Source organism: Cinclus cinclus, chromosome 1, assembly GCF_963662255.1.
Source record: "Cinclus cinclus chromosome 1, bCinCin1.1, whole genome shotgun sequence".
Classification (NCBI taxonomy): Eukaryota; Metazoa; Chordata; class Aves; order Passeriformes; family Cinclidae; genus Cinclus; species Cinclus cinclus.
The window spans coordinates 93,367,002-93,439,090 of record NC_085046.1 but is presented as its reverse complement, the minus strand read 5'-3'; positions in this window follow the sequence as shown (position 1 = coordinate 93,439,090).

Sequence of the window (72,089 nt, the reverse complement as noted above, 5' to 3'; positions counted from 1 at the left end):
CGACTCACTTCATGGGAATTAGAACAACTAGAAACTTTTTAATATCAAGAGCATTTTGCCTCATTTCTTCATTGTCTTTGTAATTTAAATATCCTGTTGTGTAAGCCTAAAGGCAGGAAGTGAGCTATACAAACCCTTACAATAACAGTATTAGGTTGCAGATAAGCCCATGTGCTCAGTGGTGTTGGGTAATTTTTTTTCCCCAAGGTAATACAAGTTCTGCCAATACTGGAAGAAATGTTAGAACGCTTTAACACATTTAAATTTTTCAAAATGAGCTTCATCTGTTGCACACACACACACACACAAAAATACTCTCCTGATAACAAGAAATTACTTTGGCCCATTATGCCAGGCTTTAATTATTTATCTTCACTCTGTATTTGTGTTTCTGCTGTGAAACCCAAACCTTTTCAGCAGGCAGGGAGATGGTGGTGGGGTAGGTGCCTACCTGTCCTCCCTTCCATTCTTTTCCCTCCAACTCAGCACTGTTTTAATGCAAATCAAACCCTTGGTGCGTACATAGCCAGCACAGATATCCTTACACTTCATGCACCTGGCAGTCAGCTTTCCTGCTGAGGCTGCTGCAGAACTGAATTGTTTCCTCTTGGGGTGATTACACTTGGGTCTCTGCAATAAAAGGCAACAAGAATTTCTTACAGATGATAAACACAAGCCTTCTCTTTTTATATATACCTGGATTTATAGGCCTAAGGGAGAAAATTCTGTTAATGGCAAAATTTAGAATTTCGCAAATGAATAAAATTATTTTTGCAAACCAGACACACAACAAGCATTTCAAACCGTGTGCAAGCCGCATAACCTGCCAGTGCTGCATTTAACAAAAGTAGGACATGATTTCTGCATCTATTCTCCTTTAATAAGATTATGATCCTGACTGTCCTGTTCTGACTGCAGCTGGAGGTAGCGTTGCCACTGAGTGGCTCACGAGCAGCAGGCTTGTGTGCTTGCATAACAGATCCCGAATTGCACACGGTGACTATCTATAGGTGCTAATCTTGAACATGACAAAACATTTGATCTCTCTGTGTATATTTGTGCAAGCACATTTACCCCCACGTGCAAATACAGACACACACACATTCATATCAAACACACGGCATTACGTGTAATGAGATTATTACACATTTGTGTAGGTGCACTGTGAAAAGGAAATTTGGCTGATGCTCTACCTTTATAAGGCTATCTTCACAGACTGCTAAATTCTGCTGTCATTTTGCGCAGCATCTAATTTAGGCCCGAATGCTAATAACAATTTCAGCCAAGTGTTTAGTTGTTTCTGAAACAGAAAGCAGGTTGTTTTGCTTTTCAATAAACAGTCTGGATTTTCTCTGGGAATTGTTCTAGCACCTTCACAATTTGAAGCCAGAGTCTGAAAAACCTTAAGTCTCCTTATGCTAGGGAGATGCCTTTTGCTATTCTCGTTACACATTCGGCTGTGTTATAAGTCTGTGAAAAATCACAGTTTGCACATGCTCCATCACTACCTCTTCAATTGGAGTCGCCAAATTCTAAGATTCTACTGTAACTGAAGATGCTCAGGTTTCTCACAGCTGGTAGCGCCAACTGAACCACATATGCCACGTCCTCTGTTATAGACTACAGTGTCCTGCTATTTCATGCTCAAATATATTATTCTAGGGTAGATTACATGGGCAAAGCCAAAATTTCACTATACTGTGAACTCAGAGCAGTAACGTTGGGATGAATTCCAACAGGAACTGCCAAGAGGGAGATAAATTAATTTATGTTCATGAAGCGTTCAAATACTGCAGAACTAGTCACCACAAAAAAGCTCACGAAGAATTTAATTATTTCTTTTTGAGAGAAGCATTTGAATAAAGTTTTTGTGTGGCTGTGCAATTAAAGATGACCCTATAAAGCACACTTATAAGGGACTGAGTGAACAGACTGAATATTGGAATCCTCGCTGTTGAAACTTTCTACATTAGTTTGTCTACATGACTTAAGAACACAGTAAAAAGTCTAGTCCCTTTAATTTGTGCATTCACACATTCACATTAGTCTATAATTAGCTTGCCTTCAGTCCAAAATAATAAAATAATGGTGGACAAGGGGTTAATAGCTAATTGCATTTAAAAAGACGAAAAAGTCAGGAATAGCTTATCTGAAGTTATAAGAGACAATGATTTACTAGATATCATGGACAACCCACAGCATAGAGCTTTCAGCTATCCTCCCTGGGATATTAAAATCTGTGATATCGGTGAAGTAAAGAGTAAGGGGCTTTCTGGAGTTTGCATTCGTGTCTCAGCAGGCTTTTAACGGAACAACCAGGGGAACTGTCTACAATAAACTTCTCTTTGTCTTCACCTCTTCCAGCTTCAGTATGCAAGGAGCTCCATTTTCAGCTATGGAAATGAACCTTTTCATTTTTATGAGATCTAATTTCAGTAGCCTACTTTGAATAATAAACAACAATTAACTTTCAGAGCACAGAGGAGGATGTATAATTTTTAAGGCACATCCTGTTTCAAGGACTTCGGGACATAAACTACCAAAGAGCAAGAAATTGTAGAAATAAATGAGAACAAAGTTGTTCCCAGTACAGAGAGGCTGTCAGTCTTTCTGTACTTCTGCCCTTGTAATTGTATGCGTTGGGCCTGATTCCTTGACTTCATTTGAGACCCCTTGGAAGAAAACTGAAGTAACATACTGTGGGATTGTGTTCTTCTCCCAACATTTGTTTTTTGGAGGGCCAGTCTAGTGTGGTGCTTAAAAGCTTCACGTGAACTGCACAGAGCTTAGATGATTTCTTTTGGTTTTCTGAAAGGGTGAGTATGGTAGAGTTTGTGCAGCGTTATTTCCTGAGAGCCTATTTAAGCAGGTCTTAGTGTTAACTTCAACTTCTTAACAAGCTTAAGTACAGCATCACATTTGATTTGGTTTTGCAAATGTCTGGAACTTTTCATGTGGAATTAGCAAATCTCAGTCTTCAAGCCTAATGAACTCAGATAAAACTCAGCAGGATGTCCTGTTGGAAACTAATTTTTTTGTACCAAGACAGCTCTTTGGTCCTCTTTCCTTGCCTTGCATTTGTTGGCTTGTCTCAGACGCTCGTAAGCTATCAGATCTCTTATTGATATACTCTAGAGTCACTTGAAAACATAATTTTGAAAGCAGCATTTCAGCACCTCTCCTTGTTTGATCTCGTTGCTGTGGCACAGTTTTTTGAGCACTAGGCTGAAAATCAATGTTGGGGGTTATTTTATGCTTAACAATACATATTTTAAAAAATCTTTACATCTGTCTAGCTTTATTTTAAATGCCTCTCTATATGTTAAATTTTTTGCTTTATTAAAATCAGGCAGAGGATTCACATCCCTTCATTTTAATTTAGCTACAAATTGATTCTTAAAGTATCACATCTAATAGCCTTTGGGGTTTGATGCACAAACTATTCTGAGGTCTATTCATAGACCTTTATAATGGGACCCACTCCAGTTTATCCCTTGAACTGTCAGGCTCTTTGGGAAATAATAGCTCCTGACAGTTCTAGAGTTAAAATATAGGATTAATGATCAGCTTTTAATGTGCAAATGGGGTATTCAGCTTTCCTCTTACCCATCCTATTTAATGCAAATTCACTGTTGAAACAGGTAGCATGAATTTCTTCTCTCACTAAACACAGATAAATCTATCAGAGTAAGTCCCTGAATCAAAATAGAAATTTAGATACACGTAGCAAACTAAATACAGGGCACTGCATTTGTGCTGATTTATAAACAAGTGTTTTTCTTCTGCCAAGTCCATCATTTATTTTTAAGGTTTCAAAACCTCACTTTCACACAAAAATAAAAATAGCTGTGCATTGCAGCAACCAATTTAACCAGCAGGAAGGATTCTGCCTCTCTCTATTAAGTACAGCTGTAGAAAGCCCCATGGACTTTGATTTAATTGTTTCCAATAGTCCAAAACAATCAGCAACCTGCACTTAGTAAAAAGTAAAAAAGAAAAAAGACAGGGATTTCCACAGTGAAGCATGGAGAAGATCAGATGTTTTCATTAGGAGATTAATGACATGTTTGTGATTCTTGGCCTTAGGAATTTTATGGTAATTGTCAGTTGGGGCATCCTATTAAAAAGCTGCCTATCTGTACAAAATTAGACTTTTTGTTTAGAAAATTTTGTATACTCATGTAATTGGAAAATGTATGTTAAACATAATAAGAATACGAAGCATTTGTCCATTATGTTCTGCAGTGATAGGCAGCGTTGTGTCCAAGGAGCAGAGCACGGGAGGAGATGTTGGGTTGAGGTGGTGCCTAAAGAACCTTGCACCTGGGAGTATTTTGGGGGAAAAAGGTTTTCAGGGTAACTTAAGTGAAAGTCAGAACATGAAAAAATAAAATAAACACTGAGTTATTCCAAAAAAAGTCTTTCATATTTAAGGCAGTCACACCTGCCCATACATCTCTGATAACCACAAGCTTTCCCAAGCACATGAAACAGAAAGGTGTCTCTCAAGACATAAGACTTAATCCTTGAATGCTTTAAGCTGCTAATAAAGCAGAGTGAAGTCTGTTGTCTGCAATTATTCCTTTGAAAGGAGTCCCATCAGAGCAGCACACATGTGCAAGTACCTTGAGAAGCAAAGGAAGAGGGAGAAGAGCAAGAAGAATGCACAGCACGTCACTTGCATGCAACTTTTTTGTCTTCTATTATTGTTGCTGTTACCTTTGCATACATGCTTTAGCACAGTAACAGGAAAGAATACCAGTAACGTTATTTTGGAAATCTGGTTTCAGTAGTGTCTAAATGGGTTCCAGGGATTTCTTCTGTTGTTTTGATAACAGTGTCAATTTACATGGATACTCACCCCCTGCACCCCTACCCCCCATTTCTAAGAATGCAAAGCAATCTATCATTAATGACTCTTGAGAAACATAAGCTAAATTTAAATTAACCTCACAGACATTGTTTATAACATCCTTAGCTGCTCTGCTCGTAATTTTTCACTGCCTTCTACCTTGTGGTCATAGCAGTGCAAAGCAAGTCAAAACAGCAGTCAGGCAGCATGTTCCACAGACAGGCTGCATTCACATTGCTTTGGTGTAAGTTAGGGACAATTCAGCAGAAAATAAGTAGTTGCAGACATTCAGGTAAATATAAAAGCATAATAACCATAGCAGGCTGTGGTCACCAGATGTACTAAAGATGTTACTTGGCACTCAATGAGGCGGAGGATGCTTTAGCTACATTATGAAATTTCTGACCCTCACCAGCAACTTCTGCCTCCCATGTCTGTCCTGCACTATTTTCCTGGTTCTGTTGGAGGCTGGATGTTGGACCTGATTCCCTGGAAACAAAAAACTCCCAGGAAAGATAAAATAGACAAACAAATAGAAAACACAAGAATAAATGATGATTTTCCCAGGGCTTCAGTTCTCTAACCCATTTTACTCTAAGGCAGGACAAATCACTAAGGCCAAGATGAAGCAGTGGCAGGGGACAGGGAAGAGGCGGTTGTTGCAAATATTCCTGAAAAGTTGTTCATCAAATTACACCAGGACAAACCAGAGTATTCTAATTACTAACCAGGAATCTCCTTTCTGTGAGAGGCTACAGCCAAATTCCAGCTTTTTCATGCCTTGCTGCAGCTATGTGTTCCGGTCTTCCCTGGACAGAAAGGGAGTGATGTTTTCCCAACACAAGGTATTGTGTGTGCTGCAGTAGGTACACAGGGAGACAGTTTGTACTTGGGCTTGGAGCCTTACTTTTCAATATATTGGGGGTTTTGGTTTACAATTATTCCAAAACGCCTTCAAGCTTGCAAAATGGTTGTCATGCCTTGTCGAAGTTAAACCCACAGGTTCTAAACTATATGGCTGTTTTCTGTATTTTGAGAGATTTTTCTCTGGAGACACATTTTTATATAGAGAGATGGGAGGTTTTTTTAGACTTTCTGCAAAACTCTTTCAGAATTGTTAAATGAATGAACTTAAAGGAAAAAAAATTAAATTAAAAATTAGTCATTGCATTTAACAAGTTTCACCAGTAAAATCAATTTGTCACTCATGGTTGATTTGATTTCACAGTCATAGCCAGGAAACCTTAATATTTCTTTTTTTGACTTGCTTGTTGGGCACTTAAAATTAGAGATCAGAAAAAGCGCAGCTCACAAGAGGACAAAAAAGGTTTGACTAATCCAGCAAGCAGAGATTAACTGAGCTTAGAATTCAGCTAATGAAGGGGAAAAACACTAAAAACCAGGAGCTGCAATGTACGTCAGAGGGCCAGTCTGGGGGACAGTGGAGAAAAGAGGGTTCCAAGGAAGGAGGAGCTGGAGATTTCTTCATTTGAAGTATCCCAGAAAACAGCTCCAGCAAAGCTAGAAATCACAGCTCTCTCCCGGGCACCCCAGAATTCATCAGTGCACAAAACTCAAAAAAAACCCCACCTATTAATCATTATTATTTTACACACTTAATATTTCTCTTCATTGTCAACACGGTTGTTGTGGCTTGTGTTCAGGAAACAAAAGGGACGGGCCCTTGATATTGGGACACCTGTCTGCTAGCACGGGCAGCAGCACGGACTAATGTGAACGCTGAATCCCAGCCTGTCCTCCCCTTTTTTCCCCAAGCAGCAGATAAGAAAAGAACCATTTCACACACCCACCTAGTTCAATGAAGCATTTTATGTTAACCCTAGCTATTAGCCTAAAATGACATCAGGATTCAAAACACGTAGAAAACTGGAATCCAAATTTCTGTGGTTAAGGGGATGACCCCCACCTCATCCTTGTGCAACTCACCAGTGCCCTGATTTCATGTGGCTAAGTGGGCATAATTGAAGGGGATGGACTCTCCTAGCTCACAGTTTTGTCCTGCAGCCATTCAATTGCCTCTCTTTTGTTTTGGCTTGTTTTGTTTGTATTTTCTAACCTTGCATAACTTTAAAGTGGCCATGCATAATTTTTTGGACAGTTTCCATTTGGGGCAGAAACCCTTCTTGACAGGTTCAGCAAAAGCTGCAATTTAATGGATGCATTTCAAATTCTCTGAAAGCAGGGTTCGAAGTTCTCAGACACGAGTTTCAGCATTTCTGGAATCACAACACAGCAGAGGAGGTGCAAGCATGTGTTATTTATGTTTGTCTGCAGCTTTACTGCTGTTTGGACATAAATAGGGAGTCAAATTCAATCCCAGTCAGTTCTATCTTTTGATGATACAACCCCCCAAAAGGGGGGCTTCTGAGGTGGGAAATCTGTTGGTAGAAAAATTTGCCACAATAACCCACATAACCCACGCCAACCATAATCCTGCTGTGGGTGAGCAGGACCTGCTGGGCACAGCAGCAGCCCCGAGGTGGGCTCTGCTGGACAGGGCAGTGACAGGGATGTCACTGGGTCAGGATGTGCTGACCCAGCACGGCCCCCACAGTCCCTGCTCGCAGTCACAAACCAAAGCAAAGCCTGCACTCAGGCCAGACCAAAGTCTGAAGGGGGAGGAGGACCCAGTGGCAGCTGGACATCCTTAGGGAGTGAATCCCACTGGTGCTGGGGACCTGGTAAGGCAGGAGGGGACATGGTGTCCTGGGTGCTTCCTGCTGACCTGCCTGGGGCTCACAGGCTAGTAAGAGCATGCTCGTTGCTGTAGCTGACAGCAAAAGTATAACACGGGGACAAATATGTATAAAAATGATGATAAACAGGGAAAAACTGGGGAAAACAAATCTAATTAAATCAGATGGGAGAGTTCACAGGGCAATTGGATGTTTACATTGTCCCAGGAAAGTGCAGTCCTGTGGAGCTGAAGGGAATCGATTGGCTTGTATTCCCATTTTTTTTCCTAAAAATTCACGGTCTAACACTAGCAACCTAGAGGGATGCTGGGAAAAAACAAACAAACAACCCCCTCTGAGCCTCTTCCCGACACCCATCCCCTCTCTTGTTATTTTTTAAATCAGGGAATGGGGCAAAGGGGCAAAAGAGCAATCCTTGTATTTGCCAGCCAGTAAATCTAACATCAGTCCCTAGTGAAACAATGGGACAACCAGTTAAGGGGGGGAGGAAAGTGGGACAGAAAATAATGGGGTCAGGAGCAATTAAAAAGTTCGGCCAAATCTGACCTTTCTTTTAATGTAATTTTGAATCAGCAGTTATATCTGGGTTAAATTTAGCTGCCCAGTTTTCTGAATTTTCTTAAAAAGAGATAATGCCAGAGAAACTCAGTTGATCTGGTAGAATCAAAAGATGTAGTGGGAAAAATACGTTTTCTTTTTGCTTGCAACAGCTGTTAAACTTCAGCATACAAAATCATATAGGAGGAAAAAAACCTTTCCTTAAAATTCCAGTATCACCATCAGTTCATCTAAACTGTGAAACAGCTCATAATATAATCCCCAGTTCCTCTCTCAAAAGCTTCCAACCTCCTCATCCACAAGCAGGGGAAAACTAGCCTTGGAATTCTTGATATTGCCAAGACTAAATGAGGTTGTTTAGATTTCCTCTTCCCTCTGTTCCCTCCTCTTATAAATCAACACATTTTCCAGATTAATTTGTGCTCTGTGTATCTGTGTGCGCATGTGTATTTATAAAAGAAAGGGTCATGAGTCCCATGCTTTTAAAGGAAGGAAGCCTTTTTACATTATGTTTTAAAATTAGCCAGGACTCAACGTTGCAATGCAGAAATGCTCCTCTTTCTGCTACACAGCCCCTGGCAAGATATCCAGGGAGCTGTTTCAAGACAGTTTAAATTGGTCAAGATAGTGAGGGTCCTCCCTTTTCCCTGGACTATGCCACATGTTGCTGATGCACAGAAGTGCAGTAGCAGCGCTGCTTATCTGACCTTTTATTGAGCCAATTTAAACAAATAGCCTTTTTATTTTTTCTTTTTTCTTTTATTTTTTTCTATTTTTTTTTTTCTGTTTTTTCAGATGATTTCTGACTTTAAATTGAGTCACAGAGAGGTTAGGGGAGCACCAGGGCCAGCAAAAGGGCAAGGTCCAGAAATACGTCACCAAGTCCAAGGTGAGGATAATGCAGTGGCACTCACAGAGACGGGGTCGTGGCTCCCCATCAGCCAGCAGCATTTCTTATACCAGCTAGCTTCACTTTTCCCATTTTCATTGTTTCTTTTTAAAAATTTCACCTGGATCAAGAAATTAATCCAGCTAAAGATTATTCAAAACAACCAGTTTTTCAGCCGGTTCTCTTCCCAGCCCAGTTCACTGGGTACCTGTGCTACCATAGGAGAGACTTTTGAAGAATGGGCAACCGAGGAAAGAGATGTGCTGCCCTGAAAAATACATTGCTCAGAAACTGGGGCTGTTTTATGAGGAAACAGCATCGCTGCTCCAGAATCTTCTGTAGAAAATTGTCTGCATTGCAAAGACAAGCCAATTTTAAAAACCTGGTCTGTTTGTTTCAGACGTGTCTGCTAATGAACTTGTAACCAAAGTGCTGGGTTTCAGCTTGCTCCCCTCTGCCACCATTCACTGCTGTGTGTTCTCAGCAGACACTAATTATCAGCCCTAAAGCCAACAAGAATGATGTCATTTTTAATTCATCAAATACCAGGTGTCCCAGGGGGATCCTTCCCCGTTCTGAAACCAGTTTGGCATTTTGGCTTTGGTGGAAGGGTGGTAACTTTGGGACTAAAAGCTTTTGAAAATCTGAGAAGTCATCACAGAATAATGACTTTTTTGACTATCTGTGCAATAACAGGCTACCACCATTAATAACAGCTGACATTTCAGACTCTGAGTGACCCCTTGGTGTTTTTTAGGTCTTTTTTTTTACCCCTAACTGGTGAATTAAAATAGCTATGAGATAAAACCAGGTAAAGTATGTTGAGGGCATCAGGTTACCTATATGCCCAAAGCTGTCATTTTAACCAGATCATTTTGCATACAGACTGCTTTTGTTTGAGGATGCCTGTTGCACAGTGCTGTTTTTAAGTGAGAGAGTAAAACAGATGAGCTCTCAATTTGATGCAGAGAGCATATGCAATTTCTTGCATAGTCTTACTGGATTTTATTCTGAGAAGTTGCTGAGGCTTCCTGCAAAGATTGTTTAATATTTTTGGTGGAAATAGTCAAGCTTTTATAATAATAGTGATGAAAAAATCATGACTTTCCATATCCAACCAAAGCCTGATTACACTCATTGAAATACAAATGTCAATATTTATTAGCTAATACTAAAATTACTGCCATCTAATTTTTGCAGTTAATCAGAAAATCATTATGTATCCCTTTTCAAAAATCATTGACTTTTCCTTAGCACAGAAAACTCTATTATCAGTCTTTATAAAATATTTATGGCTTTCCTTGACAATCTTATAATATCCCTAGGAGAACAATCAGCATTCCTTTTGCTGAAAATAAGACAAACCTCTTCTCCATAAAAAATAATTAATTAACAAAATGTAAAAGAAATAAAATTTTAAAAAGTAAGAAATTACAGGTTGTTCATCCAATTTTTCCTTCTACATTAGGAAAAATCAAAGGCATCTCTGTTTTAACTACTTTATTACAATTATTTGGGCTAAAAATTGGTCTTGATTTGCCACTGAAGGATGAATTATTATTAATTTCTTATGTAAGCATATGGAAAGAATTGTTGAGCTAAATGGAGGGGCTTTTCACCAATTCATTGATTTTTCTGTGCCCTTGATTGTTTGTGCCACTGTTTCTTAGTTAACAATATGCCCCCTCTGCGAGGTTCAGGGCAGGGTTCTTTTCAGTGGAGAAGTGCTAAATCACCCATATTTTCATTAGAGGCTGCTGAAACTCCATCCAACCTGAAGGAAACATCGCACTTCCATGATTCTGGTCCTACTTGATGCTGATATCCCTTCCTGTAACTGTTCTGGAAGTCCTGATATGTCTTGTCTCCCTGTTTCTGTTTTCACTTTGCTCGGTAATGAGAGGTGATAATAAAAAGGGGGATACTGCCCCACCACTATATCCCTGCAGGAGCCATGTATCAGCAATGCTCCTTGTTTAGTTAGCAATTCTGTCTTTGTGCAAACTTTTTTACATGCTGTTGGCTTGTTGCATTTTTCTGTATACTTAGCTGTATTGCCATGGCAATAGGAAAAACATGATGATACAGATTTGGAGAGAAAGGAAGGGAAAAATAGAGATAAACCACCACTGTAATCTCATGGCTAGATGAGGTTAGAATTGGCTAATTTATGAAGCTAGGGAACATGCAGTTTGAAAGATCAGAAAGGTTAAAGGAGTCCTGAGGTGGAAATTTTCCGATTAATAAATGTGTGAAAATGGGGATCTGAATTTCCTTCATTTGGGTCAAGTAAGTCAGCTGCACTCAAATAGGACACGATCAAAATCTTTGAGTAAGGAGTAGGAGAGTTGACTAAAGCTTTTTAAAGCAGACATACATATAAATCAAATTTAAGTTTTTGTTTTTGTATTTGCACAAAGTAAAATTATATATTTATATACACAGATATAAATTTTGCATCTTTCAAACAAAATTTTCATTTAAATTAGCTAAATACCCTATTGCTAACCTTAAAACATTCATAAAATTAGAAATTTTTTTCCAAACTTCTATGTATTTCTCTCTTGTTTAAAATTCTTTTGGCTTAAGTATAGTTTCTCACATCCTATTTACAATTCCAGCATCCCAATGTGTTTCTATTTTAATTCAAGCATCTAGAGAGATGGTGAGCTTCTCAAATGGACAGATCAGTACAAGAGTTTCACCAGAGAGCCCAAAGTCTAATCTTGCAGGCATTTGCTGGTGTGAATACTTTGAAGCTCAGTAGCACTACTGTGGTGACAATGTTACTCTTACAGAAATTGGATCTTTCAAATGCTTGCACATGTGGATAATTTTATGCATCTGAGCAGTTGTCTTCTGTGAAACTACCGCCTTGTGTCAAGTTAACCATGTGTGGATGTGCTTCCAGGGATGAGGAGCTTCCCAGATGATGATCCTGGGGGTTTATAGGAATAAGCCTTATTGACCACTGTATGGATAAAGCATTGTGCGTGAGATCATGCCATTAGCAATGTGCAAAAATTCCACAAGCAGTATTATGAAATTTAAACTGAAATTTTGAAGAAAATGGAGATTTGATTTTTAACAGGGGGTTTTAATATGAAAACGTCCCTTTAAAAATTCACTGCAGCAAGATCAGTAAATATAAATAAAACATGTGAAGAATATTAATCTTAGTAAAATTGAAGAAGCAAGCTGTCAATGGCTGTCAGACACAATATGAACTGACAGTTGCATGGCTTACAGTCTGACATCGGGATCGTTACCTGTCTGTTTCTCTATCGAAATTCCTACAGGGAATAAGAGTTTGCAGATTGCAGGCATGGGTGGGAGTGGGTAAAGGGGAAGAGCAGTTAAAATGGAAGCTTAATGACAGCCGTGAAACATACGTATGCAACATATTCATTAGGATTAATCATCAGTCCAAGGGAATGGCTTGCATCATTCATTTTCATCAGTGCTGGAGAAAAGCTCTATAACAGCGTCTACAGCTTTCAGACCCCAGTCCTCCTCAAATCAAACTCAAACCTGACACACAATATTTTCTGGCTGCCACATATACAAAACCTATAGATGAGGCATTAGTATTAAGACAATTTACAGGAATGGGGCAGATATTAACACCAGGTCCTCATGTAGAAGGGTGCTGCAGGCTTTTCCCCCTTCCTCTCTCAGTCAGGCTCCCCTGGCCAGCCACCTACCCTCCCAGGATAACAAAGAAACCCCCTGGGTCCACCTGGAATGACAGACAGGAGAAATGACTCACTGGCAGCTACCTCTGTGACTGTAGTTTGCACTCCCAGGAGTCCTTCCTGGGAAGAGCCCTCTTGGCAAAAGCTGATTTTTTGTGGAAACTATGGTGTGAAAGGGTGACTGGGGTCACAGAGAGCACTGATCACATTCCTTCTGGGCTCCCAGGATGGTTACGGTTTGCACGGCCATTTATGTGATATGGGAAGAACCACTGGGGAGATTTCTTTTCACGCTGGTCCCTTCCTACGGGTTTTATCACCAAACACCTTCATCCACACCCGCAAGACCCTTCTGAGGTTTGAGCTCAGTGGTCTGACTGACTGCACAGAAACACCAGAAAAGCTTGAAGAAGTGTAAAGCACAGAGGAATCAGCAGAGAGTTCATGGTTCATGGTCAGGCCCATGTTCATAGAATCACTGACCCACCTTTCTGTACTCATTTGAGGCAGGTGGGTGCACAAAGCCACTGATGTGCAAGCATCTCCCATTCCAGCAGCTGGCTGCAGGGCCTGGGGCCAGGCTGGCACACCTGGAGGCTGCCCAGTGCCACCATGGTGACTGCCTGATGTTTTAAAGACAGCAGCCCTGCATGCAAGAAATGCAGTGCTGTTTGTTTAACCCCTAAAGAACAACTGTAAGCCAGGATTGGAGGCAAGCTGGGAACCTGTTAACTTAAGACCTTAGCAAGTGTTCCAGAGAAAAATTACCAAAATTCAGTTTTTCCCTTCAGATCTAAAATTGTGCTTTCATAAGCTCTGAGGAGAGCATCCCAGAGCCCACAGAATTCCCATCTTCCCAGCCTGGGTGGCTGGGCCAAAGGCCACTGGAGTCACATGAACCTTGTCTGTGGGCTTTTCTTAGGCTCCTGAAGCTTTGTTTGCACAAATGCTGACTAAAACAAAACATAGTTGGGTGAGCAACACAAACTTTTTCTATTAAATTTTGCTCAGTATTAAAATATGTATCCATTTCACCCATGCTGAAAGCCGTGGCATCCTGTTGTCATAAACATTCATGCAAGAAAATAGTACTAGTATATATTTATGGAAAATTTTATGCACGTACATACTGATGACTTCCATTTTGAAATGTATTTCTCGTGAGGCCTCAGACAAGGATCCTGATGAAGGTTGCATTCATTCACTCTAGGAGCAGAAATAATACCATGTGACAAATCACCATCAAAAATGCAGCTCTGGTGGCAAGTATTTAATATCATCTAGAGAGTGAAAAACAGCTCACAGGTAGAATCTTTGCAACATTTATCAAGAATTTTAATAACAAATGCATAAAAATAATGCAATCTCCTAGCGGTAGCTTGTTAAAACTTGACTGAATCTCAGAATTTTAGCAGAACATTACATTAAAATTTCAACTGCCAAAGAAAAATAAACCACATTGTTAATGATAATTTATGCAGCAGAATTTCATGCTTTTCAACTTGTTCCGCAACCTTAACTATTAGAAAAAAGTCCCACTTACAAAGCATATTCCTACAAACTCCTTCTGTTTATCACTGACAGTGAAGAGAAAGAATGGAGTAACAGGAAGAATCCTCACTGATCTCATGCAGCTTGTTTGCTTGTTGTGTTGGGTTTTATAGTGTAAGAAATACAAAATTGAAGTCTCTCACACTTGATAATTTCCCTAAAAATTCACAGAAAAGCATAAATGAAGATACATCTATTTATTTGTTTCTGCTAAGAAAAATATTAAGGTATTTATATTCATTAAACAATATATAACTATTTAATATTAATACAGTCCGGATCATAAAGTGTTCATTTTCAGACCTTGCTATGATTAGCATATTGTGTAATGAAGGTTATTTCCAAAGGCATACCAGCTCCCATAAACCCAAGAAATATCAGAAATTACACAATCCACTATGTAAACACCTCTTCAAAGGGTGGATGAAGTGGATTTCAGTGTGAGTTGGCAGACAGTGACTGAGTACCCATCATGATTCACAACATCATCACCCTGTCCTGAGCAGATGTTTGAGGATATGGACTTGCTATTGTTCTGTGTGCAGGTGGAATTCTAGCATTAAAAAAGAAATTACAAAATTCCCACTTTCATGTCATTGCAACATAAGTACCAAATTCTAAGGATATTAAAAAATACCTGTGCTTAATTCCTATTTATTTAACAAAATTCCTAACCCTTTGGGACAACAAAAGCAAAACTTTCCCAAGGTTATAGCCATAATTTATATGGAGATTTCTTCTGCAGTGACAGGCAGTGGCCATAGATTTTCCTGTCTCTCTCCACCTGCTTTTCTGGTATCCATCATGATGTACACCATGAAAGTCTATCTGTCAGTGCCAGGGATTTGACCTGGGGACTGAAAACAGGTCTTAGTAAAGGTCACTTAGAAAGGCACAGCTAGGAAATGGAAGATCTTTCTTTGGCTGTTTTTTTAGTACATCCTTCAAGTAGCTTTAGGTACAAGCCTGTTTTCACTCTCTGTCACACTCTTTGGCTGGGATTTTTTAAATTAAAAAGAGAGTTTAAATCTCAAATCCTAGTAAGCCTCAATGACACCTGTCTCTTAACTATTTTCCTTCCCCTTCCTTTGATAAAGGACACTAGTCTTTTATCATTAAGAGGAAACCAGACATTCAAAATTTCATGTGGAGAAAAAGCCTGCCCAGTGCTGGAATGATGTGAAGTGCAATGATTTTCAGTGAAGGGAAGTCCATGGATAAAAGTCACTCAAAATATTCCACCTGTTTTCCCTGGAATTGCTCCATGTGTGTCAGGGAGGGGCATTTGTGGTACTCACAGAGTGCCTGTGCGAGTCAGGAGACAGAAGGACGGGCTCTGGCAGGTGTCTCAGTGCCTAACTCCTGCTCTCCTAAGGGGCATAAGCACCCTGCCCTTAAATCCAGTGTGCAGGGAAAGAGACAAGCAAGGAGTGGGCAGGGAACAAACTCCCCTGAGAACACATGATGAAGTATTGAATGAAGTATTTAGGCAGATAAAGTGAATTCTCCCTTCTAAGAACCTGATTCACAAGGGAAAGACACCAGGATTTGTTAGCTTGCGATCAAGGCTTTATAAAGTCCCTTGATAACCATGAAGGTGCGCTCTCATTGAGGCAGAAATCATCCCCTTTTACCCAGTAAAAATCTGCTTCCGCATGAGGCTCATTATCCTTGTCGTCGGCGCACTAAAGCTCAGCCTCCGTGTCTGACACAGCCCTCCAGCATCTACTTGGTGTTTTGTCTTACAGGCCTTGCTAACACAGCTGTGCCCAGCATGCTGAATGCTCCCCTCCCAAACCAGCTTTTGGACATCCAAATAGAATTACGCTACATCCACCTCACTGTCTTGAGTTAAAGTAGCCTTTTCTTTTGGGGCCAAAATACAGGTTTTGGCATCTAAGGCTTAAAAATTCTCTCTGAGATCTAAAAAAGCCTTTCTTAGTGTGGCATATTCTAGATGTCTAAGCTAAGTTAAAAATACACCTAGTTCATATTCCTTACTTTTAAATTAACATATGTCATTCTAATGATTTGTCAATTAAATTAATGCAGAGACAAGCATTGTCTTCAAGATTGTATGAAACAATGGAAATGAACTGTGACTAGATGGATAGGATTGAATAAAAACTGTTTCTTAGGTGTATGGACATACAGTTTTAAATTCAGGATAGGAGAAGAAGGGTCCTTTCCAACTGGAGATATTCTATGATATTCTTGTGAAAAGAAATGGGAGACATAGAGACAAAAAAAAAAATAAATAAAAGACTAAGACCTTGGTTTAGCCACTGTTATTTACATGAAAGCAGATCTTGACTTGTGTACAATAAAGACTTAGGAGTAATGATATTCTTCCTCATCTGAGATTGCTGGAAATACCAGATATTGATTTCCTCTTACTGTGGTCCTCAAATGGATAAAGAAGCAGGCAAAGGTAGGAAATGAGTAAGTTGTTGAGCTCCTAGAAAATTAACCCTAGACATTTTACTCACTAGGGCTGCATGCCACATTCAAGACCATAATCTTTGTGTACGAGCAAGGAAAGTTTGATAAAAACACATGCCCACACATTCTTCTCTGCTTCCTTATTTACACATTTTGTATGTGAACCAATAAACCACACATTTTTCATCCACACTATTCATATTGAGCAGAGTCATGACAGATTACTGCAGACTGGAAAAAGCTTTCTGCGGAAAATTTTAACCCATCTGGAGTGTTGAAGATCACCTGATTGTTTCGAGATATTTTTAGTAAAAATTATAGTTGGTCTTTAAATTGAAAATTAAAAATCTCCATCCCTTGCCAGATGCTTTTACTAACTTGTCAAGAACTTCACATTTTTCCCTGTTCATGATAATCGGATGCTTTGAGGCTTAAGTGTTTACTGGAAGAAAAAATATGGTTTATTCTGTGCCTGATAGCCATATTTTACATATACTTCTCCATCTTGATGATAGCTATCTCTATAAACCATATAATTTGGTGGAATAGGAAAAAATAATCTGATTTAGGCTGTAGCAAATCATAATATTATTGTTTCTCTCTGGAGAAAATTATGGGGCTGGTATATTAAATTTTTTCTTTTTATATTTTCATCAATTGTTGTTGATTTTACCTGCAAGGAGAGTATCCTGTAGGCAAGGATCTGAGCCTAATTATCATTAACCAGTACACAAGTTAAAAATTATACAAAAATGTACTGTGAAACACAGATTTGTGTTCCTTTTTTTAAAAAAGTCACAATTCAAACCTTTAGCGATCCCCAAAAATGGGCCATGCCAATGTGAATTTTTCCATCTAGGTTTCCCATTGTTGTTTTAAGTGATATTTCAGCACCATCAGTGTCTGACCTGAAGTGTCTCACCTGCATCTCACCTGCTGAAGGTGATGGCAAATCATCAGCAAGATGATGAGGCACTTGTGGCTTACTTTGGGTAGGTGCCTACCCCAAGGATGTACCTTATTTTCAACTGTGAATCCATTATAATAGTGTATGGATAATGCCATCCTGAAAGGATTACACTTTGCAAGATGTGAGGAGTGGTTTTCATTTCCTGTTCCCTTCTCTACTGAGCCCTTTTTTCTCAGTTCCTTTCTGTTCCTCTTTTATGGTTTTCCTTATTTAGTGCAGTTTTAACCTAAATTTCCCATTCATTCATTCATCTCATCTATTTAGTGTTCTAGGTGTCATATTCCTGCCTTGCTCACCAGACTGTTCTACCAGGAGTTCATTCAACACTGTTAAGTGTTCAAGAGAAGACTTGGCAATAAAGACTTGTCACCAATAAAACTTAGTACTTCTGTACTGTGACATTTATGCACCTCTAATATGTAGTCATATATCAGGAATGCTCATTAAATAGTTAAGAAAAATATCTGAGGATGCAAAGCTGCTAATTTGGGGTCAGAAGGTGAATCAGAGGCAGAGCTGGGAGCACCCCAGTCTTGTGTGCCTTGACTTCCATTCAATGACTTTTGCTCCTTATGTCTGCAGTGACTTTCATCTGGAAAGCCCAATATACAACCAGGTAAGGTCCATGTCTCTAAGAAGATGAAAGCATTGCATTTACCTCTATCTCTGCTGCACGTGTACAGGAAGGTTTATAGCTTGGGTATATTATAAGCACATATTAAGAGTAAATAGTAAGCAGATCCCTTGGCCAGAGACATCAAAATGCTTCAGAGTACCTTGGTTTGTTTCTTCATTATAACCTTGAAATTCAGACTAGATTCATAAAAAGATTCCCTCAAATTCATCTAAACCAATACATATTTACACTGACATAATGCATAATGTGTGCTAATTTGTTTCTCAGAGCAGAACTGGGACCATAACCCAACTTTGCCAAATATAAACTTTGTTTTGCTTTGATTTTTAGAGAAACATTCAAAGCTTCCAACACACCCACAACAGGTATTCAAAGTAAAAGCCAACAGCAACTGTTTGCACACATCTTCGCTAAGTAAAACCACAGTCATTATGCAGTTCTTTTTCTGTTTCTTGCATTACCCTCTACAGTATATTGCCTTCTTGATTCCCTGTTACCAGCTGTACACATTCCTTGAGATCCAAGGTTTCATGCTTAATCCAGAGGGTATAGGTACTAAATATGTACTGTCATACTGTCTGATGCAATGATAATTAGAAATTAATAAACTATATTTAATCTCATTTTAGTATCAATATTAAAAGACAAGACAATTAAAAAAATTAAGCTCCCAGAAAACAAGTCTTCTGCAGAATATTACTATAAAAAAAGCTAAAGGAAGCAATGAAAAATGAAACCCTTTCCCTAGTGTTTTAATTGATGTCTGCATAAAACATAATCTTTTGTACAGTTGTATTTAAGTTCATTATTACATTTCCCACTTCATTTTAAAATGCTGTAGAAAGTCTTGTGTTTTCTATTATATGCTGCATAATGATACAATATCTCTTACTAAGACTATTAGCAATCTTTGCATATCAAAATGCATATCTGAAGGAATTTTTATCTGATATGCAGGTGTCACACAGATTGCAGAAACAGTTAAAAAGTAGGTACATTTTTTTATTTCCATAGGAGTAGATATTCTGCTGTCCCATATCTGCAAAGCTAAAAGGATATTCTTTATCTTTCAAGCATTAAAGAAATGTTGAATAATTCATTTCCAGAAGTATTAACTCTACAGAAAATATGAAAAAAAAATCTCTTATTAGTTTCCCAGTTTGAAGACATTTCAAATCTTTCTCAGATACTAATTTTACAAATGTAATGTCCTTGGGAAATGAAACTCAGTGCCTGCTTCTCTAATCAAACTTGACTCTCTGTTTACTTTATGTGTTTCTGCCTATTTTGTCATTGAGATAAATAGATGAAGATCCTGAATAGTAGCAGAATGGTAATTATTAGTGGCTGTTATAAGAATTCAAATCACTGCTGAATTATTGGATTAACTTTATAGTATGTTTAAAAATGTTGGATATGAGTGAGACATGGGAAAGAGAGACAATGGGGCATTAAATGATTTTTTTCTTCAATTCTAAAATTTAAAGTTATTTAAAAAATGAAAAGGTGGAGGGGAAATTTAGTTTTTGCTGTTTTTCCAGCATGTCTGCATCTTGGCAGGTATAGATTCATCACTGAGAGGAGACTGAAAAGTTTTACCTTTGCTCTCCTTTTATGATGTATCTCTTCAAAATACTGAGTCACTTAGGAAATGAAAAATCATCTTTGTTGAACTGGATAACAATTGCGATTTATTTCTCAGGTATTCTGAGAACCTTCTTTGACTTAGCATGCTGGGCTTTGAGGTGAGATTAGGGTACTTGCCACTAACCTGGCTTGAGACCCCAACCTAATGTGAGGTGAATATACTTTCTTTATTCCAAAGACCTGAGAGGAAAAAAAAACCAAAAACCCTCAAACTGTGTTGGAAGAAGAATCACATAAGGAATTTTAATAGATACAAGGCCAGTATTGCTTAAAATAAACTACTGCAATGATCAGATTGAGCTCTTCATTCCTGTGGTATTTTTCAAGCAGATAGAAGTATTTCTCTGTTTTAAGCTTGCCAGTTTAGAGAGCAATGTCCCCAAGGCACAGACTGGCCCCCAGTGGAGCTTGGTAGAGTCCTGCCTATCCCAGTGAGAGCTTGTTCCCAGCTGGTCTGCAGACACCAGAGCACCCACTGAACCACCACCTCTGCCCACAGCACTCCTGATGGAACCTAAAAGCTTTAGGTTCAATAGGGGAAAAAAATGGCAGGATGAAGTGAAACAAATAAAAATAACTGTACACATGACAAAACCTAGATAATTTTAATGGCAGAAGCAAAGATGTTAATTCATCCTCTCTGACAATTGTTTTAAACAAAAAGTGTGTCAATAGACCAGAACAATATAGAGAAAAAGTGAAAGACTGGGAAGATAGAGGGAAGGGTAGGGAAGGGACATCACAGTGCCCAGGAAGCAGTTCTCTCATTAGGAAGGGAATAAATTATGCATCATCATCAGAGAATGCTACATTAGAAGATCTGTCAGTAAAAGATACTGAAAGTCTGTAGCTGAAAATAACTCCTGTCTGGCCAGAAAACAGGTGTAGCAGTCAGCAGTGTGGTGGCAACTCTCAATCTCCTCATCTTGATGGGAGATGGAGATTTAGTTTGGGTAGGAATTTTATTCTCTGCACCCAAAGCTTAATGTCTCTGCTTGAATAACCCTGGGGTGCCACTTTGACTGGTCCTGGAACTACAAGAAACTGGACTGCAGCAAACAGCACTTTTGAAAAAGACCACTGAACATACATTGAATGGTAATACCACAATTTTCAGTAGCTAACAACCTGAATTTGATTAAAGTCAGTAACTTGGAAGAAAAAGGTACCATATCCTATTACCAGTCCTCTGAGCCAGGTCCCCATCTGTTTTTATCTTAATGTCTGCTCTGCAGATTAGTAACTGGTGCCACTCCATCCCTCCTTTTCCATTTTCTGCTTTAGAAACAAGAGGAAGTTCCTTGTCTGTACTCATGTCCCACAGGAAGCTGCAAATAAGAAGCTCATTTTACTATTTACACTAAATTATGTAATGCATTTATTGGCCTATTTATTTCCCTTCTGTATCTTCATCAATTTTATAAGGTGAAAATATATTGGCAGGGAATAATTCTAGTCTTGACATCTGACTTGTGAAATATGTACCAACAAAGGAAGTATGAATATTTTTTTTATATTTTTTAGTAGGGATTCAAAATTCAAACCACAGGACTCAGGACTACTTTTTTGTATTGGAGAAGCAGAGAAAAGACATATGTGGTCTTTATATTTTACTGTGATGTCAAATATGTATATACAGGCAGAAGAACATTTAGCAGACAGCAATATGCAATTAGTTATGCAGAAGAAATAATAATAATAATAATAATAAGAATAATAGTTATGAAAAAATTGTTAGATTTTTAAAATTAGAATTGTTATTAGCAAACTTATGAGAATTTTGAGAATTATTATGATTTTTTTTTCTGGTTTATCATGGTATCAAACAGCACAGTATTATGATTTTATTTTCCAGTAAGCTAAGAGTATAAATAGTAATTTCAATAAGTTCTTATTGGAGTGAGTCCCTGTCCCTGTCCATTTTAAAGGCATACATCATTAAAAAGCTAAATTATATATATACCTGCAGATCATTCCTTCTGTATTCTGTAAAGCATTTTTGAAAACAGCCAGTCTTTACTACTGGAGTATACTTTACTCCTCAGGTATCTCCATCTGAATCAAGAACACTGGGGAACAGGTTTTTTTCTGTTCACACTTCAGGTTAGAAGACTTGTCTTTAAACTGACTAATGAACCCTGTGTGATGTCTGATGCTGGTTGGCAGCAGCAACATGGTGGGGGCTGCACTGTGCTATTCTGAGGCACTGTCCACAAGAGCTGGGCTAAAGTTGGAATTCCTGCACTGCCTTTTACCCCAAGGAATACAAAATACTTACAGCTGATAGACTCCGGGTAAGTGGATGAGGCAATTATCTGCAGATTTAAAAGGAAGACATCTACCCCACGTGCTTTGTGGCTCTCTGTGTAATGGTTGGCTGTCAGGCTCAGTGGGCTCCTTCTGTGCTGCCCACTTGGAATTACTGAAATGTAGTTTCCTCTAGGACAGCCATTTGAAAAAGCCAAACTCATAGAATTACTGTGGTTGGAAAGATGTATACATGCTGTTGCAGGTGAGGGAAATTTCTTACATAGACACCAAAACTATACTCACTACTAAAATGCTTCTATTGATTATTTCCACATCAGTGGAAAACAGGTTTTTGAGATTACAGCTAAGTTTCCACAGCTTTTTGTGCAGAGAAACAACCTTATTTACTTGTACCAGTTTCTGCCTGATTTTGTGCCTGAAGAACGATCACTCTGAGCCCATCACTGCAATCTACTAGTGTTCCACAGATTTATGAATTCTTTATTGTGAGAGAGGGAAGAATAATAATCCTCCCAAAGAGGAGATGAACCGCTGCTAAAATCTCAATGTTGAAATCCTCTGAGATGTCTGACCTGTGTTTTGGAAATGAATGGAGGTTAGGAGTTGCAAAAGAGGAGCGAAATCCCTCAAAGGCTTTTTGACCACGTGTCTTTCTCTGGACCATGGCAAAGCAGAGAACTAAATCGAGATGCTCTGATTCTGTGTCTTAGCCAGTAGCCATCATTTGTCTTTAACAGTAAAGGGGATGAATTGGATCAAGCAGGTTATAAACTAGTATTACAACCACAGGATAAGTTATAGGTCAACATTGCAATCAACTCAAGCTCAGGATTTTACTTGGGGCCTTCCTCATGTGTCTGGAAAATAGAATGGAAGCTAAAAATAAAAAGTTATGAAGGATTTTTAATATTTTTGTTAAAATTATTCAGCTTGGTTTACCATTTCTTGTGATTATGACTATACTGATGAATTTTAAAAAATGAAAAAAAATCTCAGTGGATTTATTGGAAAGGAAACTTCCTAGTTAGAGACTGGCTTAGTCAACTGTGTTCTGGTTTCAATTTTTATCTTTATTCTAATAAGCTTCATAGTGACTGGAGGCATATGGTATTTTATCAAATCAAGGACAGTAGAAATAATGTAAACCTACTTTTGCTTCTTAAAGTACAAGACTTTGGGTCACTTTGTCCATAGACTTTGCTAGAAGCTAAGTAATTATGTCATTTTCGTATTATAAGGTACATCCAAGCTGCACATCTTTGTAAATGCAGCCTGGAGGATGATGCTTTCTCTTTAAGGGAGGATACTGCAAGAAACAGACAATGCCACTTGCAAAAGAGGCATCTATAAAACTCAAATACATCTGTATTATGGAAGAAAAATCACTCCCACTTACTTCTGTTAATTGTGTTAATTGATGGTCTAGCCACTAATATTTCAGACCAGCTTTGTAAATTAAAAAAAAAAAAAAAAAAAAAAAGAATGAAGAAAGAGCTTTTGTTATGCGTGATTCTGATTGTTTCAGCTCAAATAATAGAATTATTTAGGTTGGAAAAGACCTCTAAGATAATCCACTCCAGCCAATAACCCAGCACTGCCAAGTCCACCTAAACAATGCCCCCAAGTGCCACACATAAACATCTTTTAAACGCCTCCAGGGGTGGTGGCTCCTCCACTTCTCTGGGCAGCCTGTTCCAGAGTTTGACAACCCTTTCAGTGAAGAAGATTTTCCTAATATCCAATGTAAACCCCCCTGATACAACTTGAGGCCATTTCCTCCTTTCAGGTGGTTGTAGAGAGCAATAAGGTCTCTCCTGAGCCTCCTTTTCTCCCTCAGACCCTCCTCGTAACAGTCGTGCTCCAGAACCTTCACCACCAATGCAGATTTATAGCTAAACATTTTTACTTATATGCAGATGTGATGATAAATTTTCTTATTGTCCTTAATTCTTCTGAGGTGCTGTGTTCACAGAGGCAGTATGACAGCAACAACAGCAGCTCCTGAATGGAAGGAAGCTGCAGAGCTGCGGAAGGAGAGTTTAACCAGCACTGAGCTTTGGAAGCCCTGATACAGACTCTGACAGACTAAGTTAATGATTAGGACTCTTCTGCCAGTGCCCAGAGCCTCCAAAATCAAGTTTATTTGAAGACATTTTTCACACATCGACAGCATTCTACCTGTATGCATCCAGCTGAACTAAGCGTGAAAGATTGCTGATGATGAGATGGTGGCCCCGGGTCACACAGCAATGATTCAGTCTGAGCACTTCATGAACTTCAGATGATTCCCTTGCTACCTCCTAGGCAGATTTGGAGTCTCATTCTGACAACTCATGTTCAGTGGGGCCAAAGAGGATCCTTCCTCTTAGTACCAACCTTAAGTCCTAAGATGTGTGTTTTCCATATTCTGAGGATTAGGCTGAATGAGATAAGGAAGGAAGCCTTTTGTGAACCACATATGTGAGTTACTGCACTCACACTTTCAACTCAGACCCATTCTCTGGCTCTCAGAGAGAAATGGGCAGCTGGGATTTCTGTTCTGTTCACACAGATGACCATTTGTTCCCTGTGCTAGGAATGAGGACATTAGCCACGGGCTGCACCTCCAGGAAAGTCACCTCCCATCCACCCTCCAGAAATGAGGTCAGTGGATAGGTCCTCCTTAGGCATGGGTAGCATTTGGATTGACTCAAGCCAAGCTTGTGCATACTGATGACTGTTTACCATAGTCATGATACAAAACACTTCCACGTAAGTGTGTTTCTCCTAGGGTGTCTCCGAAGACAGTGTAGTGAAACGCATTGCCCAGGTTTCTCTCTGTTGGTGTTCCAATGTGGCATAGTGGATCCTAAGGTGTTTTAAGGCTGTTCAACCAGAGGGCAGAAGATATTTTGGGCCTGAAGTATTTCAAGCCATTTCCTCTTCCCTGTTGATCCAAAGGATGAGAAGCTTTAAATTACGCAGGGAGGAAAAAGGTCCCTGAGCAGCCTAAGAATGCAAAGGGAAAGAGAAGATGGTTTAAGCTATCTCTGACTCAGTCCCTCTCAGCTGCATTAAGGGCACCTTGCTGACAGGTAAGTTTGTGATTTTTAGTAATTATCTTGGCCAGTTTCCTGTGATATTGGCAGATAATAACAGAAATATCATGAGAACAAATTATCTTGTGACAGATGCTGATTTTAAGGTTGTACATTCTCTGCAGTATTAGATAGGAACACTAGATACCAAAGTCAGCACTACCTGATGTGCTATTGGATTAGACTTCTTTTGCTGTACCAGATGCTAAGTCAACTGAGAGATTTTGCTTACCAGAGCAAGCTGACAAAACAATGTTTTATAAAACATTTAGAATTGTATACCTTGGCAAAAGTTTCTGTAATGGAAGACGACCAAGTCTGACTTCCTTCTTTCATAGACTTCCAGGTGGCACCTCCCACAGATTCAGTCTGGTCACATTATTTGAAAATATTTTTGAACAGAAGAAAAATATTTTTTATTTCTTTTAATATCTTTATTAAATATTGTCAAACAGCCCTAGTTTTGCTAACACAATACAATAAGGGTTACTTTTAAAAATTAATTAAACAAAGAGATTAATTTCAGAATTTCATGAAATCAAAGCTAAACAAGATAATTTATACTGCCCAGAAAAGACTCTGTTAGTACAAGACTACATTTTTTTCCTTGTATTGCATGATCTGCTGGGGGTGTTAGATAAAGCAAACAAAATTGAGCCAATCCATAGGTATTTGCCTACCCCTGGAAGGACCTGCTGTATGCAACATCCTGGAATGGGGAAGGAGACAAGGCTGACATAGTCTGCACAGAGTCACTGTCTTTGCCTGTGGCTGGAGTACCATCCATCACAGCAACCCCAAACCTTTCCCTTCAGCCAGAGCCAGCTCAGGCATGGAGCTGTCCTCGCTCACTGTGCCTGTTAGGCATGCACCACATGAGACATCAGCCCAGCTCTGGAACTCCTCTGGGTTCCTTTGGCACAACTGAGATCGGGACCTTGTGGTCCTCAGGAGGGCTGACTAGGAGGTGAATGTGTGAGGGACCCAGGGAAGTTGCAGCTGGCCAAAGTGGACATTTCTGACTGCTGGGGTGATGCTATTACAATGGCAACCCAGGAAATTTCTGCTGTGAAAAATACAATCATCAGTACACAGGTAACAGTAACCCATGTTTTTATTTCTTCAGGATAAATCTTCCTCAGGACTCCTGCATTTCTGGAATGTAGTGGGGGGTGGGCAGGGAGAGCTGATGGAACCCTGCATTTACCAAATCACAATGGAAATGGTAAATTCATAAACCTAATATTATCCTTTTGGATGGGAAGATCCATGGGTGCAGTTATTGACTATGCAGGTGGTGAAACTGAATCAAGCAGTGGGCAATGAAATGAGCCAAAAGCACTTTCCAGGGATGACTGTGCAGCAAGTCTAACTCCACTTGTGGGCCAACTGTTTCATATACCCCACATGACTCGTCAGGGTCAAACTGCTGCCCTGGTGGCAAACACAAAGCAAATATACCATGGCCTGGGAAAAATAGGCTTCAATCTTAAATACTGAGTGAAGATATAAACTAAATGAAAATAATTTGTTCTTTCCAATACCCGAGTCAAATGGAAAAGCAGATGCAAATCCGGCTAAGGACTGAGTACCTGTCACTCTCTATGGCTGTGCTGCAGGGAAGTCCCCTGATGGCCGGGGACAGGATGCTTGCCTCTTCCCTCTCTCAAGGAAGAGCCATCAGTCATCTCTCTCCTTTCTCTGCTTTGTTGTGGCTCCTTGCTGCAGTAGTTTAACAGTTTCCCACTTCAGATAAATTCCTGGAAAATTGTGAGGTTGCAATACCTACACGAGCTTTTCGCCTTGGTGTGCACTGCAGAGAATGTTAATTCTGATCAGTCAGGGACAGAGGAATAAGCAGTAGTGAAGGACCTGCACACCCTCCCCCACTGGAAAAGCTGGGATTATTTTAAGGTCTTGAAAAAACCATTCACAAAGGGCCACTTTTTGTCAGTCTGGTCAAAGGATCTAGATCTGGGAACATCCATACAGAGTTTTTATCTATACCTTATAAGCAATTTCCAACAGTTTCTTCCTAGAGTAGTTTTTCCATGACCTTTCCCTTTGTGCCTGCTCTCAGCTCTAGATTTGGACATTGTGCTATGACGACCATCATTTCTGTGTCTGCTTGGCATCTCATTTAGCATCTCCTGCCAGCAACACTACCTTCTCTCTTCTCTCACCTGTTTCTGCCTGAGGTTGTCCATCCACTTGCTGTGCTTTAACCACAGACATGAACACAAACAAGGAAACTGGGATTTTCTTTCTTTAAGCTGCATTAACGCAGCTGCTTACTGGAACTCACTGTCTTTTATTGTCATTTCATGTCAATACAAACATGGTACATGGGGTAGGGTTTTACCCACTCAGAAATAGGCACCTGAGATGTGGAACAAGGAGGAATATGGCCAAAAAAATTAATCTCTTCTTGCTTGCTGCTTAGGAGGGGCAAGTGAGGTGACTTTTTGCAGGTGACAACTACAAGCCAGAAACTAGGTAGGCTTTCTTAGAGAATACACTGATCTTGCTTTGCATATCCAGCCTTAGGACAATTCCTTAGTCTGCTGATACTCTATAGGCAAACTTAATATTCATAAACTTTCAAACTTTTGGTACCTGACTATTGTTTAAACAAAACACATATAATAAAAGGAAGTAAAGTGAAGTATATTGTGTATAAAATATTCATAATGGGTTTACATTCTTCCTCTTTCTTACTATTGTTTATTGTGATTCTTCTCTATGCTAAGCCTAGGTTATGCTGTAAGACCTTTTAGTTACTTAAGATGCATGCTTTGTGTGGTATATAAGTGTATGGAGAAGACTTACACTAGTCAATAGTGGGTGCTGTCCCAATGTGGTGGAAAAGAATAATTTGATGTGAAAGAACACGAGTCCAGAGGACTGGAAGCAGTAAGCCTATCTTTCCAGCGATTACAGCGCTTCTGATAGAGATATCCACAGCTCTGCAATGTTCAACAAGCGTGCTAACTCTGCAGAAAATGAGAGCACAGCAGAGTTAGGGAGAGTTGGGACAGTCCCCTGTACTCAGCATTGGAGAGGCTGTACCTTGAATACAATGTTCAGTTTTGGCCCCTGGACTGTGTCCACAGAAGGGCAATTAAACTGCTCAAGGCCTGGAGGACAAGTCTTATGAGAAGCAGATGGTGGTTCTGAGGCTCTTTAGCCTGGAGAAAGGAAGGCTTAGGAGACCCTATTGCTCCTTAAAACTACATGAAAGGAGGGTGTAGACACGTGAGGGTTGGCTTCTTCTGCCAGGTGACAAGATGCAGGACAAGAGAATATGGCCTCAAGTTGCACCAGGGGAGGCTTAGATTCGATATTAGGAAATATTTTTTTGTGGGAAGAATGGTCAGGCATTGCAACAGGCTACCCAGTCAAGAGGTTGAGTTACCATCCACGGAGGTATTTAAAAGATGTGAAGGAGAGGCACTTATGGACATGGTTTAGTGGTGAACTTGGCAGTGCTGGGTTAATGGCTGGACTCAATGATCTTAGAGGCCTTTTCCAACCTTAATGATTCTCTGAGTTTCTTTCTCCAGTTAATATTTATCTTGCAGAGATGGTGGAAGTTCTGGTTATCCAACTGACTATAGCACTACAGCTCCAGGATGCTATTCTTCATTGTCCTGAACTAAATTTGGCTGGGTTTGGTGGAGTTATTTTAATTTTCACTGCCAAAGCAGCATCATTCTCTCTCTCTCTCTCTCTCTCTCTTTTCATCCGTTCAGTACCCTCTGGATTATTATGGATTTATGCCTCCCATTAAAGTCTAGCAAGAGCCCAGGGTTTTTTTTAAAGCATGTCCCATCAACTTAGCAGAGATTCCCAATCCTTTCATACAGCTAATTTGGAAGAGCCAGACTCAAAAGGCTTCTGTGCTGTTATAAACCAATATTTTTAGAGACAGTTGTAACTTAATGTACCCATTTGGCTGCCTGTCACTGTTTCCCATGTTGAAACCATCTTGAGATCCACAAACCTACTTCAGAGTAAGAGCTGCTGGTAGATGGGAATAAAAGTTTTCTTTCTCTTATCTCAGGTATGTTAGAGATGTTTTAGATTCCCATTATCAGCAGGATAAACTATACTTTAATATGGCTTAGTTGGCTCACTCCTAGGACTCACGTATACTTCATAAGACATATTAAAACACTACTTGCTAAGCCTGCACCAGAATATATAATATAGTAGTTAAAATGAGTTAGCTAACACATTTTTGAGAAAAATGCCACTTCTACTCAAGCCAAGACATTCTGTTAATGAGTTGAATATTCCTTCTAGCTCTTTCTTCAGCAAAAGGAAAATAGCTTTTACATTGTCCAGACCTCTGGCATGGGCTCACAGAATAGGAGAGGCAAGAGGGCTGGCCCATGGGACTTCATGAGGAGATGGAGCACACCCCTGCCCTGCAGGGTTACGTGCTGGGCTGTAGCTGAGTGCTTGACAGCAGCTGAGCCTCACAGGAGGATGGAAAGTGGGCCAGGTGCCTTTAGCTGGAGCCCTGCCACATATGGGACCATGCTGGCTGCACAGCAACCACCTCTCCCACTGATCAGGCTGACCCTTTGACTGGAATACTGAGAGAAGCTGAGGCACAGCTCTGTAAAAGCACCTCAAGAGGAGAGTGATGGCCAGGGCATATTAGGAGGGTGGGTCGTCAATAAAATGAACAAAGCACGAGAGGTCTGGTTGTCAAAGCTGATGACAGTGCCTGATCTGATGTATTCTGAAATTACTAGAAAGATGCCATGACCTGCCTTGGCGAAAGTCGCAGTGATTGTAAGGAGCCCAGTTTGGATACCTTCTGTCAGACCTGTTTCCCCAACAGTCCCCACCCTTGAAAGCTTGATTTCTGGAAGCCCTGAACTATGAAACCAGACCTCATTGTCTTCTGCCATTTCTACTACTCACCAACATCTTGAGACCCCCTCCACCCAAACCCATAAGTCCAAGTGACCTCTGGATTGCTTGAGCTCCCCTCAAGAAAAGGTGTTTGTTTGCAGGTTTTTATACCCAGTGAAAGGGCCCTTGGTATTTTCATCACTTTGGACCATTTTACTTCAGGGTTGGTCTGTTGTTTTTTTGGCAAAATTTACAAATTCCAGCAAGCTATCCTTAAGAGAAAGGTGCTTTTTACAAGTCTCCCATTCAGCATTCATGGCACAAATCATGGAAATTCCTTTAGGCTATGCTGGTGCCAGACTCTGTGCCTCCCACTTTTATGTACGCTTAATAAAATGGATCTATTTTCTTATGACCAAACTATCTTGGTTTCAGTCATATCAGGGATTAAATACAATTGCATTAGTAATCCCATATGTGCAGTGCTTGATCTGTTTCTCTCTGTTTCTTTGGGATCTTTTCCTGCCTTGATGAAGAACTTTTTTCTTTTCTCTTCAGCTGCTCTTTTCTCCCTTTTTAGACTTTTTCCTGCTGCTGCTGCTCCCTCCTTCTTTTCCCCTCCCCCGTTTACACTTAACCTTCTGTTTCTCCTAGTGTCCTGGCAGGAAGGATATAATGCAATCGCTGCTATACAGTGACAAAAGTAAATATGTAGCTCTGAGTGAGTGCAACAGGGTCGAACAGCCTTTTTGCAATATGATACCACATAATCTGCTTCCCTTCCAGAGATAGTTGCTTGAATGTTAAAGAGTTGTAGCTCCACTGCTTTTACAGCTCAATAGTTTTTAACTGTACTTTTCTTTTGCTTTTGCATAAAACAGTTATTTTACTGGGGCTGGTTCTGTAGCTATCTTCCAGACTAAATCTGAAGTGGGAATAAAAGTCATGGGTTTGTGTTTCGGATGATTTGCTCATCTTTTGAATATCTGCATGTTCTTCTGCACATAGGAGGAAAAAGGAAAGCTTGATAATGTGTGTGTGGCTTTACCACAGAGACACAGGAAGGCTTCTCATGCTAAATCCTTATGACTAAGCACCCAACACATTAAGCATTCTCAATTAAACAACTGCTGGTGGTGTGACGTGTGGGCTTTTTATCTTTCCCAAAGAAAATAATAAAGGGTAAAAATTTTTCAAAAAAGCCTACATGACTTGGGGGGGTCTACATTCCATTCAAAATAAATGGGAATTCTGCATCTCAAATTCCTTGTTGCTAGTGAAAAATTAGCAATATTGAGTGGTGCCACTGAAATGTTATTTTATTTGTCTCCTATAAATGAGTGCCTTTAATGTGCAACCAGAAGTTTAAATGATGGGTTAGCTATTTTACATAACCAGCTAAATAGGACTAGTTTAATTAACTGCTTTACAGAAAGAGATGTTTTTTAGTTATAAGGGAATTTCATGAACTAAAGGTACATGATGACTGGTTCAAATTCACCTGGGCCAGGGGACAGCATGTGGTTCTGGGCACATTTTCTTTGGCTGTAAACTGCCTTCCAAGATCATCTCCTGTACACTCGTGCATCTCCCATGCCACAGTTCGCTGTCACCCTGAATTGTGCTGATACAACTGTCTGGGAGGCTGCACTGTAAACTCATCATGAAAAATTAGCCTCTAAAACCCTCATGTTCTCTCATTTCCTTGACCATTTTATAGCACAGTCTTACAGTTTTATTGGCACATATCAGAAAGAGATAAACAGCAATTCAAGAGCAGGATCTTATGGGAAAACTGGGACTGGCAACATCTTTAGTCTCCTTCCCAGTTAAATAAAATGTAAACCATGGAACCACACACTGAAGTCACAACTGCATCGTTACTCTCCCAGCTGCAGTACTTAAGAGACTCTCCTCCCAGGTTTTAATTACTGTCTCTTTGCTGCTCTTTCAGTTTGCCAGGCTGCATGGCCACAGCTAATCCAGGTTTCAAATGTCACAGTAAAGAAATTATATATTATATGTATAAATAAACAAAACAAAACAAACAAAAACAAAAAAAAACCCAAAGAAAAATGGATGCATGAAACACAAGTAAATGATAGCAAGAAAAATATAAATAAGTATACAGATTTTACCTACTTTCACTGGGCTTCTTTTCCCCACAAATGCAGCAAATGGTGGGGAAGGGGAGAAGGGGAAACAGGAGTGGCTAAGCCAGCATTACAAGTAAAACATAATTTTTCATAAACGTCACTGATGACAATTCATATTTATTTTAACAGTACAGATTGAATTCCTGCATTTTGCAACCTTTTCAATGTATTCTTGGGAACAGTGGCAGAAGGAAGAGTTGTGGAGTAGGGGAGCTAGAATAGCTGAAGGGGAGGGAAGCAGAACCCTGAGATTTTCTAAGAGATTACTTTGGGTTTTATCTTTAAAGGGAATATCCTTTCTGAAATACAAGCATCTAAACTACTTCTACTATTCAGGCAGCATCTGAATTTACATGACAAGGAGTGAGGTAATGTCTTAAAGCAAAATAAATGTAAAGCAGCTTAGAGTTTCAGCAATTTCTTTCTCTGAAGATGACACTACACACTGAAGTGTATCAAGTACTGAGGAAGACAAATTTTTAGCCCATGTTGATTTGCACAGACTTAAGAGCTGCAGCTGAATACCACATCTACAGAGGGTCACACATACCGGAGAATAAAGCAAAAAATTATAATCCCACCAGGAAACAGAATAGATCTGAATTCTGCACTAATGAAAGTGACACCAAGTAACTCTCACCTAGTAAGTGAAAGATGAAACTTTATAGCCAAGAACCTAACTTATGGGCTAAGAGTGTCTCCTCAAAGCTCATATTTCTGTGACATTGCTTTTGTGAAACACAAGACCTGCATTGTGTAAGGAGGATTAGACCCAGAACCTTATTTCAGCAGATTCGTAGTTCTAAGTAATATGGAGCTAGTTCAAAGTTCAGGCCCATAAGAAGTCCTAAAAACGTGTAATCAGATGCAGATGCTAAAACTTTCAAAGTTAAATCGTTTGTTACCATCTCTGGGGGGGGGGGGGGGGGGGGGGGGGCGGGCTTAAGTATTACAAACAAGCACAATAAAATAACAAAAACCACAGTTCTTGAATTCACGTGGTACTGTGTAGGTCTCAGATGGCAGTAAAGGCATTTGCTATCCATCCTGGTTGTGAAGACAAAAATCTTGAAATGGAACTTTAAAGAGTGCAGCCTCAGCAAACAAAACATGTTAAGGAAAACAGAACTAGCTCTTGTTCAAGTTGGTTTTAATCTCAAAATTCTTAAAATAATCTCTGTATTTTGTCGATTCAAGGATTTTGGACAGATGGAGTAGAAAATGCTAGTCTGGCACCAAAATCTTGTTGTGAAAATGAAATAAAATAAAATTAAAATAAAATAAAATAAAATAAAATAAAATAAAATAAAATAAAATAAAATAAAATACATTTTTAAAAAGTTTTATCTGAGGATCTTCTAGATATCCACAAAACTGTAGACATTGAGCTTTCTCTTTGGTGTGCCGCTTATTTATATGCTTAATATATATTTCAAGAACCAATGTAAGGCAATTATACTGCAAATACTGGCTATAGGTAACATAACATAATAATAGGATGGGAAAATTTATAAAGTTTTTTATTATATATATGTTTTATTAATCTGATGGCTATTTGATTTATTTTAGATATATCCTCTTTCAAATACAGCACCAGAAGCCACAAGGTGTGTTATGCAGTGAAACAAATTGGAAAGAGAGAAGTTAATACAAAAACTATCTGGTGTGATAAAGTAACAATTGGAATAGGAATAATGTGATACAGCAGGTTCTCTGAGGTCAGAACTTCTTCTGTGTCACAAACCCTGCATGTTGTGACTGCTACCCAGGAACAAAAGAGGGAAAAGCAGAAACAACCAAGTAGGGAGGCTTGCAAAGATTGTCACTCTACAAAACAAAGCAACAGTGGTTAGTGCAGTACTGGAGGAGTGGATCAGAGCCAGGGCTGGGGCCAGCCCCAGGGAGCAAGAGCAGTGCTTATAGCAATGGCACAGGAAATCTGGGAATGGGGATGTGTCCCAGCAGCAGCAGGTGAAGAGCCTCCTAAGTGCAGAGGAAACTTAGATGAAGTGAAAAATGGATGAGTGAAGATGGTGTTGGCACTTACAACAACAGGGACTTTCAAAGGTATAAAAGTTAGTGTAAAGTGTACAGAGAAAAAAAAAATATGAGGGCTCTTATCTCTGCTTCTGGAACAACCAGAGCTGTCTAGGTGTTGTGTTTCTAAAGTCTTCAAGTTTAGAAAAAAATACAATGGAAAACAGAGAAAAAAAGAACTTTATCATGGATGAGAAGTGACTTTTATCTATTATTTATTTTTACTTTTTAAGTGTTTGATTCCACTGCAGTGATTGGAGCTGTGGGCTTATGACCTGTATTATTTAAGCAAAGAAATGACCAGCGAGTAGCTTCATATTATAGTCATATCCTGTTCTGAAACATTGGAATCCTCAGCAATTATTCCATGTTTTTTTTAAGAAACAAGTAATTTTATAGGTAAGGTACCTTTTCAGAGGCGGATATGTGTGTGCATGTGGGTGTGTAAAGGTGCTCATCATGAAATCTCACAGCAGTGTTTTGCAAATGTACCACACCTCAGTTATTAGATATGCAAACTTGAAAAGGGACAGCTTCTTTTTTACCATATGCTCAAGCAATGAGTAAGAGAAACACATATAAACAAGGTGGAAGAAATGTCGCTTAGAAATATCACCTGCCAGCACACTACAGAAGGAAAGAGAAGGGGAAAGAAAGATAAGAAGTGAGAGACAGCATAAGCAAATAAAAAGGCTTACTTACAAAATAAAGAGATGAAGAAAGGTACTAAATAAATCTGTGTACTACAAGGCAAGTTAATGTGACTCCTGAGGAGCTTTATTTACATGATTGGCCTTTACATGCCAGCTAATCCTTCTAGACACTGACCTTGTCAGCAGTGTTTGTGTACTTTGAATAAGAATACAGACTGTTCTTTTAAATAATATCTCCAGCATGGCCAGATGAGAGTTTTGCATGAGCATTACACACATAAATGGCCCAGGGCATGCTCCCCTTCCCACAATGGGGGTACCAGCCCCTTATGTTCGTGCTGCAACACAAACAAGCCCCCCCTGACTCCGGAGGGCTGTGGCACTGCAGCACAGTTTTGGGGTCTCTGGTCATTGTGCCAGAGAATATAGGTACCAAAACAGGCTGTACAGCAAAGAACTTCTGTCTCAGTCAGCTGGAATAAAATTACACCTGGGAGTGTGCTGCAGGCATGTTTTCACAAATCATACTACAACTCAAATATTTCTGTGTGTTAGAGACAGCCAGGACAACTGCAGCACAAGCTCAACCTGAACTCCCACGTGATACAAGCCATAATATCCTTTTCCTCCAACCTGATCAGGATCAAAGCTTTGGGTTTGGCAAATCAATGTCAAATCCCAAATTATGTAAAAACAAAAAAGCAAACCAAACCAAACCTAAACCCCAAGAAACCAAAAGAGCTATTTATTACCAATTACATATTTTTCAAAGTTATTCTGGAACAGAGATCCAGGCAGAAGAGAGAAGGACCTTGATGTTTGGAAAATTAAAGATGCCCTGAGGAAGTACTGCACAACACGCCTTATACAGACGTTAACAAATATTAGTCAAAAATGCCAATAAATTGACTTTCAGGGCTCTTAAAAATTTGCTCTGACAGAATAATGTCAACCAACAAGGCATCATTTTAATAAAAGGTAATAAGCCACAGCAAATAGAATGCTTCAGATATGAAGCTACTTCAACTGTTCATGGAATAATATCAAAAAATCCATGTTGTGTGAGTGTCTATCCACACACAGTCAGTGCTGCTACTTGACCATAGTTCAATTTTATGTTTAAACAAGCTGAGACCAGTGTAAGTTTACCACATCCCAGGCAAAAGTGCAAAAACACAGGATCTACAACATGTTTTCTCCAAATATCCAAATATGCAAGGGGTATCTTCAGATCAATTATTGTTTTTCCAGCAAATTATGTCCTCTGTGATAACTACTAGAAGTAGAAAGACTAATTTTAGCTGGAAAGCTCACAGAATCTTACAGAGTCACAACCACAGTCACAGCTAATTTGAGGCAGAGAAAGTTAAAACACTGTCAAAATATAAATGCTTCCTTCAGCTGATTCATTAGTTTGCATATCATAACAAGGACTTTGTGTTCTTGGGTAAGGTTAGTGCCTCGAGGACATCCTGCAGATGTGTGCATTCCCAGTCTGAGTTTCTTTAATTTGTTATGCAAACATCAATTCTTTTTAAATACTGCAAAAAAGGAGGATTTTTCATTGCAGCTAAAAACAACCATCATTAAAAATAGCTGTTCCTGTGATGCTGCTTTTTAGAAGGAAGGAGGACACCATATTCTAAACAGATGTTTACTCGCTAATGAACGGTTTATTTCTCATTAGGAGAGGTTTAATTGGTGGACAAACCCTGACACAGCTAGCAAGTTAACTCAGTAAGTCCTGCTCCCAGCCAGGAGGCCTGGCATTTTTTGAAACATTAACTATTTTTCTCCTCTAGGAAACAGTGAACTTTGAAAATCTTAAAGAGCGTAAGAGCAGAAGAGTCTGAGACTGGCTTAGATTTTTAATTTTTCCCTTTACGTTGGGCACATGTATTTTAAATTACGGAACAAGGATAGAACCAGCAGTGGAGGGCTGTGCTTTGGCAGAGCTCAGAAAGGATGAAATTCGGGATTTTTTGCCTTAGAATGGCAGCTGTGGCAGCTCCCCTGCAAGCAAGGCAGCGCCCAGCTGTGCTTTGGATTAAGCAAAATTATTTTGGTGGTCATCTGGTCTGTGTTATTTTACCCAGGCTGTCCCGCCATGGGTTTTTCATTTCCCTGAGCCAGGTGGGAGGATGGGGTGAGCAGATGGGCTCGGGGGGCTGCAAGGGGTGCCTCGGGAGGCTCCCACCCCAGACAGCCAATTCTCCAGCCTCTCTCCCTTAAAACCCAGCCACTGGCTTGCTGGGGGTCACTCACAGCTCCCCACCACCCCTTCAGGGTCCCCAGTAGGTGACAGAGGAGGGACAAAGAGGGGCAAGGATTTCTTTGGTGGCCTCAGGGGGGTTGCTTCAAGCCAAATGCTCTTACTCTGCTTTGGGTGATGATGGCAGGGGCTTTTTTGGCTTTTTCTTGAGGTGCGTGAGATGTGGTCCCCACCTAATATTTAGTTCCAGATCAGCAGGATGAGGACCAGGAGCCCGAGCCCAGTAAGGCTCTGGGGACTTCCAGATGGTTTTGGGAACAGGAAGAGTCATTGGGCTGTGGGGTCCTGATCCCTCTTCCCAGCCCCTGTGAAGAAGAGAACAAAGACAGTTTGGTTCTGTCAGGGATTAATACTGTGTCATTTGATGCTGATCTCCTCAAGATGACTGAGGGACCCTGATTAAGTGCCCTGAGGGCAGGAGCTTGTTCTCTAGGCTCTGACTTCAGTGCACCTCTGCCACCTGCTCATGGCCCAGTGAAAACCAGCAAGACTCTTCCTCCCACCTGGACGCTGTGAGCCATGCTGGTCTTGTAGGCCTCATCCAGAGGGTTTCCAGGCCTCCAGATAATTTGCCAGGAAAATAAAAAAAGAACCCCACAGGGGCTGCCAGGCTTTCTGCTTCCAAGATAGCCAAGCCTGGAACACCAGGTGCTGGTTGTCAAGCACAATCATGAGGGAGCAGTGGAGAAGGCAGAGAGTCCCACACCCAGCCCTGAGCCCTGTAATCACTTTCTCTCTCCCCTTTCGTTCTGTGGCCTTACGGACAATGGTGCTGCATTTCCTTGCAGAGGCAAGTGAAACAGTGGTGCTGCAATGAGCAGATGCTGGAAGGGTCCTTAAGGACTTTGACAGGAGGGGTCTGTGGCATTAATGGCATTGTATTTTATAATGAAATATAACATTTCATTATATTTTAAGGATAAATCTGTTAAATTTTGTGTAATACTCCTACTTTATAACAGGGGTCTTCTATGTTTCAGAAGTGTCAAGCAGATTCCCGGGACAGATAGCATTTTGCCACATTTATGGCACCTTGTACTGACTCCCTGATCAGTGAACACTGTCTCAGTGAGGAGATCTGCTTAGTTTTGGAGTCAGTGGACAGTGACAGGCAGAAACGTGCACTGAGCCAACCATATACCATACACCAAAGAGCCCGGCTAAAACCTTTATAAGTAACCTGCAGAGGACATTCCTATTTAAAGCATTATGTGTTATTCATTGTTATAGTTTTGTCTTCCCTCTTGATTCCTGGAAAGGCAATTGCAGAAATACAGTTTGCCCAAATTCCATGATTCTGTGAGTGGTGGAACTAGATGATCTTCAAGGCCCCCTTCCAACCCAACCCCTTCTGTGATTCAGTGGTCTGTGCTGTACTCTGGGTTCTGGGTGTGATGTGGCACCAGGCTGGACATCAATGCATGCAGCTCACACTGGCTGCAGTTGTTCTTCCAAAGCAACTTCTGCAAATTGAGAATAGCTGGAACACAAAGGCAATCTGGAAAGAGTCTTATCATCTCAGCTTAGTCCATTAAGTGGACATATGACAGGTGTACACATACATTATATATATACATGTATAGTGGTGCTACTGCCACTGAGCCTTGCTGTGTTTAGGAACTGATTTTCACTTCCCTTCTCATGAAGATTGCATAATTGCACTTCTTCTTATTAATTTCTTAGACAATTTTGGTTAACACAGGAGACAAATTTTTCATTAAGTCAAATTTAAATCTCATTCACATGCAGGATTTGAAAGCTGGAATAAAAAATAAGCAATGAAGGCAAGCTTAATATCACTAGATCTGGTGAGTAAAGAAACTTCTACATGAAGTTATCTGGCTATTTCAAAAAAGTCTGAATTATTAAGGACAGGCAGACAAAATCATATCCTTACCATAACAATTGACCAAAATGCTGGTAAATTGTAAAATTGTGTATCTAAATGCAAGAGTAGAGGATCCTAATAAACATTTATAAAGGAAGATTTCCCATATTTCTTTTTCTAACTCAAGCATGCGCTCAAGCAGCTATTCTTTTGCATTGTGAGTAATTGCTGTAAGAATAAAAAAATTTAAGGATTCCCTGGACATAGCACAGCAGATAGAGTGCAGACTTGTAGTTTGTAAGACTGGTCCTAATCTGATAAGGCATAAATAGGAATTTGGCCCTTGCCAATGTCACCCAGCAGTACCCTTCCTCTGCCACCACAAGTCTGGCACGGCACAGAGACCCCAGCACTGGGATGCTTGCTCCCTTTTTCAGTGGTGTTTCACAACACTGACCACTGCTTTCTCTGTCTGAAAAGTTTTTCTTTAGGGCCACAGGCTCCCAAGGCACTGGCATAATCAGAATGACTCTAACTGCATCTTGCAAGACACCTTATCCTTCATACTCTTCTTCTGATAGTTGATAATTGGTCTTTTAAAATGCAGAGTCATTCTGCACTCTGTGCCTTAGAGTGCCAAACCATCTCCTGGGCTGGGAGCTCCCACTGCTCCACACCTGCTCCGTTGCTGTGTCTCTGGGAATCAGCATGCCAGACTCTTTCAAACCTGACCTCCCAAACACATTTTCAGGAGAGAAGGGAAATACAATGGCTGTCTTCCCGTGAAGATGAAATGCTTTGAGGAGGAGAGCATTGTAAAAGCTGTAGACATATTAGGTATTTCACAGCAGACAGAGCCAGTTGTTTTTTTTTTGTGGGGAGCATGCAGAGAGGGATCAGGCAACCTGAGATTTTGGGATGTCTCACTCAGTTTGTAAACCATGTCTCAAAAAGAGGTGAGAGTTACTTCTCTCTGTTTGTTCTTTTTCTCTTCACCCATTATCTCCCATTTCCTTCCCCCATGTTACAAAGATCCAAAGAACATATCATATGCTACTGGAAAAAAATTTAAAACATCAGGACAAGACAGCTGTGAGTTAAAGTATTCAGTTCTATAGTGCTGCACAGCTGATTTGGAAATAAAACCCAATGTACAAGTTTGCTAGCCATATACTGAGATAGAAGAAGGCCTTTAAGAAAATCATGGCTCAGTACTTTTAGGCTCAGGATGAGGGAAAAAACGCTTCTTTCTTTCCATAAAAACTATGTTCCAAATTTTTTTTTCCTCCCATGGGAAGTGAGTTACAATACTATATTGTAACAGGTTAGTGTTAAAGCCAGGTAATGACAGTGCTAAGGCAATTTTCCTCTAAGAAATACTATCCCCTGCATTTCTGTGAAACTACATTATCCAAGGGACACAAACTCTGATATTAATATACTGTCGTTTGATTCAAGAAGGGTCTGATGGGCCTGGCACAACCCCCACCATAGTCTTCTCTATTAATGTAAGATATTGTCTTGAGAGAAACACTTATGGCAGCATTTTGAACCCTGTCTGTATTATTTTAAGGCAAGACAGAGTATGGTTGTCTTTCAGTTAATGATGTGGCAGGGGGTGTTTTTTTGCCAGGGTTAGGTTACACTTCTTTCAAGTTGGAGCCTTTAAGATCCACCTGGACAACCAATAATTAAAAGGAATAGCAAATTAAGTGTATTAGGAAGGGGAAATATTTACTAACCAAGGGGAGAAATAATTTATTGGAAAAGAAAACTTTTCCTTTAAGCTGAGAGAGTCAAATTACCTCTTTCACAAATCATTTGCTCTGTTGCTGGTAACTCATTTTTTAGCTTTTTCTGCTTCACAAAAATCCTCCTGACCCACAAGTCTGTGGCTACTTCTTTCCCTGGGGCACTGTTCCCTGGCATACAGGGCCCATCCTGACATGTGCTTTCTGTTTCGGCTCAAGAAAACTTTCATTTTCCCTGCAAAACTATTTTGGGACAGGGTGGAGAGATGGAGAAGAAAGCTGGGGAAAGCGTTTTTTGGACAGACCCTATATGCTCTCCAATGACAGAAGTAGTGAAAGAAGCCTAGATAGAGCAGCCTGATAGAGAGTACTCCTCTGAGGCTCCTGTTCATGCACCGAGCCAAAAATATAGAGTTTAGGTCAACCGACTGAAACTGGAAAGCAAGAATTCAGAAATCGAATGGAGGCAGGATGTTGTGCTTTTCTAGCAGATGAGCAAGAAAGAGCAATATTTGAATCATCCCAATCACTGTTTATTTATTTTGAAACATTTTTTCTGTAATGTATTATTGGATCTCTGCACCATAGCTACAAGTGAGACCCCAACATCCATGACAATTAATAAACACCACCTTTATTAAAATTCAGCCACAGTGGCACAACATAGCATGCAATTATAAACACAAAACAGATGCAACACCATCTTCTCTATAGTCAGCGAAGATTGCAATCTGCAAAATCATGGAAATTTGTGTCCTTGATTTAATGGTTTAAAATGCTGGAAAGCTGTTTACATTCACTGTCAAAATGTTTGCATTACGTATGCTCACTGCCCCTGTAGTGGAAATATTTTTCCACTAACATTGCAGAATAAGCACAAAATGAAGATGCACTGCTCTTACTAACAAAATGCTGGCATAATGCAGTGCACCTCTGCAAAAACATTTGTTAGTGACTCATCACACTGCATTATTTGCTCCCTTTACCTTGGATAGACTTCCTGAAAAACTTAGTGTTATGCACATATTTTCAACACTCCACTGATCAGATAGCCTGCTGTACAATACTACAGACACTGTTTTCATGTCCTGAAAGCATTAGCAATATGGATAACTTTTTAAGCCCCTGATTGCAAACTTTAGATTACTCAACTAAATATGGAAAAGGTGCAGACACCTTCCCTAACACACATTTAGGAGCAAGTAGGCAAGCTGGAAATTTTCATTTCTATCTTCAATTAAAAGATTATGATAATTTTAAAGTCCGTACTCTAAAATCAGTCTGTACTCTAAAATTTAGGAATGCAAATCCCCAGGAGAGTCGGTGGCATTTTTTTAAATCTCTAGCTAAGATATCAGTGGACACACATTGAAGACATATAATATTCTGCTACCAAAAAGTCTTTTAAATATCTGAACACACAGACATAGTGTTGATAACGCTTATGTTAGTAGCTATTAAACCCAGAGTTTCTCATAAGTCTGCAAAAATTCATTTAATTTACACTGGCACTGTACAGACTTGCCTATTATTTCTCATGTTTTCCTCAATTTCTGTAGGACTATTCCCAAGATAATAGTGTTTTATACTAGCCGTAGAGCATGATTCAGACAGTTATTATGTGCCTGATGGCAAATAATTTCTCTCTCCAGGTAAGTAATTGGTGTACCAGAACAACAGAAAAGGCAGATATATTCCATGCAAATCATACCAGATTCTTTTATTTTTGTTAACTATCCTATAGCAGGATTTGCTGCTATGTTTGATTCATCTTAGGCAACTAAATAAAATATATGAAATACATATCAATTATGAAATAGTATGCAACAGTTTTCCACTGTTGAACCTTATGGAGAAAACTATGTCATTTAGTCAAATGCACATTGTGAAGGACTTTTTTGCATATTTTATTTTTTTTGCTCAGCTTTTTTTACCGTGTGGTTTCTTTGCTTGTAAAGAAACAGAAGATTACTTACATCTGAGCATGTTGAGTGAATTCTGCAGATATTTTGGCTGCACTAAAGGTTTCTCTTGACTATGTTAAAAAAGTTTGTTGTCAAGAATATTTACTAACACGCTCTCGAGCCGCCATCCTGCAGCCAACCAGCATCTGTTAACAACAATTTGCCTTTGGTTAAATGCAAAAAATATTAAGCAAACAGTAATATTTTTTTCTAGTTAAGGCAAATACTGCTTGACTGGAAGAATCTTTCCCTACCTGGTTGAACCTTGTAAAAACAAGGTCTTCTGCCTTCAGCTTCAAAAATTTGCATATAATTTTAGGGACTTGATTATGCCACAACAATCTGGCATTACAACATGCCTAAAATATTTTATCTGCATCAGTCAAAGTACAAGATGGCTAGGATAAGGGAATGGTTGTTATCCACACACGGACGGCAACATGGATTTCCTCCACAGCTCTGTTTAACAGGAATGAATCAGGCTTTCTGTCTTTACAACTGGGCATCCACAGTGTGTGTTTTCACTGTGAACAGATTCAGTTAACAACTCTAATCTGTTCCTTGTGGGGTGGAACAGAATATTTTGGAGACTTTTATACTCCATTTCTGAGGATGTCTAAACAATGCTCAAACACATACATATGTAAAAATGCATTTTTTTTCTGTTTGCTGCTGCTCACATTACACAAAGATGGCATACATGTATTGAAACAAACATGACTCATATTTGAATTGCACGTACACTCAGAGTAACGTATTCTAACATGCTAAAAATGCAATCCCCAGAGACAAACGTACTGAAATTGATCTTCAGCTGCTCAAAATACAAGTCAGTTCTTCTACATCCAAGTGAGCTGTTCTCTGACCTGACTGCCTTGTGACATTGCTGGTGGAACAGACTGGGGTGTGTTTCTATTTCTCCTGCATTCAATCATTCAATACACTCTCTGAAAGAGAAAATAATTATTTTTTAAAATTATTCACTTGTTTCTCATACTGAGGAGTCCTAAAATATAGTACAAGCCTGGGATTACTAAATTAATTTTAGATTAATCACCTTCTGACAGATCACAAACAGCCCTTTTCAGACAGTGTATGCCTATTTTCTATTTGTGGCATTTGTTTTCTCAAAGCTTTTCCTCTTAAATAGTGGAAGATGCAGGGATGCAGTTCAAAACATGGGTAACGCCTAAAGAGACCTACATGAAAAGCCTAAGATGAAAGTTAATTGTTTTGCAATTTTGCTGTGAATTCAAAACTTAGAGTAGGGTCACTAATTCTGTGGCCTTTCAACTCCTCTCAAGGTGATTTATGGGTTTGTGCTGAAACACTATAGCAGACTTAATGGTTTTGCATGGTTGAAGCATGAAATAAGGTGTAACCTGAGTGCTTCCACTGGATATAAGTTTGTGTTTGGGAAAGTTTTTGAGTCCAAAATTTCAGCCAAATTGCTACATTGTAAAACCTATACTCACATGAGAACTCAGGAGAAAAAAAAAACCTAATTAATGTTTTTTCTGCAAATGCTACAAACTCAGCAACATCAAAATGCTTAGATTCATACTACGGTTATTTGATTGGCCATTCTAAAAGGAATCCAAAAACATCCAAGTCAGAGCCCTTGCATTATGGTGACATAGAAACTAGTTCAGTTGTTATCTATAGCTTGATGGTCCAGAACATTCCTTACAGGGAGTTTTGTGAGTTCAAGAACTTTCTGATTTAAAACCCCATTTCCTTTCCCCTAAGTCCTCTAGCATACTGAAAGCTGCCATGGTCACATTCTGGAGTCAGGTACATTAACCTTGGAGACCTTCAAGTTTTGACTGCTACTCATTCAGCAGAGTGAAGCTTGCAGGCTGCAGAATGCATCCTAAATACAAGAAGGAGACAGCATTTGAGATTTCAGTTAGCTTTAGAATATAGAAAACCTTTCCAGTCCCTAGCTGGAGTTCATTCACAGCTGTGAATCCTAGGAATATCCTAGGGAAGTACTCACTGTGAGGTGCTCCAACACTTACCAGAGCAAGACCTTTTGTTAGTTTTGTTGGCCTGTTCTCAGCTTTTACCTAAGCAAAAAATCTTTTAAAGCCCTCACTTGGAGATTAGTAAGTCTCATGCAGCCCTATTCTCACCCATTTCACATCCTTCCCTCTTCTCCATGATTCTCAAGAAATACAAGACTTTGCAAGAAAAACAAGGAAATAGCAAACTCAAATTTAGTTGAGTTCTGGGGCTACAGAACTCAACTGAATTTCCTTGGTAACTTCATATAAATCCATTTCTGTAGTTGCAAAATTCTATGATATTTAACTACTTGCATATCCTTGAGGGCTTTATGTACAGAATGCACCAAGGTCCCGCAGGCAGCATTTGAGAACAGTATTTTTAATTCTTTCATTGCAAATACAGATGAAAAAGGTTGCTTTCAGATCTCTATCCCAGCAGCCTCCTCAGAACTCCAACTGAAAACCTTTTCCAACTGATTTTTCCTTCTCTGTCAGCTCAGTTTATATCTGACCAACATTGCATTTCTTAGCAAACCATAACATTCAACTCCTCTATAAGCTAATGAGGAAGAGAAATTTATGAATTTCATATGCTTAAGTGCATTCATAAATAAAAATCCATTTGTAATGTTGAGACAGATTTGTTGCTGAGAGGGTTTTATGCTGTAATGCAGTTTTTAGTTACCCTTGGAAGTTAGAGCTTGTTAAAATCCTTAAAGTTTACTGAGTTCAGACTATAATCAAACTCGAGCCATAATGGTGCTTCATTGGTTCAATATATGAAGAAGTAAGCCATCAAAATAAAAATTCCCTTCCTTTTCTCTCATCAAAAAATGTTTAAATTGACATAAGCAACCCTGTACTTTATAGAACAGAATCTTGGGATCATGCAAATAACACATGGAGAGCCAGTAAAGATAGCAAGTATATTGCTTTAAAAAATATGAGACAAAAAATGAAACAAACATACATTTAAAGATGCAACTGTATTTATTCAATTGATGGTTTTGCTGTAAATGTTTTCCTTTGCCCTCTACATAGCAACAACCTGAGCATTCTCCCTTCTGTTAAGACAGTATCCAAGTGACAAGCAGAACTACAGAATTAATAAAAATTAAATAGGGACCTGATTTAACTGTCTCACATTTTTAAAATAATTTCCTTCCAGAGCACAGAGTGGTTGTGATAGATTAACTTTTCTCTAATGAAGGTAGAAACTGTATCAAAAAGGAAATAAAGAAAAATTTACTACCCTGATGCTTGTGCATAAAATTTAAAACAGTGATGTGAATTATTGATCTGACCTGCTAATAGCTAATGTAAATTTCTTTCAGAAGAGCATTTCTGGGGATAAAAATAAAAACCCACAAAATTTCCCTTCCTTTCTGCTATCTTTTGAAATGTTCATTGCAAGGATAAATTGATCCCAACTCTGAGCAACTTTGTGGGTGCAGGGGATTTGGGAAACACAAAGTAGCTGTCAGGGTAGGGACCTCTGTCTGAACTGCAGAGTAACTTTGTTGGGTGAGGTTTGTCTATCAGTTTGATTTTCAGGCTTGATGTCAATAAACTGTCACTTAATGCTGCTTCATGTCTTTCCCCACTTATTTACAGAATTCAGGATGACCTTCAAGCACTTGGTGGGATACACAGACAAACACACACACAAACATTAGTATATTGGTGTGTTTCTTTGAGAAGTGTAGGTAGAGATATGCCAGTTTCTATGGTAACAACAAGACTTTTTCATTAGTAACAGAAAAATAGGTATTGAGATAACCTCTTGGAAACTGTCAGCACTTAAGTTATTTCTAGTGTCAGACGCTGCTTTCAGTTAATACACATTTCATATGTAAATAATGGTGCAACCTTCTTTAGGAGTTAAACACTTTGCAGGTGTGTAACAGGTACGTGTTAGGAAAAAATGCTGCAATGCATCAGAGGAGAAATATTCTGCAAGGAAAAATTTCTGCTTGCTGTGGGATTCTCATGGTATTTTTGTAACATGGTGATTAATTTGTCATTCATCAAAAGAGCTCACTGGTGAATTGAAACATTAAGGGAAGTTCAAGCAAACATAATGAAATTGCACCTTGATTCCTGGTTATTTTTTAAAATTTTAATTTAACATTAAGAATTCCTACTTTTGGCAGATTAATAGCTATCATGGCATGCTATTGTCATTACTTATAGTTAAGCCTGACATTTCCTAGGCAAAATAATAAGACCAGGCAAGGCTTCTGTGTGCTGCCTGAGATGGGTACAGGAGTTCTCCACAGAGGAAGATCCCAGCTGGAACGATTCTCCCAGAGAGAGGAAAATCCAAGAAATGGTTCATGTGCGTATCTTTTTTCACAGAAGCCCACATTTTCAACCAACTTTGCCACTGGTGTGGAAGCTCCTGTTTCCAAAGCCCACAGAATCAGCAGGAAAATGGGCATGTTGAGACAGAGGAGGGAGTGGTTGCAGCACTCTGTATTCTCTATACTGTGGGTTGCACGTCCCTCATAAATCGGGTCAGTCCTTTCTATCAACTCTAATTCATGTAAGCAGGGCACGCTTGGGTTCAAAGCAGCCCAGGAATGACAGATAGGATGATGACTTAGTGGTTTTCCTGAGCTTTGAGGCTGTAATGTACCATTTAATCAAATGTACATTACAGCTCTCTTAATCAGCAGAGCCCAAAATGTAACCAGACTTGCAGTGATTTTACTCCTTTTTCAAGCCCATTGATTTGAGCAAGCCTTTGTGCAGGCAACCTTATAAATGGCAAGAGTGAGGTCTGTACCATCTCAAGGTTGGTCACTTGCCCTTTCTCACAGTCTTGCAAATAACAATAATTATATCTTACCCATCTTCTTTTTCTTTACAGAAAAATATGACAGCTCTATTGTGTCATAACAGAAAGGAAGTCCTGCTCACTATAATTGAAGCAATGCCAGCTGTTTGGAGCTGCTGGACACAGTAAACTGAACAGCCATTACTTCTCAGTTAAAAAACAAAAAAAAGCTTTTAAAAGTAGGTCTCTGTTTGTGATGGTGCCTATCCAGCCCCATTATAGTAGTGCTCTCTGAACAAATCATACCTTTCAGTGTGATAATCTTCATTACAGGTAAACATGGTTATATTATAGTAACACGATCTTGCAGACACAGAATTGAGAATTTTTTTTGTTGTTTATACTACAAAATTTCATAGGTCATCCTACTTAAGCATCCACACTTCATTTTGAAACCAGATAAAATCCTGAACTTTCGTTAGTCAGGTTAGACCAGTTCTTCCAACAATACAAGGCCACTGCTATCACACTTGTGTAGACACTCCTGTGTAGACATTACTGGCCCCTCTACAAGCAGCTTTTCATTAAAAACATGACGACTACACTCTTGCTTTTGCAACAGTTCACTGACTGTACTTTCCAGCTTGAAGGTTTGGGATAGTCACGATCAGTTTGGCATTGAAAGCCCCAGTGCGATTTCCATCTTTGTGAGTTCAGAGGATTCATCCATGCACAGCAATTTGAATTTGAGTATTTGCCCAAATCAGTAAAATAAAATTAAAAAAAAAAAACAAAAAAACACACAAACCATTATCTAGACCCTTAAAAATACATTGAAAAATGGTGAAGTAAACATGGAAGGAAGAAGAGGACCTACCACTGCAAATGTATTTGATTATGCTTTTCAAGCCCACATGGTATTCAGGGTTTGAAATTCATGAGATTTTAAGGGAAGAAATGGAAAAATGTGAATTATACCATCAATAAATGAACTAAAATGTTATCCAGCTTCTCCAAAGCAAGTTGAACTCCTTCAAAATACCATGAATAAAAGTTTGCAAAGGATGATGTGCATAAGTCATCATACTTTGTAGGCAGTTTCTTCCTCCTAGTATCTTCCAGGCTTCAGCATCTTATACTTTCTGCTAAGAATGATGGCATAAACTGTAAAATTGTCCTTTTCATGCATCACCATTGAATGATTAGGAGCAATTGCAATGATCTCTTATGCAGATCAAAACAATCAGAATTTATCCTTTTTTAAAAATTAGTTTGTTGAAAAATGGAGTTTCACTTCGGTATGTAGACAAGGTGGGGGTTTTCCCCTTAAAATTGAGAAAGAATAAGTCAGAAATCAAATTAACAACAACAACAAGAAGAAAATAAAGAACAGTTTTTTGAAAATGCAGCACCTCAGTAAGATTAATAAAAGTTCTTAACAGTAATTATTGGTCACATTCTACACAGGAAATGCATGTCTCTTAGAAAAGCATCGCCTTCTGTCCAGTTCTTCTCACTGCCACCATCCACACAGGACTTGGGGTGTTTTGGGCAAGTGCCTTTGTGCATATATATTTCCTAAATCCTTCTTCTTCCACCCGATGGAATTTGTGTCCTTTATAAATACTCATAGCCATTTTGTTAAACAACAATCAGCAGGCATAAGCTTAAATCTTTAGAGCCCGCTTAACATCTAATGTCTTATCATGTAATTTCCATGATCTCTTTTTGTCTGGCCACCATACTTGCTTCTACTGCCTCTCATCGGCACAGAGAATTATTCTTCACTACCGCCCAGGTCCTTGTGAGTCAGAAGTGAGAGACCTTAAGAGCAATGGTTAGCATTGCAACAGCATCTAAACATCTGTATGCACTGACAAAGAGTCTTTTTGAATTTTCAGTAAGTCATGCAACTTCCCAGATTAATGAGAGAAATACCTTAATGATTCATCAGCGCCATTTCTGTCTAGCTGCTCAAAAGGTGAAATGAAAAAAAAAAAATCAAAGTATCTCCTAAATTCTTACCTCAGGACAGTTCACTGAATCAGTCAGTGACTTTCAGCCCTTTCAGTTCCCTGAAGTAAAGCTGTCTTAAAGGTCTTGTGTATCTCAGTGATGTCAACTTTTTCTGTACTTTTTCCCCAGATCAATCAGATTGACAATAACTGAGAAGAGTTGCAACCTTCCTCCCTTCCTCAGCTCATTGCCTCTGCACTGACACCTGAGCCTTGTTGGGCTGCTTTTAGACCAGGGTCCAGTACCCAGTCCTGGGAATGCTGCTTTCCACAGCTCAAAATCCCATCCTAAGATGATGGTCCTATACTTGCGCCATAGACTGCAGGGGCTCTTCTCAGCACCTCAGAAGGGCCCCTCACTCCCATGCAGCTGGGCACTGGATACCTGGAGCACCTGCTGAATGCCAGCTACTGCCTGGACCACCCTCTTATTGTCAGGGCCCCATGAGCAAGGGCACCTGCATCTCTGTCTCCAAAACCAAAAAGGTTCCAAAACCAAAAAGGTTCCACCAATTCTTTTCCTAAGCTATTGTGCAGTTTGTGCTGGGTAGTGCTTCAGATCTGGTTGAACTAGGAATCTGAATGAAAGGATTTGTGAGACCAGACCCAAAGGCCCTGCAGTTCTTGAGAAGTACAAGGTTTCCTCATAGTGCCAAAGAATACTTGCCAGAACTCCCCATGGGAGCTCCGTGCAGAGACAGTGGGAGGGGAAGGCTGCAGCACCTACCTGACAGGTCAGAAAGATCACATGTACCCCAAAAAGGCAAAAACCAAGCAAACCAACTACAAAGTTAAAAATTGAATAAACTTTTGAGAAGAGACACAATCAGCAAGGCTATATACAAATTCCAGTAGAGATCCAAGCCAACATTTTTAGGCTCTAGACACATCCTTGAACTACTTTAGCAATAGTGTTGAATCTCATAGGACTGTTTAGGGTAAAGGCATGTAAAGGATGAAAAAAAATAGGCCTGAGGTTCACACTGCTACATTCATCATGAAAAACAAGTGATTGCTTGAATCAAGGTGAATAAAGGCTATACATCTTTCTACTGCAGAAGATCTCCAAAATGTCTCTGGCAAGCATTTTGTGGTGATTTGAAGACATAACTGCCTTTCTTTCATTATTACTTTTTTTTAACCCAAAACCACTTACATGCCTTGTAAGTTACTTGGGATAGAATTCACATTATTTCCAGCTTAGAAACTGGGACAAATTTTAGGTCCTGATCCTAAAGATCCTTCTACACATGGCTAGCTTTATAAGCATGAGAAGTTCTGTTGGCTTGAAGGAGGTTCAAATAGAGGTTGCATAAGCATATAGGCAATTTTATCCCTCTGTGAACTGAAAATATCTGCTGCATCTTTTGAGGCTAGCCCACCCCTAATAAAAATTAATCATAATCAATCTCTTGGTCAGCTGTGCTGTTCAACGTGGTGCAGAGAGATCTCATGATAGAATATGAAAAACCTTTGTTTAATTAACAGACACTTGAACACTATATTCAATAAAATGGAGTTGGTATGTCATTTTGTTCTCTAGTTCTCCATGGGTCTTTTACCAGACTGAAACCTACACCTTATTTTCCTCCATTGTCTGCATGCCAAGCTGAGTGAGGTTAATGCTGGTATTTCTTTGAATTACACGCCTACTAATCATTACCATCAAAACTGGTAGCATTGTGGAAGCACACAATGTGGTGCACTGCAGGTAAACATATCACCAAGCTGTCCATCATTTCTTAAGTGCATTTGCTGTGGTGGCATTTCTGTAAGATTCCTCTTTTTGGACACAATCAATTTCGCGCGGACCCTTGTTTTCTTTGCCCTTGCATTTGCACTTCGTTTGCTCAAAACCCACTCATGACATCCTGTAGAAACAGCGGGGGGGGGGGGGGGGTGTTTTTGTTTGGTATCCAGGCAGGATTTTTGGTTGTATTGATAAAAAAAAAAAAAACCTAGATGTTTTAAAGGTTTTCTCATAATTTTCAAACCTGTGATGGTGTTCCTCTACTGCTGCTTTTCAAAAAATGTGCTTTCACAACTAATAAATATCAGGAAATTTTGTTGTTCTGAACTTTGCTAAAATCTGCTTTTAAAATTTTAAGTGTGAACACCAAGTGCATTACAATGGCTGCACTCCCAAGGAACACAGTTTCGACGTGCTTCATTTTCAAATCCCTCTGGGTGCTTCTCTTGACTCCTCACCCCTGCCTGCAAGAACCATCTCCTCAAAAAGCTTTGGGCTTGAATTAATTTTCTTCCTTCTCTGAAAAGCTGCCCTGGGCCGTGGCTGCCTTCAGGAGATCTCCCCAGGGTGGCTGCCCCTCCCTGGTTAGCAGATGCAGGGGCAGGGGGGCTGGGCTTGCTCTCTTGCAGGCATTAAGCAGTAACCAACAGCAGAGATTTATTTGCATTATGCTGACCCAATAAATAAAACTGATCTTGACTCTGTAATGTGGAGCGAAGAAAAAGCAAGTAAAATAAAGTGCAAACACCAAGCAGGGAGAGTTACGAGAACATCTTTTTTTCTGTGATTTGTTAAAAGAAGGTGTACACCAAATAAGTGGTAAATGCAGTGATGATGAAAACTTCCTCAAGGACCACAGGACATTTCTGCAGCTCTTACTCAAGCAGTTAAAATTTGTCTCAATATGGAATCTGAGGAGAAGGAGAACTCCATTTTTATTTCTGAATCAGTTTTTCAAATTATTCTGACAGTTTCGAAGAATTTTTTTTTCTGTCAGAATACTAGAATGGTTTAAGGGAGATTGAGAATAAACTGCCAGAAATGCACTGTTTTCTCTCTAAAGTAAAACCAAACAAAGAAATAAAAGAGTAAGGCTTTCTGGGTGCCTGGAATTTGACACAAAAAGCAATTGAAAGTACGTCCCAGACCTCAGCATTAACTCTTGGCTTCTCTGCACTGAAGAAGAAAATTAGCTGGTTTAAGAAACGCATATGAAATTTCCCATCTGGCTGACAACATGGATGTTTCTGCTCACTGTGACAATCTGAAAACGCTGCTGAGATGTTTTAAAGTCAGTGTTTATATCTAAAAAGCCAAATCTTCCACAGCTAAGGTGGCTCTCCTTGCTTCCCTAAGATATAAATTAAGACAATAAAGTCCATCTGAAACTCATTTTAAAGGTGCACAGCCATGATAAGTGTGCTTTGATTAGTGCTCTTTAAAATTCATCTTCTTATGCTGAAGCCAGTTTTTACTTTCAAAGTTGTTTTTGTCCTCTATCAAGGAACATTTAATAATTGGGTTTAAAGCACGTAACACTGTAGTTTGTATTTACTTGCTAATCAGATTAGCATTGCTAAATACATGTGTCATGTGAAAGTATACTGCTACACTCCTTAACTTTCAAAGGCTTCAGGTACTTTGGAAAAACTGATGATGTTATGACAGACAGGTAAAGAGCACCATGAAGCTGTCTGCTAGATACAGCGTATGCAGAAGCAATTTGCCTTCTAAAACTCTGAACATGATATTCTCTAATATTTCCTGGCAGATCTTCAGTAGCTAGAAAATAAGCATTTCCATATGTAAGAAAATATTCCTTTGAAATGTAGATTTTTCTTTACAAGAAAAGAACACAGAGAGAATTGCATTTTTAAGCTAAGGGTTCATTATTATTTATTTTCTGCTTTGAAAAATGTTGTGTGTTTCCCATACAGCACTTAGGTGGTAATTGCAATTCTAGGATGAGCTAAATTACTGTTAACAAACCTCCTAGCTGTTTTTGTCCACTAAGAAAAATCTCTCAATAAACAAATTTTGGCTAATGCATAGCTCCTCGCCGAATACTTGGGTTATGTTAAATTTAATATACTGCAGCAAACATAACTGCATTTATCTAAAATTTAAAATGTGCTCACAACACAGCTCTCTGTTCCGCTGCTTTAGTAGGGTGTTTTCCCCTTTAAGGAAAGCATTTTAAAATGGTTGCTAGTCATCTCAGTTGCTGCAACCACATGATGCAATCTATTGTCAAATTAGTGGGTGGCAGCAAGTGGAAACAGATTTCACCAGCAATAAAGCTCATCACATGATTTCATCTGTTCACAGTCATACAATCTCTTAGCCCGTTCCTCCTGTTTGATCCGAAGGCTCTGTCCACATGGAAGCTGATCTTTGCTATCTTAGACACTGATGCTAAATAACAGACTTTGCCTTTGTGGATGGTTTTCACTAAGTGGTATTTTGGGAGCGTACAGGGAATTGAACCATTTAGCACAGAACAATTTGCACGGTTTTTAAAAAGTGGGCCAAATGCACAGATGTTTTGCCAAGTCAGAACTAAACTTGAAGAAAATAGTAACAAAATATTTGCAAAAGAAATCAAATCTAATTAAAGATGTAGAAAAAGTTATACTTTTAAAAGGTTGAGCATACTATACGTATTTATAAATGAGATGAAAATTGTATCTGAAGTACAAATAAATTAATCTATCTAGTATTAAGTTAGTGGTAATTACACATGAATCAGCAAAAATATGGAGTACGGGGCAAAGGAGGAAACTTGGTATAAAAGCAGGTGCAAACTTGTCATGTGAATGGAAAACACGAATATTTCTAACTAGAAGTATAGTGTTTTTCTTATGGAATGGTGTCATGAGACTTACTTCTACTTTTAAGCACCATTAAAATCACCACAAGTTATAAAACCAGTCAGGTGTCCTTGGTTCTTTCTAACTTTGTGAAATATCTTCAGCCCTGCGTGGTCCAGTAGAGCCAACAAACTGCAGGTTCCAGGGCCAAAATCTTGAATTTCCACATTCATGTTGTAATGATAATAGGAAGAAGAGTGGGGGGGGTGGGAAGCACAGGCTCAAAACCAAAATGCTTGGAAAAGACCCAGAGTGTGGACAACAGACAACAGATGTTTGCCCAAGCCTTTTTATACCATACCTGAAAGCCAACTGAAGCAGTCACTTGGACTCAGGGACTCTTCCCTCCCTCACACTGCACGCATCCCTGATTTCCCAAAGACTTCTAGAAGAGAGCAGTAGTCTTGTGCACTACTAACCTATGGGAAATATCATTTCTCAAGGACTGCAAGTTCCCTTCTGACACCTTAGTACCGGAGAAACATGGTTCCTCAGCCCCCTGCTCAGGGCTAGGCTTTGGCCAAAGGAATGCTCCATAACTAATCATCTGCAATATTGCTCTACAGTAACTATCTATCCCAGTTTGAAGTAAGGACAAATGCAATGTTCTTCAGACCCTAGATCCCCAGATGCGCATTGATTATTCGAGAACAATGTGATTCCCACTTAATGGGCAGGTCAGTTAAATTGAACATAAGTATTTGTGCTGTCAAATAACATGCAAAGGCCAATGAGCAAATTTTTTGGGAGAAGTAAATGTCACAGACTTCATTCTTGGAGAACTGCAAGCTAATGTGCAGATCAATAGGATCACCATTTCCTCAATAACTATGGAAATGCTAGATACAGTGCATGTCACATGTTTGAATTTCTCAGCCCTTACTCAGATCAACTTTGACTGCCTAAGGAATCTGGCTATAAAATATATCAACAAAGGGGATGCTCCCTGACAACACCTAATTCTGCATCCTTTATGAACTATTTCCATTGAAATTTGGTTCTCTTTCAGTGTAGGAAATCAGGAAAAACATGGACCTCTGGATCAAAATGGTGTTCCAATTCAGAAAAGCACTGACTGATGTGCTTAACCTTGCTTAAGCTTCACTGAAGTTAAACATGTACATAGATGTTTTATCAGTGTATTTGTTGGGCTCACTGCTAAAACTACTTTCTTAGTGAGGTAGTTTCACAGACAAAAAGACAGTGGTACGAGACTGAAGTCCCCAGCCTCAGAGTTAAAGGCCCTCTACTTTTCGTGTATGTAGTCATTCACATAAATAGACCTGCACTTAATTGTATTTCATTTAATTTCAAACATATCTGTATTTTATGTAGTCATTCTTGTAAACAGATCTGCTTGCAAAAAAATATTTATGCAAGAAGATCAAGTATTTGCACATCTAAGGACCCATTTTGCATGGGCAAAGAGTTGTTTACACATATGGATGAAAAATAGGGATATACAGATATGCAAGTGACTCTGAAATTTTGACACACATTGCCTTACAGGATGAAGCTGGAAGAAAGTCAACAGGCAAGAATTATCCAATTAAAAGTCCACAGTCATGTATGCATTTGGAATTAGTTCTAAAGCTTTGCAGAAAGAATGTTCTGCAGTGAACATTTCATCGTCACTAATTCTGTCCAGATTCATTCGAAGCACATCCCCTTCTGAAGATCCATTAATACATTTTTGATTTAGAGGAAAATCAGCAAACCATTTGTGGCAGAAATCTGCCAAAATAAGATTGAGACACGTGTAGTGGAAAAGTATCAGGACTTTGTTCACTCTCAAGAAAAAAGAAAATCAGAGAAAAACACAGAGCTACGGAGGATCTGAGAGCAAAATCTGGGTTTTGGTGTTTTAAAGCAAAAAAAACTGAACATGCACTGGTTGCTATAGAAAGAATCTCTTACTTTCAACCACAATTGCAGATGTGGTGGTGTTGAAATGAGTATGTATGTCCTATAATATTTAACAGCTATGTAAAAGATGCATAAAAGTGATCTGAGATATTTTTTCACAGAAAGATATTAGATAATTTTGAGTCATGCACTGACTGCCCAAAGGAATATAGGAACATTCCACAAATAACTGAGACTTAAGTAACCCTAAATAAAACATAACTGTTGGCCAAACAGTAGTGCTTGTTTACCAAAAACACATTAAAAACAGTAAAATAAAACATGCATTAAACAATAGTCAAATGTAAAAAATTTACATAGTTGCTTGATCTGTGTGGAAAGTGATGAAAGAAAGTCTGAAGTCACTAATGAGGGGTAAAGAGGAGTACATCTTACCACTTGGTGTAGCAGAGAAAGTTCACTGCCAGAGTATCCTCATCTCATTCCCTATCTAGATCAATGCCTTTGTGATCATGTAAAGTCCCTCCTGACATAAATGAAGCTTACTGCACTGGCCTTTCTTAGTACAATAGATAGTGCAGTGTGGTTGAAAACTCCCTGCTGTTTGAAGCTATTAATACTTAACTTTTAGATCACAGTAGCACCAAAAGGCCACTGATCAAGGCCACATGATTCTACATTTAAGGCAAAAACAGAGGAAGTAACAGTCTGCCTCGGAGAGCTTAAACACATTTATATGGCCCCATCAGGCAATTTCTGTACCATTTGCTAGATTTATCGTCTAGAAATACAGGCTCAAGTTCATGGTCAAAATGCTATTGTTGTAAGCTACTTTTATGAGGGCTGGGGATTAGAATCATAGAACCATTCCTATGCAGCTTGTGCCAATGTTTGACCACCCTTTCAGTGAAGAAATTTTTATCCAGAAAGTTTTTTCTATCCACCAAAGAGGGCACTTGTCCAAGCCAAAAGTAGCCAGTTTCTCCAGGAGAATGCTGTGGGAGACTGGGTCAAAGGGTTTACTAGAGTCTAAGTAGACAACATCCACAGTTTTTCCTTCCTTCCCTGAGTGGGTCAATTTGTCATAGAGGGAGATCAGATAGGTCCAGCAGGACCTGCCTTTCATAAAGCCAAGCTGGGCCTGACCCCCTGGTCATCCTGCAGATGCCATATGATGGCACATAAGATGAGCTGATCCATGCCCTGGCACCAAGGTCCGGCTGACAGGCCTGTGGTTCCCCAAATTCTCCTTTCAGCCCTTCCTGTAGGTGGGCATTGCATTTGCCAACCCTTAGTCAGCTGGTACCTCCCCAGTGAGCCAGGAGTGCTGGTAGGAAAGTGTCTCAGTGAGCACTTCTGCCAAATCCTTCAGTACCTGGATACTGGGTGGATCCCAGCTGGCCCCAGAGGGTTGTGCATGTCTCAGTGGTGTCTCAGATCAATGACTATTTCCCCGTGGATTGTGGGGGCTTCATTCCCCTCCATGTCTCTGTTGTACAGAGAGCTCAGGAAGCTGGGTACTTTGGTGACAACTGATTTTACTGTGGAAGACTGAAGCAAAGAAGGCATTGAGTTCATCAGCCTTTACCTCATCCTTTGTCACTATGTTTACACCTTCATGCAATAAAAGATGGAGACTCTCCTTGGACCTCCATGTCTTGATAATGTAACTATAGAAACATTCCTTGTTTTTTAGACTAGTAGCCAGATGAAGTTCTCGTTGGGCTTTGGCCTTTCTAAATTTCTCCCTGCTGCCTGCCACTTCTTCCAAAGGTCAAAAACTCTCTTTTTGATCCCTGAATTTCAGCCAAAGCTCTGCGTTCATCCAGGCCAGTCTTTTTTAGCTTCCTTGTTCAGCACATCCTCAAGGCCGTGATGCTGCCTGCTGGTGGGTAGGAGCTGTGAGACCAGAGCTGGGCTGAGTTCCAGAGAGGAGATGCACTGGCCATGCTGTGTGGGCCAAGCAGGGCTGGCTTACAAAGTCAGCACACACACCTCTATACAAAGATATGCCCTCCCCAGGTTTGCACTGCTCTGGCTAGCAGGTGAAGACTTAAGAGAACATAAATATATCTTTGTAAATATATCGCAAGGATAAAAATCAGAGATGAAGACAGGCTACAAAAGCTAAAAACTACTTAGGCACAAAAAGAAACAGCCAGGGGGTTTTAAATTTGTTCCCTAGCCATCAGCATAGTGAGATTTCAGAGTAGCCAGTCTATAGGAAGAAAAAAGGAGCAAAGTCCTTAGGTATTTATAAGACAAAGCACAAGCTGTTCATGAAAAGTACTGGGTACTGTGATCACCTGGAACAACAGAGGACTGGCATTGATGAGTTTCTAAAGGGTTTCAGGTTTCTAAGGAGGATTTGCTACAGCATCCATGTGTTTATCATTTTCACACAATCCAGGATTCACATGATGTTGACAACTGTAATATATTCTTTGTAAATTGCAATTGAATCTTTGAATCTCCAGACAGTTGAGAAACTACTTTCTCTCACCTGTTTAATTAACCATGCCATGTTTTCCAAAGAAAATTAATTGTCTCAGTGCAGCAGTAAGGAAACTCAAAGGTTTGGAAGAAAAATAAATATGAGCATGCAGCAGAGTAAACATTTATCCAATAAACATTTTCACAGCTGAGTTTCAAACTTCTCATGTTCCAGCTTCTTATATTTTATAATCTCATCCCACTTGGTCCTGGCACCACATCTCTTTGAGATATGCCTCATGGGAAAACACTGCCTCGGTAATCAAAACATTTAGACTGCAGAAGAAATATAAAACAATTCTCAAGGAAGTTTTATGGTGCAGCAACTGCTCCAAGATCAAATTGTAACTTTTTCCTGTCTGATCCTTACCAATTGAGGAGTAGAATTGGTTTTATATCAAGCTAACTCTACCCTGATCGACTCAAATTTTGGCAGATGTTTCCGCTGAGTAGAAGCCAATAACGTTCCTGGTCACAAGTGTAGTGTGTCTTCTTCCTCACTCTTCTGCCCCTGAGACTGTCTGTTGCTGCTTTCCACAACTAGAGTAAACCTTAAGTCTCAATTTTAACCAAACTGAAATAGCTTTTTTTTTTTTTGCAACAGCTTTCATTTCTCCTTTTACCAACATATTTTTTAAAAACATTACTCTGAGAATGGAGTGAACAGTTGTATGTGAAAAGGAGAAATGAGAATTATCTTCAGATAGTTGTTCCTACATTGGAAAGCATTTTTGGTGTTCAGCTGTGGTTATATGATGGAAGAAAACCTCTAGGGTATCTGTCAGTTGGGCAAAGTGGCAATCATTGAAATAATGATGTTAATCATTGTCATTTCAATGCTAAGAGGGCTGAGGCCTTTTCCAAATATGCTGAAAGTTTCTAATTCTCTGAAACATGAGTCCACACAGCCTGTTAAAGGGAAATATTAGTATTTAGCTTCTAAGCTGAGCAACTCCTTCCTCGGAAAAAGGAACCTGCATAAGTCATGAAAAATATACCTGCATTTCAATGAGAAAAATTTTGGGGTGGGAGGGGAGGCAGGAAGTGCTTTCTGCTTTTGGAAATAATCCCAAGCTTCATACTTTGACCCTTTAATATTTCTTAGTCCTTAGGAAAACTGTTGCAGTACCTGCCTTTAGAAGCAGGTTTTAGTGCCCATGTCCTCAAGGGTTTTTTAGCTCTTTAGGTGAGATATTAAAAAATCAGACCAATATAGCATAGCTTCAGGGAAGTCAGTGGAGAGAAGCCATTTATCATAACCAGCTAAAGGTCCCCCTTGGCATATTTCAGCTCTGATGAGCAGTAAATCTCACAGAAGTAGAAGACATGGTGCCATCAGATAAGTTTTTGAAACCCAGTGATATATTAAGTATGGTTTAGATTTTGCATTAGTCAAACAAAACTGAGAAACACTTCCCTTTGATTTGTTCCATTTCTGAGACGTTCAGAGTAAATTTTAGATGATTAGTCGTTGCTTTAATAATTCTGTGTCTGCATGACCTTGTTCTCGGTTTAACTTTTTCTTTCACTTCTGCTCTTCCATGTGCATGTCTGTATTTGAACGTGCTCATGTCCTCGCAAGCAGAATTTCTATAGCTGCACTTCTGTGGTTTTCTGAAACACCTTGGAAGCACGGGTACAGTCCTGGGTGTCAGAGGGCCTCAGCAGTGGAGCAGGCTATATAGATACCCTTGGAAGTCCCAGCCCTTTCAGATTAACAGAAATACAGAATTTCTTTTCATATGACTAAAGGGGGAGAGTCAGAAAGTGTTAGGAGCTACCTGATTTTCTTTGCTGAACACTACCCCAGTGCTTGGAGCAGTTCACCAACACATGTCAAGATGCAGCACAACTGTCTCCAAACCAGCCCAAGTGGGCAGTGGCAGAGGGAAATGCATTTACCCCACTTGAACCACAACTAGTGTGGCTTGCCTGCTCTTTCTGAAATGCTGTCTGCAAGAGGCAAGACTGTGATTGCTGCTTGTTGAATACCTGCCCAAGCAGATGAAGGCTTTGAGCTTCTTCACCTCCCCCTCACTCACACACCTGCTCCTGGGCAGCCACAGTCTGGCCATCACTAAAAGCAATAATCTCTGCAGCATGAGAAACAAGCAGGCTGCTGAGCCTCATGTGTGTACCAGACAGCCATCACGAGAGACTGAATAAGTGATTTTTTTTAAAGACGTGCTTATAAATCATTAAAGTGACATAGTATGGGGTTTGGGGTTTGTTTTGCAAGCTAGAATGGGAATTGTAACATCCGTATTTCAAAACACATACTCACCCTTACACTTCCATTTCCTGTGGAAGGCGTCCAAATTTAACCTTTAATTTCTTGAAGAGCAGCTTCTTATATTTATTTGTTAGAATAAGCAAATAGCTGACTGAAGCAAATTTAGGGAGCTCTTTTAAAACTATCCACAAGCATCAAGGTAAGTGCATTTCAAATATCCCCCCAGGAACTTTAAAAATACCACTCACCTGCTGCCAGCTGTTTCACTTACTTTTACTTCAGTGCAGCAGGCATGGGCTTATCCCAATCTGCTGTGACCCCCAAAAGTCTAGAACTGGCTCCACCTCTGTTGCGTCAAATACAGCAGAAAAAGACAGGCTGAGAGAAGCCTGCTGTCAAGATCTCCCAGCGTGCCTTTGAGGGGCTACATTATCTCTGACAACTAGCCAGGCACCTGAGCACACCAGCTGCTGTCAGAGTGCCCACCTCTGCCCAGGAAGGGCCATTATCCCAGCCACAGTACACTGTCACAGGCATGGGGACTCTGGGTTTGGGACTCGCTGCCAAGGGGAATTAAGGTAGTTTGGGTGTCTGTTGGAGTCTTGCTGCATTTAGGTTCAGGCTCCAGAGACACTGCTGGCAGCCAAGGGAAGTCCTGTGGGAGGGGGGCAGGTGTGCCTTGTTCCGAACAGCAAAGCCTTAGCTAAAAGTTGGCCGCCATAAATGACATCAGTAACAAACACCATCTTTAGGAGCACTTTTACCAACTCTTAACTATTTCTACTTTTCCTTCTGGCTGCAGCTTCCTTCAGTGGCAGCCCGTGCACTGCTTTCTCCACTGCAGCTACCTGGGTCTGGGCTGTCAGCAGGTGGTTTAGATTAGATTTTGGTTGTTGATCCTTTGATGCTGGCCATGTTGCTTCCTTTTCAGCGAGGGTATTTTTAGTATGTAAATTTGACAAAACATCCAGGCAGTGTGTGCCAAATCACAAAGTACAAGTTTCCATTCACCACAAAGACCTACACGTGGGTGCTCCAGCAGAAGGAGCAATGTCTGATGGCTTCTTCTTCACTGCCTCAGATCCCAAGATTTGGAATTGCCGCGAGAAAATGGAAATTCTTTTCCATTAGCAGGAGTTGCAGGACTTTTAAAAACCTCACTGAAGTGCCAGAGAATGTATTTGCAGGAGCTTCAGGACAGGCCCCAATGCTTGCAAAGGCTGGCTTGAATAACCAGGGGTTAATAAATGCTCTACTGATAGATCTGGCTCTGATGTTTACCCCAAGGGTTTTGGAGGGTAGCAAAGCTAGGGAAAGGAGGGACTTTTCACATTGGTAGGCCCATCTGAGAACTTCTTAATCCTTATTACAGTTACACTTTTCTGTGCTTGCCAGCCTGGAAGAAAGTTGGAAAGTCAGCCTGACCTCTTGTGTGTCTGATCTAGGTCCAACGGGGAATGAGATCAGGGAGCTGTGAGAAGCAAGCTTAATGGGGAGACTGCTGCAAATGTAGCAAAACAAATAATAGAGGCTCAAGTTTTTTGTCGTAGAAAATACAGTGCTATGGCTTTTGGGTGCCAAGAGGCAGTTCTTTTAATAGCTACATTCTTTGTAATGCTGATGAGTGGCAATATAGAAAGATGAAAGTAGGAGGGCATTGTATTATGGTCTTACATATATTATGCCACAAAGAAAATGCAGTTGCTGGGTGGGGATTCTTTGCCCTCCTCCTGCTGAGCTATTCATATGAACTCTCCTCTGTGGATGGCAATCCCCATTCCATCTTTCCGAAATCCCAAAGGGTTTGCCAACTGACTTGCAATTTTTCAAGTGGAAATCGCAGGACTGAATGGTGCATTGAAGTATTTCCTCCTACACCTCGCAGCTCCTTTAGGGAGTGAGCAGATATTTTTTCCAAAAGATGTATGCCATCTCCTGGGAACAGTAGAAACTGCAGGCCCCTTGTATGGAAACTCCTTGTAAGTTCTATTTGCTTCTTCTCGGAGGGCATTATAAAGCCACGAGATAAAGTCTGTGTAGCTAGGACTATCCTCCACGTCTAAATTTGTTGAACTTTCCACAATTTACATCAAATTACATTGAAAACGTCATTGTTTACTTTGTGCACGGGAAGGTTGGGATGTATGCCAAGCAGTGTGACAAGAGAAGTTTCATCAATAGATGATACTCATCAGTTACAAAGGAGTGGTGGAGTTTAGCATACATTGATGTGATGTTTTAAGTCAATGGTATGAGTCTGAAACGCAGCCCATGGAATCGCTCTGATGTGTCTTTCTTGTCCTACAGGACATGTGCAAGAGACAGAAGAAAACCAGAGATTCCCTTTTAAAACACCATACGATTCTTTAGCATACAAGAGAAGATATGTTTCTCCTAAGCCATAAACTGCAACTTGCATGTGTCAAACAACAGACTCATCTCCTCATCACCCTTATGCTTTTTATTCGCTACTGACATACCATTAAGCTTTCCCTTGTCAAGGAGATGTAACAGGGAATAAAATCCATGGATGCAAATAAATGCATTTTTGCATATTGAATTAATAAGTATACAGGTGAATGAACCCTTTGTCTTTGAACTGGTCTTTAAAACAAGTTAGTTGTAGCATGTGGACTGGTTCTTGAAATAATGTGTGTAAGCATGGTTTCATATAAAAATGTTTTTCTGGGTTATGTCTATTAAATGTACCTGCAAAATATCTTAAAAATATATTTTGTTTCATAAAGGTAGAACAATATGTACTTTAAATAATTAGGAATTACATCATCTATGGACATGCTTTTATGTGGTAAGCAGTAGATTTAATCAACTTAATTTATCGTATTTTATCAATTAATAATCCTATTTTTAAATCATTTTCCATTTCTTCCACAGAACTGAGGGTCTTTGAAGAAGAACTGAAAGGGCACCGGGTTTTTTTCTCAAAAATTATCATAATAGCAGAAACTTTATAGAATGGCATCAAAAGGTAAATAAACAATGAGTCAAGAACAAGAGAACACAGTGTCAGGCATCCACATTGACTAGTGGCTGAACTTCAGCAGAGGGCATCTCTTAACTCCTTGAAGTCAGGATTCTCCAATCCTCGCCACCAAATTCCCAGTTAATTGGAAATTTTACTTCCTGGTTTGTCTTCATCTCCCCTTTCCCAAGATCTGCAGATTGTATCTGGCTCCCATTTGAGCTGTGCCCCCTGTGCATGGTGGGGTTAGTGTAAAGTGGGGGAAGGCAGGGGAAGGTTCACTGCAGACAAGGTGCTGGAGAGCCCTTTCCAGAAGGAAACAGGCTTTTAGGGTGGATCACAGTCCACCTACACACAGGTTTTATCTGACTATGTTCTTCCATTTACATCCAGCTGATTGATTAACAAAATGAATTCCAGATCTCCAAACGCACAAATAAAATACAGTTATGTCACAGGATTTGTGAAAGTCTCCACCCAGGGAAGTGGAGGCAGAACGTCACTAAATCATCTAGTGACAGTGATCTGTCAGTGATTTGTGTCCCTTGTAGTCAAGTTGCAACTGCTCAATCCCCTCTGTCACCCCCAAGCTACCAACATAAGCTCCTTCCACTTAACCCTTGGCTCAATGAAATCCCTTTGGCACTCACACCAACATGGCTTGAATTTTTAGGGGGAAAAGAAGGCAAGAAGTCTTTGCATGAAATGCCTCATCTTGATAAATTTAGTATAAAATTCCCTAATTAAGTCAAAAACCTTCAAAATCCTTTAGCTCCACACTGACACCAAGATTTTTGAGTCTGAGCAGCAAGAGCTATGCCCTAGTTAGATGCTCAAAGAGGAGGTACCTGGCTGCCCTAGAAGCTGCAAATCTCCTCAATGCCCATGGTAACTGCACGTTTCCCACAGTTTGGAAAATCTGGCCATTTCCTTTTAAGCAGCTTAAGTATGGTATGAGGAATCTGCCTGCAGGAATCAACGCTTCCAAGATCTGGGCTTATGCAAGGGAGTACTGTGCTGAGTGCCTGCTTCCCCAGGAAAAGCACAGAGAAAATCAGTAGAAAGTCAGTACCATCCAAGTGGATTTCTGCAATGTGTTTGCTGTGTGCAGTAAGCATTTGCTTGTCTTCTGAGACCATTAATTTTATATACTTGGAATGATTAGAGCTGAGACAAGCCACTCTTTTATAAATCATCAGCACGATACAGGACACTGCTCCACAGGTTCTCGTTATAAGGTCTCCATGGTTTGGGATGTCTCAGAAATAGACTTTTGGAGTGTAGCCAAAACCAGAGGGAGAGTATATTTCTAAAGAGATATTATTGCTATGCATACTGTCTCTCTAACCTGGACTTTTCTTTTACTGTCTCTGAAATCACTTCTCTCAACAATGCCTATATTCAGGATTTTAAAATCTTTAAGATTCTGTGTTTATGTGGGTGGTTACTGTATCGAATTTATTATGATTGAAGAAAAGCTATTTTATCCTGTTTTAATTTAGTTTAATTTAACATCCATTTGCAAACTCAATCTGACAAAGAAATAAAAACTCTTTCTGAAATTTACTAACTCCTACAGTTAAAATTTTACTCTGCTCCAAGGCAGGCTGTAGAGTACTCTGGGTTGCCCATACAGTCTCCTGGAAAACAATGAACTTTTTAGGGTGCTTTTATTTTGGAAAACTTATTATACAACCAGCACCACTGATTCCAATAATCTGAGAGTATTAGTGGACAATGGAATCCTGATGTAGTATGAACTAATGCATGAACTAATATGAACTAATATGAACTAATTCATACTACTTTTTTGTTGTAGAAATGAGCAAAGTACAAAATTAACAATAAACAAAAAAGTGTAAATACTTAAAGAACTGATGGTATGAAGTAAAAGAGCACTGCTTTTGTATTCTCAATGGATTTTCAGTCTACGTAGGGACCCTGGGCAGCCAACACACTGGAGCTAAGTCCTACTTGGCACTGAAGATTCACCATCCCTTATGCCCCACAACATAGTGAAAGATGAAAACATCAAATAGCCTTAAAAAAAATTAAATTTGAAAAATAAAATCACAGTGATAGCAGCTCTGGTTTGAGCTGCTGCCAATATTAAAAGGAATATGAGGAGAAAGTCCCCTGACTTTATATTCCAGTGATTTGAGATAACAAAAATCGTCTGAGTGTATTAAGACTTAAGCAGTTGTTGTCAGGTTTTTTCTTTTTTTTTTTTTTCTTATTGTTTTTCCTCTTCCTGTTTAATTCCCCAGGCTGTTGGTTGCTGAGCTCAGGCTCCTCAGGCTGCTGTTGTAAGAGCTGTCCAATGTCATTACAGCAATCTGGCTTCAGTGGACAGCAGCACCTAGACTCGCCCAACGTTACCCAATAAGGAAGCTTCTGTGTCCCTCTTGTCAGTGGGAAACAGCAGGACCCAGGAGAAGGAGGGGGAAAGGAAAGCTTGAAAGATTGCAGGCCATTGAGATAGATAAAGAGCACTGAAACAAAACACGTTTTATCTATTTGCAAGGTCGGTGCTCTCAGCTGGAACAGAAGTTTTGGAAGTGTAGTAGAGGAAAAGTTTAATCTCTCACAAGTGCTAGCTAAGGCATGTTTAAATTCTGTTTATGAAACAGTTTAAGTAAATTTGGGCAATGGGACTTAGGAAATTGTAACCACATTTGCCTAGTAGATTGCAGAAATAATAGCAGCCAAAAAAAAAAAATCCAACAAATCTCCCTATAAAGTGACCTAGAACACTCAATTACCATGTCAGGTAAAACACATATATTGACTGCTATGAACAGTGATGTAGATGAACTTGACTTAAAACAACTATTTTCATGTGCCTTTAACTTAAACCTAAAACGCCTGTGAAAGATACAGCAGTCAGGCTTGTCACAGAAATATAAAATGAAAGGCACTGGCTCTTTGGCACGTCTTTGATTTCTTTCTGAACAGCTTGGTTCAGTCAGATAATTCTGTTCATAGTTATATCTATTTAGTCTTGGAGTAATGCCACCAAATTCAATGGTGTTACATGGATTTAAATTGCTTAAAGGAGAAGAAAGCACATTCATTACATCTCTAGAGTTACTCCATCACTGCATTTAGCCCAGAATGTGCAGCTAATGTGCTATATTATTTAACTGTTACTGAGATGAGACAAGCACGGGGCATTGTTTCAGAGGCCATAACGTACCAAATATCATATTGTTTTACTTTTCTGCATTTCCATATGATTTGTCTCTCTCTCCCCACACATGTGGGTAATTATCCTTGAGGCCACAGTGCATTGCAAGCACACAACATACGCAGTAAATGCTTAGGGAGAGGGTGCTATTGTGTGCTCAGTAGTAAAAGGAAAAGTGACACTCCAGTCTGATGGTTTTGCAGTATTCCTTGCAAACTCCATTATCTCCTTCCTTATGCGAGTAGGAACACGTTGTGCTTACACGTACACACTCACTTTGAGTGTCATCTGGTTAATATTGTCTGTGGGTTCTTGACACCTACAGCTTATCTAAGTGCAAGTAAATCAATGTCAATTATGTAAATACAAAAAGCCAAGAATGAATCCACAGGTTCTGAACAGTATGGCACAAGCCAGGTCAGTGGTAATAATTTGTTTAAAGAGTGCCATGATGGCGAGGTAAGAGGAGAGGCCTCCTCCACTGGAAGCAGATGTTCATACAATAGTAGCTAGCTTGTCATTAGAAAGATGTTCTTGTGTAGTAACATTGACCAGTATTTTCAAAAGATGCAGAATGAAGTAATCTGAAATTAATCTGATGAGTCAGACATGACTGCTGATGCACACACATCTAATCATACAGCTATTAGATTGCTGGTTTACAGTCACTGCACCTATGGGCAAGTATAGGTGTAGTGAAACTAGAAGAGGTCTGGAATTACCATGACAATACTAAGCTTTCATTGCCTTCCTGGTGAAGGAAATTGGCAAAATGTAAAACAGCCCTTCAGGGAAAAGCTGTGAGTTTCAATAAGATAGTATGTTATGGACATTCTGTAAGGTAAATTGTTGGCATGAAAGATGGTGCGTATGAAAATTGGAAACCCTGGTGTTTACTTGTATGTATGAAAAGAAATAGGTCAGTGACTTTGTTTCCATGGTGACCATTATTGAAATAAAACAAACTGACACCCATGCTGATTTATTTCCCTATTCTGCACCCTTTAAAACAATTGCCTAAATCTGAGATTGCTATTCAGTGAACAGGATATCAGAATGAACTTCCACAATGTGATCTTCTCAGGGTAATTAATGAAAGAAAGACCTAAAGAAAAGGTCTCCTTCAGAACAATTCCATCCTCTGGGCAGGTGCCAGTTCCCACTATCCTGCAGTAACATGGCTGCCATGCTGTAGGGTAGATGCTCTTTGGCAATTATTAGACAGAGCTAGTTTCAACAAGGTAAAAAGAAACAAGATTCATCCTGATCAGATCCACAGCATTTCCCAAGAGGATATTTTGATGACTGTGAATCATTCCTGGGTCTGCTTTGAGTCAGAGGGATGCTGTAATTATTAGGGTCTGTGATTTCAGGAGCATCTAAACCTAATTTATGTGCTTCTGAGTGCAGGTACATTTTAGTAGCTTTAATAATCTTGATCTTACGCTTTTTCTTGCTTGTGGTCTTGTTTGTGATGCTTACTTCCAAATATATAAAGTGATAATTATGAGGGCTTTCTATTTCACAAAGGCTCTGGGAGGTTAAATTCATTGAAGATTTTGAGATTATTCGATAATAGGTTTATACAGACATGCTGGAAAGATAAATCTTGCAGGTTCTTGACACAATCTACCGGACCAAGGATATTAAACTTGTTATCTTACCACAACACATTAAAAAAAATAGAGGTATCAAGTTTGTTTGGCAATGTTTGTTGTATAATTATTGCCACAGATATAGAAATTAAGAAATTAATTAAATTAATTTAATTATAGAAATTAAATAGCATGGCGTAAAAATATTTGTGACAACAACATCAATATTTGGTAGTAGTTGAGTGCACAGCTTGTTTCCCAATATCATTGTTTTGATGTGTTATAATCATAGCCAATAAATTTATTTAGGCAAGGTAACTGGTGGGGAACATCCCAAGTCAGGGTTTTATTATTTTTATCCTGCATATGATATTGCAGCAGCCCTGCTTCTTTCATTAGCACTTGAAGGAAAACAAAAGATGAAGGAATGCATGAACACTTTATAGACCTCAACCTGTGAAAACAAAGGAAGTACAGTGAGATGTGTTTATCAGAAAATGTATGCCTATCTACAAGCATGTAAGCCTCTAAGGAAACTGAAGCATGGAGAACTGAAACCACAGCTATTAAACAAAGTGAATTTCTCTCTCCCTGTTTTGTGTGATGAAGTCTGTTACTTCAGTGGAAGCAAGATTAGAATCTAGCTACTTTCTTTTGAAGCCAACAAAATAGCCTCCCCCTCAATTTGAGCCCTGAGCCTCAAAAATGTTTTACTGATAAAAATCTCAGGATGAGATTTTTTTATTTAAACCTCCTTTCTTAACATCTTTTCAGTGAGTTTCAAGAGGACATTTGGATGTCATTAAAGTAAAAAGCAGTGACAAATGTGGATGCTACTCAGAACTGTACTGCAAGTGGCACAGTGAAATCTAATTTTTATTATTGGTTGCAATTTCCTATACTATGGTTTTGACATCCAAAAATCAGTGGTAGACTTGTGGCTAGTCATTGTCATGTACAGCAAGGTGTAAGGTGGACAACCATCAATTATCACATATTATCTTTTAAACAGGAGTAAGGGTAAGTTCATCATATAGTAAACAGCATCGTTCAAATTACTGAATTATTCTTCAAAGAACTCTATGAGTAAAATGATAACAAAACCGGGATTACAGAAAGAGTCCTTTTTTATCTTAACTCATTAAAAACACCAGTAATTCAATGTCCTGAATATTTCATGAAATGCTGGGATGCTTATTTTTTTATTCTACAAGGCCTCTTCTACCAAATTTTTTTTTTGAGGTTTACCTAATCTGTTTTAATTATTTGGAGTAAATTACAATGATGTTTTTGACAACTTATTTTGCTGTTAATTCTAAGCTAGCTCTTATTCTTAAGTCTTCTTATCTCCTAGACACATACTTTCTCAGGAGATGTCACCTCTCTGATCAGGGAAAAGATACTTTCCTTGATGTTCATCTTTCTAATGGTTGTTGCTCTTTCACCATACTTAGGCTCACTTTTCCCCTCTACACGTGCATCTTTGTTCAAAGCTTATGCAAAGTCCTCTGCTTTTGTTTCTGCATGGCTTTAAAAAAATCTGACTTTGATACAGTCATAAGTAGAAAGGAGTTAAGAAAGATCAGTCTTTTCTTCAAATTCAGCCCACTGAAGTCAAAGGTCTAAAAGCGAATGGCTAATTCTGATCCATCACATAGTTTTCACTAAATCCTGCCTTTTGGGCAAGCAAGGGCATTCCTTTGAATTCCCAATGACTGTTACAGGAATATGAAACTGTAAATGTCTACCATGAATGGATATATTCAAGATAAAATGTCAGAGCAGTGAAGAGAAGCAGATGTCTTTTTATCAGGAATAGCTTTAGAAAGATTATATCAAATTTACCACAACACCAAAACATGGATGACTCATCAGTGGTCACATGCAACTCTGAACATGCAATGAGGTACTAAATTATTTTTGTATAATATCTTTAGGTTCCGACAGTTCTTTCTGTCTTTTTTCTTTATTATTACTATTACTATTACTATTACTATTACTATTACTATTACTATTACTATTACTATTACTATTATTATTTAATTGGCCTTTCCAGGCTAAGAAAAGAAATAAACAGACCAATGTCAGAAAATTATCATTTTTCTTCAATATTAAATTCTCTTATCAAGAAAGAAAAGGTCTTGTGAGCTGAGGAATGTTTCACTTGATTTGAAAATAGGTCACTGATATGGTTTAGAATGAGGAGAAACACTTACAAACAACCCAGCCAAAGTCTTTGAACCGTGAAATTGCAATGGTACAACTGTTACCGAGATTTGGATAATAGTTTTCTGATATGTTTATCTGATTTTTCACACTTAGATATTATCTTCCAGAGAATAAAAAAGATCTAGGGATAACTACCTTGTTGTCAGAACTCCTCATCTATTAAATAGTATGGCTTAATGTCTCTCTAATTATATTACAGTTTTTTCTTCTCTCATCACAGACCAAACCTCTGTAAATAGCACAGGCATATATTTTTTCCAGTGTCAAAATTACCCAGACAGGAATTAGGTTAAAGAATTCCCCATGAATCACCTGAAATTATAGAAAGGAGAGTTTTTTATAAGGCATTTTTCCTTTGAATAACACATTTGAGCTGTAGAAAATGTAGGGAACACAGAGGTCAGCTGAGCTATGAAATTTGCTCAAAGTACAGTGTGCTTTATGTTCTGGGCTTTAAAACTAGAGATGCATTAAGTTCTAGGTAATTGAGATAAGACGCTTTGTCTCTGGAAATCTTTGGCTACTACAGGGCTCCTCCTTACCCAAAGGAAAAAAAGGCATTTCTTTCATAAATTTGCCCTCAAATAAACTTCGGGTTGTACCATGCTATCAGAAATATTATATTTACATAAAAATGGAGCACATACATAGCAGGTGAGAATATATTTAGCACTATTAAGGATATATGAAAGGATACAGTTTCCACACTTTTGCTCATATTGGGCCCAAGGGGGAAAAAAAATAACTCTCCTGCTGCGCAACTTTTGGAAGAAGATATAGTATGGCTGCTTGTGCTCCCCTGAGCACTAGTTGAGTCAAACCAGCACAAAGTAGGGCAACAGCCCTTCTCCAAAAATATGTGTTCGAGTAGCCAAGAGGATGCCAAAACAGAGGTAATATTTCTGAGCTTCTGAGCCCAGGTACTTCTCTTGATGAGGTATGGAGCCCATACTGGGATGAGACTCTTCTGTCTTGGTTTTTGGTGCAAAATTCATGTTTCTGGGCCAGAGGGAGCCCTGGGAGTTTGGTGAGTGGCATCTCTAGGGTTTTTTTCTGGCACTACACTCCCATTGCTCCAGCTAAAGGCAGCCCTGCACACCCCAGCTGTGTCCACTTTCCCTTAGGTTGCTCTGAGAAAGCAAACTGCGATTCTTCGTGCTTTTTTGTTGAAAATGCCATTAAGAAGGTTGTGAGGTGAACAGCAAGCTGTTTAAGAGCTCCTGTGCTGTAAAGGATTTTTGATTGAA